Source organism: Bufo bufo, chromosome 3, assembly GCF_905171765.1.
Source record: "Bufo bufo chromosome 3, aBufBuf1.1, whole genome shotgun sequence".
NCBI classification, from domain to species: domain Eukaryota; kingdom Metazoa; phylum Chordata; class Amphibia; order Anura; family Bufonidae; genus Bufo; species Bufo bufo.
The window spans coordinates 667,926,482-667,998,570 of NC_053391.1; the positions used below are offsets into that span (position 1 = coordinate 667,926,482).

Consider the following 72,089-nt stretch of genomic DNA (forward strand, 5'->3'; position numbering starts at 1 on the left):
ACTTAAGAAATATATTTAAAGATAACATCTTGTTATTTAATTGTGACTACCCCGGAGCAAAATCTTCTCCGATGCATACTGCCAACTCTGTGTTACGTCAGTCCTTGTAATAGTAATTTTTCGATGTTTTACTCAATTTTGTTATATTGTAATTATAGTGTCTGACGAAGGCCTATGTGCCGAAAACGTTAACACACGAACTGCCACATGTTTTCCGATGTACTCAGCAATCTAATTGATGTTGACCTGCTGTGATTAGTTATTATCTAAAATTGGGGTGGGAACCCTATACACAGCGAAACCCGTACAGAGTGCGACAAAGCTTTGAAAACCACTATTTTGCCTTTCGGCCTGGCTGACAACATCATTTATTTGACCTTTATTCTGATCTGTCAGAAGGAAGGAAAAATGAGACGCACAACGGATCCTGTCTATGTAACAGCTGTAAGGCCTGTATGGTCCCATCAGATTTGGCTTATGATTTGGTAGTCAAAAGCAGGAGTGAGTACAACACACAGAAGACATGCAAATATTCCATACACGTGTCATCTCTGTTTTGGATCCACTCCTGTTTTTTTTGGTTTTAGCAATACTGATTACTGACCAAATGCTGACCGAGTGAAGGCGGATGCTCCACAGACAGGATCCGTTTTTTGGTGGTTATTGTTCTGATGGATCAGAGGAAGGGCAAAATAATCAGTGACTTCAACACACACTTACTGCTGACACCATCTTTACTTTGTCGGGTGGGGGCTCTACTTGTATATGCGTTTAATAGAAGAGGTTCTGTAGAAATCTATGTGGAATCAGCTCACGAGGGTGTAAAGGGAGTGCGATTCTTCTTGGCGCTAATATCGACCTGTAAGGCTGAGTTCATACTTGAGTTATTTGGTCAGTTTTGGCCCCGTGACTGCCCAAATAAGTGAAGTGTGCAGTGATTCTAAGAGCGACGCCTGTCATCTCTATGTCATACTGACTCACAGTATTATTTCATTACCACAGCAGACTCCCTATGCGTGTTACTACAAGGCACAGTGTTCTACACCACTATAAAGGCTCTCTGCAGCCTGGAAATAGCCGTTTTTTTAACGTAATTCACCGCAAATTTATTCGGATCAAAGTGAATTTTTCCCCAAAAAATTGTCAAACCTGCGAATCAAATTTTTTAAAAATTCGCTAGTTTCTAGTCATAGCCATGGAAACGAGCAGTGTATAATGTGATGGAAAAATGAATCCAGCCAGCAAAGGAAGCAATATGGACAATCACAACCCATTAGTAAGTGCCTTGAGTTAACTTTCTCTACTAGACAAATGGCACTTGCTGAAGTGAGACGACCCCTTTAAGGTCAGGTGACTGTGAAGGTCATGTCATCGGACGTAGCACTCGCCTGGGTGAGTTTGGGGTCAATGTCTTGTTAAAAAACAAATGATGGCCCCACTAAGCGCAATGCAGACAGGATGGCATGTGGCTGCAGAGTACTGTGGTATCCATGCTGGTTATGTGTGCCTTGAATTTTGAATAAATCACCAACAGTGTTAATAGCAAAGTACCCCCCCCCCTCCCTTTCCCCACTGGTACAGTCCTGATCAAAAGTTTAAGACCACTTGAAAAATGGCAAAAAAATCTTATTTTACATTGTTGGATCTTAACAAGGTTCCAAGTAGAGCTTCAACATGCAACAAGAAGAAATGGGAGTGAGACAAAACATTTTTTGAGCATTCAATTAATTGAAAATAACAATTAAACTGAAACAGGCTGTTTTTCAGCTGATCCAGATTTTAGGACCACCTGCCTTTAAAAGGTCAAATCTGTGCAAAGATGTGGATTTATTGTCATTTTCTGTCAGGTAGTCACAAGTGATGGCAAAGGCAAAAGAAACTCTCCCTTTTTGAACATGGTCGGGTTGTTGAACTGCATAAGCAGGGTCTCTCACAGCGCGCCATCGCTGCTGAGGTGGGACGCAGTAAGACAGTCATTTGGAATTTCTTAAATGATCCTGAGGGGTATGGAACAAAAAAGTCAAGTGGAAGACCCAAAAAAATTTCATCAGCACTGAGCAGGAGGATCCAATTGGCTGTCCGTCAAGACACTGGACGATCCTCGACCCAAATTAAGGCCCTTACTGGTGCTGACTGCAGCCCCATAACCATCAGACGGCATCTGAGACTGAAGGGCTTTTAAAAACAAAAAACGTCTTCAAAGACCTCGTCCCCTTGAACGCCACAGAACTGCTCGTTTGGACTTTGCAAGAGAGCACCAAAGGTGGAAGAAAGTTTTATTCTCTGATGGTCCTGATGGTTTCCAACATTACTGGCATGACAAGCAGATCCCACCTGAGATGTTTTCTACGTGCCACAGTGGAGGGGGCGCCATAATGGTCTGGGGTGCTTTTTCCTTCAGTGGAACAATGGAGCTTTAGGAAGTGCAGGGGCATCAAATGGCCGCTGGCTATGTCCAGATGTTGCAGAGAGCATTCCTCATGACTGAGGGCCCTCGTCTGTGTGGTAACGACTGGGTTTTTCAACAGGACAACGCTACAGTACACAATGCCTGCAGGACAAGGGACTTCTTCCAGGAGAATAACATCACTCTTTTGGCCCATCCTGCGTGTTCCCCTGATCTAAATCCAATTGAGAATCTTTGGGGATGGATGGTAAGGGAAGTTTACAAAAATGGACAACAGTTCCAAACAGTAGATGGCCTTCGTGCGGCCGTCTTCACCACTTGGAGAAATGTTCCCACTCACCTCATGGAAACGCTTGCATCAAGCATGCCGAAACGAATTTTTGAAGTGATAAACAATAACAGCGGAGCTACTCATTACTGAGTTCATGTTTGGAAGTTGGATTTCTGTTTTGGGGGGGTTTAGTTTTTTTTTGGAGGTGTGGTCCTAAACTTTTGATCAGCTGAAAAACAGCCTGTTTCAGTTTATTCATTGTTTTCATTAAATTGAATGCTCAAAAAATGTTTTGTCTCACTCCCATTTCTTCTTGTTGCATGTTGAAGCCCTACTTGGAACCTTGTTAAGATCCAGCCATGTTAAATATGATTTTTTGCCATTTTTCAAGTGGTCTTAAACTTTTGATCAGGACTGTACTTGAAGACTCTAATCTGAGGGGCTGTCGATTTCTGGTTTCTGAGGCCAGAAACTCTAATGAACGTATCCTCTGCAGCAGATATAAGTCTTGTTCTTTTTTTCCTGGTAAGGTCCTCATAAGAGCTAGTTTCATCCTTTCATGATTTTCATGGCTGCACTTGAGGACACCTTCAAAGTTCTGGAAATTTTCTAGATTGACTGCCCTTTGTGTACTAAAGTAATGATGGACTGTTGCTTCTCTTTACTTAGTTGAGTGGTTCTTGCCATAATGTGGATCACAACAGTAGAATACTAAAAACTGTAAGGAGCTGTGGACCAGTCCTAACTCTACACAGCACAACTGATGGTCTCAGTTCACAAATTAACTATTAACAAGTCAAAAACAGGCATGAGAAAGTTTCCAAATGTTTGGTACTACAGTATAACGTGCGAAAGATTTCAAATAGAATCCAATTAAAAAAAAGAGAGAACCTGTCACATTGTGCACACAATCCTACAGATTTGTCCTTCCTTACCTTTCCTCTGGGATGGACATGTCCTTATATATGTCAGGAGCTAACCAGCTTTTCAAGACAACATGAGTGTGTGATTATGTGTTACGAGTAGAGTTGAGCCGACGCCTGGATGTTCGACGGGTTCGGCCGAACTTCGGAATAAAGTTTGAGTTCGGGACCCGAACTTCACCCGAACTTGACCCCGAACCCCATTGAAGTCAATGGGGACCCGAACTTTGAGCACTAAAATGGCTGTAAAAATGTCATGGAAAGGGCTAGAGGGCTGCAAATGTCGTCAAAATGTGGTTAAGAGCATAGCAAGTGCTCTGCAAACAAATCTGGATAGGGAAATGACTTAAAATAACATAAAATACATAAAAATACAATAAAAATAAAAATAATAATCTTGATCTAGGAGGACCAGGTCCATATGGAGCAGTAGGTTGAGGAGGCGGTGGATGTGGAGGTGTAGGTGGAAGTGGCGGTGGAGGAGGATGTAGCCTACACTGCTTTTTGGTTTAAAAGTTATTTTTATTTTTTTAAATTAGGGTACACCCCAAAACATTGGGAAATATAACCCTCCAGTCATGCTAAACACACGTTCAGACAATACACTGGCTGCAGGGCAGACCAGCACCTCCAAGGCGTAAATGGCAAGCTCAGGCCATGTGCCCAATTTGGAGACCCAGAAGTTGCAGGGGCTGAACCCTGTCAGTTAGTTCATGTAGGCGTGTGCACACTTACTGCCCCACCATGTCGCATGTCCCCGTGATGTTCACAATCCAATTTGATATCTGCTCTATCAACCTTCGATGTTCTTTTATGCGCCTACCATGGTGATTACAGGTGGCGGGGAATCAGGGTTCCAGGCCGGAGAAGGAGCGTGAGAAAAAGAGACCAAAATTAAGGGAGATAAATTTATTTTAAAAAATTGGGATCGAGAAGAAATGTGGGAAAAGCTATTGAGGCACAAATGTGGGACAAATTACAGAAGCCCAAATGTGGGCCAAAAGAGTCAAGCGGAATTGTGGGAAAAGCTATTGAGGCCAAAAGAGTATAGCGGAAATGAGGGACAAAGTATTGAAGCTTAAAGGGGTTGTCCGAGTTATTTTTTTATTCTTTCTATGTTCCTAACTGGGCAAATGTAACATCTTTCCAATTAATTCACTTTATCTCCAGTGGCTGGTTTCTCAGATTTGACTGAGGGTCACATGACCAGCTTCTCTCCCTGCTCTGATAAAGGTCGTTTACATGCCTGTAAATGAGACCTCACTGTTATGGCCACGCCCCTCCCTTCACTGCCGTCTAGTCTCTGCTAGGATTCTTAACCCCTTCAGCTGCACAGCTCTGCAGGCAATTCTGGGCACAGGTCCTTCGCTGAAGGACTAGAGAGCAGTGCACAAGAAGGTAGGAGGAAGATCCTGTGTGTATTAGCAGTGTCATTATACAGGTGGGACATGTAGTTCTACACTTACAACATGCTGCAGAGTCTCCCAGCACTCAGGGCAGCTCTTGTATCCACTCCCTTAGCAGTGTCATTATACAGCTGGGACTTGTAGTCCTACACATACAACAAGCTGCAGAGTCTCCCAGCAGGCAGACATGTCACTCAGGGCAGCTCTTGTATTCACTCCCTTAGTAGTGCAGGGGGAGGGGCAGAGATTGTTTTTATTGCATGTAAACAAAGGGCCAGAAAAGAACCAGGAAAATGAGGAAATATATATATATATATTTTTGCATAAAACTTGCTTAGCTCAGTTATATATCAGATTTTCAGTGCTATATTATTTTTTTTCATAACTCGGACAACCCCTTTAAATGTGGTACAACTTGTTTAAGTTTAAGCATTGAATCAAAGGAGGTGGCGCGCATCAATTAAAGGAGCATTTCAGAAATTTTATTCCCTGTCACCTATGCAGAGCAGGGGTTTATTCACGTCTAAAATTGTATAATGTCAACCCAAGAATGTAACAGAAAAATTACAGAAATTAATTAACCTGTCTACTTGGTAGAGCAGGGGTCTATGACAGAAAACAATTGTTTATTGTCACCCGAAAATGTAAAATAAAAATTATTGAAATTTATTAAGCTGTCAACTAGGTAGAGGAGGGGTATATTACACTCAAAAATTGGTGAATTTGACCCTAAAATGTAACTGACAATTTTTTTTTTTTGTTAACCGGCCTACTAGGTATAGCAGTGGTACATCACACCCAAAAATTAGTGAATTTCACCATAAAATGTAACAGACACATTTTTTTATTGTTTAACCTGTCTACTAGGTATAGCAGTGGGACTTCACACCCAAAAATTGTTGAATTTCAACTGAAAATGTAACTGACAAATATATATTTTTTGTTACCGGCCTACTATGTATAGCAGTGGTACTATACACCCAAAAATTGATTAATTTCACCAGAAAATGTTAATGACAACTTTTTTTTTTTTTAACCGGCCTACTAGGTATAGCAGTGGTACTATACACCCAAAAATTTGTGAATTTCACCCGAAAATGTTAATGACAATTATTTTTTATTTTAAACGGCCTACTAGGGAAAGCAGTGGTACAATGCACCCAAAAATTGGTTAATTTCACCAGAAAATGTTAATGAAATTTTATTTTATTTTTAACAGGCATACTAGGTATAGCAGTGGTACTATACACCCCAAAATTTGTTAATTTCACAAGAAAATGTTAATGACAATTTTTTATTTGTTTTTTTTAACCGGCCTACTAGGTATAGCAGTGGTACCATACACCCAAAAAAGTAGTGAAATGATATAAAATAAAACACGTACAAAAAAAAAAAAAATGGATTTATGAGGTGGAGTTCCATATGGAGTAGGAGTTTGAGGAGGCGGTGGACGTAGCAGAGTAGGTGGAAGCGGCGGTGGAGGAGGACGAGATAGCAAACACAGGTTTTTGGTTGAAATTTAATTTTGTAAAATTAAGGTACACTCCAAAAGAGTGTGAAATATCCAAAATACAAACATGAGCAATTGCGCTGCAGTATAACAATGGCTGCTTAGTGCCGGTATACATGTCAATTCTGCACAAGGTACGGACAAGTCCTGAGGGATCCATGCCTGGTTCATTTTAATGAACGTGAGCTTGTCCCCATTGGCTGTGGACAGGCGGCTTCGCTTGTCTGTGATGACGCCCCCTGCCGTGCTAAACACACGTTCAGATAATACACTGGCTGAAGGGCAGGCCAGCACCTCCAAGGCGTAAAGGGCAAGCTCAGGCCATGTGCCCAATTTGGACACCTAGAAGTTGAAGGGGGCAGACATAAGGGCAAGCTCAGGCCATGTGCCCAATTTGGAGACCCAGAAGTTGAAGGGGGCAGACCAGTCATTCAGTACGTGTAGGCGTGTGCACACATACTGCTCCACCATGTTGGTGAAATGCTGCCTCCTGCTAAGACGTTCCATATCAGCTGGTGGTGCTGGTTGTTGTGGCGTGCTGACAAAGCTTTTCCACATTTCAGCCATGCTAACCCTGCCTTCTGAGGTGCTGGCGGTGCCCCAGCTGCGTTGGCGACCTCTTCCTCGTCCTCTGCCTTCGCCTTGTGCTTCCACTGTGCCCCCGCTGTCAGGTGGGAATGCCACCAGCAGCGCATCTACTAGCGTGCGCTTGTACTCGCGCATCTTACGATCACGCTCCAGTGACGGAATTAAGGAAGGTACGTTGTCCTTGTAACGGGGATCCAGCAGCGTGGCCACCCAGTAATCAGCACAAGTTAGAATATAGGCAACTCGGTGGTCGTTGTGGAGACACTGCAGCATGTAATCGCTCATGTGTGCCAGGCTGCCCAGAGGCAACGAAAGCTGTCCTCTGTGGGAGGTGTATCGTCTGTGTCCTCTGTATCCCCCCAGCCACGCACCAGTGATGGCCATGAGCTGGTCTGGGTGCCACCCTGCTGTGAACATGGTTGCTCCTCCTCCATCTCCTCCTCCTCATCCTTCACCACCTCATCCTCCAGAACTGTGCCCTGGCTGGACAATTGTGTACCTTGGGTTTGTGGGTGCAGGAACCCACCCTCGGAGCCACTTGGGAATGACTGGCCGGAAACCCTACAAAATGATCCCTCTTCCTCCTCCTCCTGTGCCACATCCTGTGCCACATCCTCTTCCATCATCGCCAGGAGCCAGTTTTTTCAAGGAGGCATAGAAGCGGGATAGTAACACTGAGAATGGCGTTATCGGCACTGGCCATGTTTGTGGAGTACTCGAAACAGCGCAACAAGGAACACAGGTCTCGCATGGAGGCCCAGTCATTGGTGGTGAAGTGGTGCTGTTCTGCCGAGCGACTCACCCGTGCGTGCTGCAGCTGAAACTCCACCATCGCCTGCTGCTGCTCGCACAGTCTGGCCAGCATGTGCAAGGTGGAGTTCCACCTTGTGGACACGTCGCATATGAGGCGATGAGCGGGAAGGCCGAAGTTACGCTGCAGCGCTGACAGGCGAGCAGCAGCAGGGTGAGAACGCCGAAAGCGCGCACAGACGGCCCGCATCTTATGCAGCAGCTCTGACATATCGGGGTAACTTTTAAGGAATCTCTGCACCACCAAATTCAGCACATGTGCCAGGCAAGGGACGTGCGTCAAACCGGCTAGTCCCAGAGCTGCTACGAGATTTCGCCCATTATCGCACACCACCAGGCAGGGCTTGAGGCTCACTGGCACCAACCACTCATCGGTCTGTTGTTCAAGGCCCGTCCACAGCTCCTGCGCGGTGTGGGGTTTGTCCCCCAAACAGATAAGTTTTAAAACTGCCTGCTGTCATTTACCCCTGGCTGTGCTGAAGTTGGTGGTGAAGGTGTTACGCTGACCGGATGAGGAGCTGGTAGAGGATGAGGAAGCAGAGTAGGAGGAGGAAGCAACAGGAGGCAAACTGAAGCGCCCTGCAATCCTCGGTAGTGGAAGGACATGCGCCAAACTGCTATCCGCCTCAGGCCCAGCCGCCACTGCATTTACCCAGTGTGCTGTTATGGAGATATAACGGCCCTGACTGTGCTTACTGGTCCACGTATCCGTAGTCAGGTGCACCTTGCCACAGATGGCGTTGCGCAGTGCACACCTGATTTTGTCCCCTACTTGGTTGTGAAGGGAAGGGATGGCTTGCCTTGAAAAGTAGTGGCGGCTGGGCACGACGTACTGTGGGAAAGCCACCTCCATAAGGCCTTTAAAACTATCCATCTCCACCAGACGGAATTACAGCATTTCAAAGGCCAGTAATTTAGAAATGCTGGCATTCAGTGCTAGGGATCGCGGGTGGGTAGGGGGGTACTACCTCTTCCTCTCCAGTGTTTGGTATATGGAGAGCTGAACGCTTCCGTGGGACATTGTGGAGATGCTTGGTGATCCAGGTGTTGCTGGCCGATCCTCTGTTTCCGGGGTGGCAGGTGGCACTGTCACTCCAGAGGTGGATGAAGAGGCCGCGACTGCAACAGAAGAGGAAGCAGGAGGAGACAGAACCCTTTCTTGGTTTTTGAAGTGTCTACTCCACTGCAGCTCGTGCTTTGCACTTAAATGCCTGGTCATGCAGGTTGTGCTCAGGTTGAGAACGTTTATGCCTCGCTTCAGGCTCTGATTGCACAGCGTGCAAACCACTCGTGTCTTGTCGTCAGCACATTGTCTGAAGAACTGCCATGCCAGGGAACTCCTTGGAGCTGACTTTGGTGTGCTCGGTCCCTTGCTGCGGTGGGCAGTAGGAGGCATACTGTCTAGAGGACGGCCGCTCCGCTTTTGCACCCTGCTCCCTCTTCTGCTATGCTGGTGGCTCTGTGCGACCACCGCCTCTTCCTCCGAACTACATAGGTCACTCGCATGACCTTGATTCCATGTGGGGTCGAGGACCTCATCATCCTCCACATCATCTTCCACCCAGTCTTCACCCCTGCCTTCCTTGTCGGTCTGCACACTTTCGAAAGCCCCAGCAGTTGGCACCTGTGTTTCGTCATCACCCGAGACGTGCTGCGATGGTCCTCCCATGTACTGATCTTGAAAAATAAGTGGTTGGGCATCGGTGCACTCAACCTCTTCCACTTCTGGGGCAGGGATAGGTGGATGGCCCTGGGAAACCCTGCTAAGGCTACTTTCACATCTGCGTTCAGGTGTCCGCTCGTGAGCTCCGTTTGAAGGGGCTCACGAGCGGTCCTGAACGCAGCCGTTCAGCTCTAATGCATTCTCAGTGGAGGCGGATCCACTGAGAATGCATCCGTCTGGCGGCGTTCAGCCTCCGCTCCGCTCAGCAGGCGGACACCTGAACGCTGCTTGCAGCGTTCGGGTGTCCGCCTGGCCGTGTGGAGGCGAGCGGATCCGTCCAGACTTACAATGTAAGTCAATGGGGACGGATCCGCTTGAAGATGACACCATATGGCTCAATCTTCAAGCGGATCCGTTCCCTATTGACTTTCAATGTAAAGTCTGAACGGATCCGCTCAGGCTACTTTCAGACTTAGAAATTTTTCTAAGTTATAATGCAGACGGATCCGTTCTGAACGGATGCAAACGTCTGCATTATAGGAGCGGATCCGTCTGATGAAACATCAGACGGACCCGCTCCGAACGCTAGTGTGAAAGTAGCCTAAAAGAGTCATCAAAAAGCAGAAGAGACTCCTGCATGACTTGGGGCTCAGACTGCTTGGCTGATTTGCAAGGGGGTGAGGTGAAAGACTGATGGACATCGGCTGCAGGTGCCAACTGTGGTCTTTCAGCAGGAGACTGGGTGGTAGACAATGTGAAGGAACTGGATCCACTGTCAGCAACCCATTCTACTATCGCCTGTACTTGTTCAGGCCTCACCATTTGTAGAGCAGCATTAGGCCCGACCAAATACCGCTGTAGGTTTTGTCGCCTACTCGCACCTGAGGAAGGGGTTTCGCTTGTGCGTGTAGCTGGCACAGATCGACCACGTCCTCTCCCTGCAACAGGAGCTCCACCAGCAGCACCACGACCTGGGCCATGTTCCTTATTTGACGCACTCCTCATATTTTTCTAATTTAGGATCTTGCCCTAAATGGGTGTTTAATTAATAGTAGAATAGAACGACAGTATGTAAAGGGTGTATCTCACACGGTCTGAACCAGTGTAGGCCTGAATTAAATATTTCTTTGCCCAAAATGGCTGTATTTCAAATGGCTGTATTTCAAATGCCTGATTCAAACCCCTGTATGTAGAGGGGGTATCTCACACAGTCTGAACCAGTGTAGGCCTGAAGTAAATATTTCTTTGCCCAAAATGGCTGTATTTCAAATGGCTGTGTTTGAAATGCCTGATTCAAACCCCTGTATGTAGAGGGAGCATCTCACACGGTCTGAACCAGTGTAGGCCTAAATTAAATATTTCTTTGCCCAAAATGGCTGTATTTCAAATGGCTGTATTTCAAATGCCTGATTCAAACCCCTATATGTAGAGGGTGTATCTCACACGGTCTGAACCAGTGTAGGCCTGAAGAAAATATTTCTTTGTCCAAAATGGCTGTATTTCAAATCCCTGAATCAAATCCGTGTATGTAGAGGGAGTATCTCACACAGTCAGAACCAGTGTAGGCCTGAAGTAAATATTTATTTGCCCAAAATGGCTGTATTTCAAATCCCTGAATCAAACCCTTGTATGTAGAGGGAGTATCTCACAGGGCCTGAACCAGTGTAGGCCTGAAGTAAATATTTCTTTGCCCAAAATGGCTGTATTTCAAATGGCTGTATTTCAAATGCCTGATTCAAACCCCTGTATGTAGAGGGGGTATCTCACACGGTCTGAACCAGTGTAGGCCAAAATTAAATATTTCTTTGCCCAAAATGGCTGTATTTCAAATCCCTGAATCAAACCCCTGTATGTAGAGGGAGTATCTCACAGGGCCTGAACCAGTATAGGCCTGAAATAAATATTTCTGTCACGGGGCGCCAAAGGTGCACTCTGTCTCCCATCAGCCGCAGACCTGCTGCTTAGCTTCAGGAGCGAGGATCTGTGTTTGGCCTCGTTCCCAGGGCGGCTTTGCTGGCTAGGAGGCTCCCTGCTCCTAGGTCTGCCTTGAGAGCCGAGCTGATCACTTGGTGCTCGACTTGTCTGTCTGTCGGTCATGTGACGCTGGCCACGTCACATGACCCTCAGACCCCACTATAAATACAGGCAGCCTGCTGGCCACAGGTTGCCTGTTAATTCTAGGTTCCTGGCTATTTGTTGGACTACTGAATACTCACCTGATCCTGTTCCCTGACGATCCTTTGCCTGCTCCTCCTGTACTGCGCATCCCTGTCGTCCAGTTGTTCCCTGTCATCAGGACTCATGAGGCAAGTAGGTAGGGCCAGGGGTAAGGGTGGAGCGAAGTGGTCACTATCTTTCCCCCTGTGTGTGTGTGGACGTGATCGTTACAATTTCTTTGCCCAAAATAGCTGTATTTCAAATGTCTGCATTTCAAATGCCTGATTTAGACCCCTGTATGTAGAAGGGGTATCTCACACGGTCTGAACCAGTGTAGGCCTGAAGTAAATATTTCTTTGCCCAAAATGGCTGTATTTCAAATGCCTGATTCAAACCCCTGTATGTAGAGGGGGTATCTCACGTGGTCTGAACCAGTGTAGGCCTGAAGTAAATATTTCTTTGCCTAAAATGGCTGTATTTCAAATAGCTGTATTTCAAATCCCTGAATCAAACCCCTGTATGTAGAGGGGGTATCTCAAAGGGCCTGAACCAGTGTAGGCCTAAAATTCAATATTGGTGCACCAAATGGCGGTATTTAAAATCTCTGAATCTAACCCAAATGTATTAAGGGTGTATCTCACAATGACATCTGCATCAAAGGCTGCCAACTAAATTTTTTGTGCCCAAACGAGTGTTTGTTTAACAACTGAATTTGACAGCAGTATATAAGCCTGTAATTTCACACGTGCTGATGCTGCAAGGCCTGAAAATAGTGTTTTTTGTCAAAAAAGTGTGTTTTTCAAACCCCAGAAAATGATGTGTGTATTTCTAGCTTAAATTGCACACTGACTAATTAAGATGTTGTAGATTGCCCAAAAAGAATATGAAAGCTGTATATATTAAACTTGAATTTAACACTTGCAGATCAGGAAAATATGGGCAAAATATGGGGAAAAAAGTGTGTTTTTAAAACCCCAGAAAATGATGGGTGTATAATATCAGGGCTGGGACAAGGTCCACCACCAACAGAGGCTGAGCTGCCCAAGTGGAGCGTTCCTTGTAATTTTACCCCATCCAGAACCCCATCAGACGGAAAAGAATATTATCATTATTCACTTACTTCACTTCAGGGCAGACTCTCACGCTCTATCCCTGCTGGGGCCTGGGCTGGGTCATGACACAGTGCTGTGCTGCTGCTGCCCCCGCTGCTCCTGGTCTCCAGAGGGCGCACATGTGACCTGACTGCGTACAGCGCGTCAGGTCAAAGTGCGCGCTGTACGCAGCCAGTCAGGCAAGCACTGAGCAGAGACCAGAGCAGCGGAGCGGCCGAGCCAGGAGGCGGAGCGGGGAGGGAGCACGTAAGTCATTGCCAAGTGCTCACTACTCCCTCCGTCAATCAGCTCAGCTCCTCCAGCTCTATAACTTGTTTCCTGCAGATCAGATACCATATACAAAGTGACAAGTTCCCTTTAACTCTTAATGCTTCCTGAACTAGACTGCAGTCCCTGCAGTTACCACTAGGGTGGGCTCACTACATATACAGAGATATGCTCATATTTGCTGCTCCCCCTAGTGGCAGCTACAGTAAGTCAGATTTTTACCATGCACCGCTAGCAGCAGCATAAGGGCTCATGCACACGAACGTATTTTCTTTCAGCTTCCGTTCCGTTTTTTTTGCGGACCGTATGCAGAACCATTCACTTTAATGGGGCTGTAGAAAATATAGAAGTTACTCCGTGTGCATTCAGTTTCTGTTTGTCCGCATGGCCGTTCCGCAAAAAAGTAGTGCATGTCCTATTATTTTCCGCAAATCACGGTCCGAGGCCCCATTCAAGTCAATGGGTCCGCAAAAAATACAGAACGCACACGGAACACATCCGTATGTCATCCATATTTTGCGGATCCATACTGTAGAAATGCTATGCCCAGCCCATATTGCTCATGTGTTTGGTGATTAATAAGTAACTGTTTCCGTTTCCAATCCGCAAAAAACGGATCAAATTCGGAAACCATATGGATATGTTTTGTGCAAAACCGGAACGGAAGAGGACTTAAATCAGAGAAAAAAAAACTCAGATACAGAACAACAGATCAGTGAAAAACGGACCGCAAAACAACAACGGTCGTGTGCATGAGCCCTAAGAGTGATTTATCAGTGTCTTTAGGAAGCACCTGCTACACTTTTCCTGATGTCCATACTTTGCACACCTAGTTGACAATTCTGTTTCACGCTGCACAGGAGAGACATATACACTCAATCACCTAACTGTTATCTCTCCCAACTTCCCCATACACAATCGTGCTCAGCACGTGCGTGTGTCCTGAACAGGATTGTACGGTAAGTCACAGCCAGCAGGGGCAATTAAGGAAATTGTGGAGACCGCACACCTGAGTATAATGGTGGGTGCTCGCAGAGGACTTCAGTCGCAGAGTATATAGAGATAATCCACGGCACACCAATGTCTTTTGTTTTGCAAATTTATTATTGGTACAAAAAAGTATTCACAGATTTTGTCAATATATGACTGGTCGCGCCATCATAATGATATCAGCATAAATCACATATCTTTGTAGGCCATAATGTGTCCCAACGTTTCGGTCCTGTCAAAGACCTTTCTCAAGGGATCTGTAAAGGAGTATAAATGTAACGTTTTTATTGGCGTCTAGATGTGCCGACCATAGCATACTGTTGACATATAGTAAGGGAGGAAACAAATAAGAGAATAGGAGGAATTGTACACATACATATATGAGTGTGTATGTGCGTTTCTGCACACACACACACATACATGCACGCACACATACATATGCATACATACAGGTCTCAGATTATGACATTGGTAAAAAAGAGAGTAAAGGGTAGGTAAAGTAAGAGGGATACAGGACAGGTAAGGCAAATGCTGTCTTTGTTAAAGGAGAACCTAGTGATCAGGACTGGGCTGTAGCATGAACTATTACTGATTGATGGGGCATAAAGCTGAATCAAGGATCTGGGTAATGAATAAGTTAGATTGATGTGGTAAGTATCACAAGAATTGTCTGTGCATGAATAGAGCAGCGAATCAAATCTAAGTACCTAGTGCATAAATGGCATGGATATGTAGCATAGATATATGGCATATAGACTCACCATGGCCGGGTAGCAAATGGCTTGATGCAGGCGCTGTGTGTCTCTGCGTCTGTTTGGATTTTATGCTAGAGGACCGGAAGTCATGCGGGCGCTGTGGTCTGTGACCGGGTTCAGTTGGTCACATGATCGCTGGTGACGTCATGTGAGCCGCGTGACCACGGGCCGCAGTATGCGCATGCGCACTAGGTGCTGGGGCAGAGAAATGAAAGATAGCTTTATTCTAGGGATGTGTAACCTGTTGTGCCTAGGAAAAAGGAAATAATAGGCTGGGGATCGCTCTGCTGGTAGATTAGAAGGAAGAAGAGGAGTTGTAGAGAAAGATATTGAGAATATTATAAAATAAAAAGTATATACAGTTCTTTGCTAGAGCTATGATTGAAATGAATGGGGAAGGTTTTCTCTGGTGAAAAGGGGTCACATACATATATAGATGAAATCATTTAAAGTATTTTAAAGTATAATTAAGTAATTGCTTCAGTTCTCGTCGTGCTAAAATATGAGAAATAAAGCAAAAAACCACACAATAGACAATAAAAAACAAAAGACAAAAGGAGAACGAATCACATTATATAGTTCTAGGTTCCATAGATAAGTATCTAAGCATATACGTATCTATATGTACTATAATCTTATACTATATTGTACTATACTATAATCTATGATGAGAGAGAGGGGGGAGGGGGGACGGAAAGGGAGAAAAAGGGGGAGGGGGGGAGGGGAAGAGGGGGAAGGGTGGAAGGAAAGTACGGGGGAGGGGAAGGGACGGAAAGGTTTTTTTCTCACCAACTTGTATATTGACTATGAGTATATCCGACTAGGGAGCCTGAAATAAAGGAGAAGTATATGCATATTAATATCCAAGAAATAACATTATGGCTCCATAGCAGTCCCCAATCTGAAAAATAAGAAAAATGTTTAAAGATTGAGTGTTTAAAGATCACAGTAAAAGTCACATTCCCGGTTAAGGCCTCTCGGGGATAAAGTGTCCAGTCGGTGAATCCAGAAGCTTTCTCTTTGTTTCAATGTTTTGATCCTGTTACCGCCTCTCCGTGGGGTATTAAGACAGAGAGGCTACCCTGACCAACTGATTACCAACAAACCAACAATATGCAAACAAACTACCTCACAAACTACCATTCCCTCACCACGGATACCATGCATCCTCACATACCACCCCCTTGCCCCAAAAATCCAACAAACAATCAGAAAACAATGGTCTATACTGTCACAAGCATACCCCGAGATCCCAGAGTTTCAGTCTCCCCCCATCACTTGTTACAAAAGATCACAAAACATTAGGGACCACCTCATCCGTGCAGACATTGGACCTTTAAATAAAATACCAAAACAGCGTTTTTTACAGAATCCAAAATACGGCACTTTCCCGTGCCTACACTGTGCCCAGTGCTCGAGTGTGATCAAGGGCAACTTTATTACACATCCACACACTGGCAAAAGATTTCCTATCAAAGGATACTATACCTGTGATTCCTCATTTGTCGTTTATTTAATTAAATGCCCGTGTGGACTTTGTTATGTGGGTGAAACCACGCAACAAATAAGGAATCGTATTTCTAAACATAAATCCACCATCAGGACTGAACAGTTTTTGTTACCAATCCCAGCACATTTTAAGGAGCACAACCACCAGATCTCCTCCTTACGCTATCAGGTTTTGGAACAAGTTAATACCCCACGGAGAGGCGGTAACAGGATCAAAACATTGAAACAAAGAGAAAGCTTCTGGATTCACCGACTGGACACTTTATCCCCGAGAGGCCTTAACCGGGAATGTGACTTTTACTGTGATCTTTAAACACTCAATCTTTAAACATTTTTCTTATTTTTCAGATTGGGGACTGCTATGGAGCCATAATGTTATTTCTTGGATATTAATATGCATATACTTCTCCTTTATTTCAGGCTCCCTAGTCGGATATACTCATAGTCAATATACAAGTTGGTGAGAAAAAAACCTTTCCGTCCCCCCCCCCCTCCCTTCCCCTCCCCCGTACTTTCCTTCCACCCTTCCCCCTCTTCCCCTCCCCCCCTCCCCCTTTTTCTCCCTTTCCGTCCCCCCTCCCCCCTCTCTCTCATCATAGATTATAGTATAGTACAATATAGTATAAGATTATAGTACATATAGATACGTATATGCTTAGATACTTATCTATGGAACCTAGAACTATATAATGTGATTCGTTCTCCTTTTGTCTTTTGTTTTTTATTGTCTATTGTGTGGTTTTTTGCTTTATTTCTCATATTTTAGCACGACGAGAACTGAAGCAATTACTTAATTATACTTTAAAATACTTTAAATGATTTCATCTATATATGTATGTGACCCCTTTTCACCAGAGAAAACCTTCCCCATTCATTTCAATCATAGCTCTAGCAAAGAACTGTATATACTTTTTATTTTATAATATTCTCAATATCTTTCTCTACAACTCCTCTTCTTCCTTCTAATCTACCAGCAGAGCGATCCCCAGCCAATTATTTCCTTTTTCCTAGGCACAACAGGTTACACATCCCTAGAATAAAGCTATCTTTCATTTCTCTGCCCCAGCACCTAGTGCGCATGCGCATACTGCGGCCCGTGGTCACGCGGCTCACATGACGTCACCAGCGATCATGTGACCAACTGAACCCGGTCACAGACCACAGCGCCCGCATGACTTCCGGTCCTCTAGCATAAAATCCAAACAGACGCAGAGACACACAGCGCCTGCATCAAGCCATTTGCTACCCGGCCATGGTGAGTCTATATGCCATATATCTATGCTACATATCCATGCCATTTATGCACTAGGTACTTAGATTTGATTCGCTGCTCTATTCATGCACAGACAATTCTTGTGATACTTACCACATCAATCTAACTTATTCATTACCCAGATCCTTGATTCAGCTTTATGCCCCATCAATCAGTAATAGTTCATGCTACAGCCCAGTCCTGATCACTAGGTTCTCCTTTAACAAAGACAGCATTTGCCTTACCTGTCCTGTATCCCTCTTACTTTACCTACCCTTTACTCTCTTTTTTACCAATGTCATAATCTGAGACCTGTATGTATGCATATGTATGTGTGCGTGCATGTATGTGTGTGTGTGTGCAGAAACGCACATACACACTCATATATGTATGTGTACAATTCCTCCTATTCTCTTATTTGTTTCCTCCCTTACTATATGTCAACAGTATGCTATGGTCGGCACATCTAGACGCCAATAAAAACGTTACATTTATACTCCTTTACAGATCCCTTGAGAAAGGTCTTTGACAGGACCGAAACGTTGGGACACATTATGGCCTACAAAGATATGTGATTTATGCTGATATCATTATGATGGCGCGACCAGTCATATATTGTTCCCGCAACGCACCCGCACATTTTCCTGCAACGCCCGTGTGAAAGGGGCCTAACACCCTGGACTGGGCTCTTATCCCAGACTGATTGTTCCACCTGGTGCGGCCTCCGACCTGCTGATTTACAGCGAAGAAATGGGAACTCCTGCCATATCTCTCCCCTAGCCGCCGTGAGGCCTGTCACTGCCTCACACATGCTATGGGTCAAATGCAAGTATAGTGCTCTTATATATCTGGGATGAAAATGTCTCCACCAACCAGGTTGGAAATGCCATTACCACACAGGTGGTTGTGATATCAGCCATTCCTTGCATTTAACCCCTGCTGTTCACAACTACACATAAAAACTATGTCATATAAAATAAATGTGCAGCAGAATATCTGACACCCAGTTAAACTTTGATGAAGCAAATCCACAACTCAGTATAAACAGGAAATTGCCCTTTATCAATGGGAATATTACATGAGCACATATAAACATGCATAGCTTTGGGAAATGACATTACTCCTCTGACTCGGGGCCACTGAGGCACATCGGCACATCGGGGCCACTATACTGAATTCCATGACATTCTGCTGCGATTCATCGATGCCCCATACATTTTTCACAAGATAGATTCCAAAATTAAATTGTGTCTCGTGTACAATGGCGAATGACCTCAGGGTGTTCGAAATATTATATTTTATTTTTGTATGCCAATCGTAGTGATACATTATTTCACGCTTCATATTCAGACCGTTAGGGGCTATTGTGTTGCATTGAAATATCCAATATGTCTCCCTATTAGGCCTCTTTCACACTACCGTTTTTTTTTTTTTTCGTTTACGGACCGTTTTTTGCGTTCCGTTCACGGTCCGTATACTGAACCATTCTTTGTACCATGTACTTCGTATGCATTCCGTTTCCGTATTTCCATTTTTCCGTTCCGTTGAAAGATAGAACATGTCCTATTATTGCCCGCAAATCACGTTCCGTGGCTCCATTCAAGTCAATGGGTCAGCAAAAAATGGAACACATACGGAATGTATTCCGTATGTCTTCCAGATCCGTTCCGTTTTTGCGGAACCATCTATTGAAAATGTTATGGCCAGTCCAATTTTTTTCTATGTGTATACTGTATATGCCATACGAAAAAACAGAAAGGAGAAACGGAAAGAAAACACAATGGAAACAAAAAAACGGAACAACGGATCCGTGCAAAACAGACCGCAAAACACTGAAAAAGCCAGACGGTCGTGTGCAGGAGACCTAAGGCTCCATTCACACGTCCGTAACGTGTTTTGCGGATCCACGGATCTGCAAAACACGGACATCAGCAATGTGCGTTCCGCATTTTGCGGACCGCACATCGCCGGCACTAATAGAATATGCCTATTCTTGTCCGCAAATTGCGGACAAGAATAGGACATGTTCTATTTTTTTCGGGAACGGAATTGCGGACAAGGAAGTGCGGGTCCGCAATTCCGTATCCGGGCAGCACATCGTGCAGCCCAATAGAAATTAATGTGTCAGCAATTCCGTTCCGCAAAATGCGTGTGAATGGGTCTTAATGGTGTTTTTTGGATGTGAACTGGCAGCATGTAAGGCCTCAATGCATGAACACCCACTGTGGGGCAGCTGTAGCAGATCGCGGACCTATTCACTTTAAGGGGCCCGCAATCTGGCCGTTCCGCAAAAAGATAGGACATGTTCTATCTTTTTGCGGAACGGAAGTACGTGATGAAACCCCACGGAATCACTCTGTAATATGGCCGCGGGGCGTTCGTGTGCAATAAGCCTAAGGCCTCATGCACACGGCCGTTGTTTTGGTCTGCATCCGAGCCGCAGTTTTGGCGGCTCAGATGCGGACCCATTCACTTCAATGGGGCCGCAAAAGCTACGGACAGCACTCCGTGTGCTGTCCGCATCTGTTCCTCTGTTCTGTGGACCGCAAAAAAATATAACATGTCCTATTCTTGTCCGCGCTTTGCGGACAATAATAGGCAGTTATATTAAAGGCTGTCCGTGACGTTCCGCAAATTGCGCAATTTGCGGACCGCAAAACACATAACGGTCGTGTGCATGTAGCTAAGATTGTATTACTTGCTGTTGCTTTTCTATGAGTGGAAGTGACTATTGGTTCCCCCTCCATTCCACACAGTGTTAAATCCAGAAAGGAAACTGTGTGGGGACGTTGAAGGTAAGTGAACCTCCGATTATAGTCATTTCTGTTTAAATGATTCACAAATTCCGGTATGGCAGACACATCGCCCCGCCATATAAACAGCAGGTCATCGATGTATCTGCCATAGCAGAAAAGGTTATCAGAAAACTGATTTTCATCGCCATAAAAGGCTTGATTCTCCCAATAGACCATTACCAGGTTTGCCAGCGAAGGCGAGTATTTCGCCCCCATTGATACACCTGGGACCTGCGTATAAAAGTGAACATCGAAGGAGAAGTAATTATGTTTCATCATAAAAAGCAACTGCCTGTATTATGTATTCACATTAGGCCTCATGCACACAACTGTATTTTGTTTCCGTGTCCGTTCCGTTTTTTTGCGGATAGGATGTGGACCCATTCATTTCAATGGGTCTGCAAAAAACGCGGACAGCACACCGTGTGCTGTCCGCATCAGTATGTCCGTTCCGTTGCTCCGCAAAAAAAATAGTGCATGTCCTATTTTTTTCTAGTTTGCGGACAAGGATAGGCATTATTACAATGGATCCGCAAAAAAAAAACGATTTGCGGACCGCAAAACACATACGGTCGTGTGCATGAGGCCTAAATCCGTGGTGTAATCGCTCCAAAATTCCAACTGATGCTTCAGTGCTACAAGTGCCACATCATCAGGTACTGATGTATAGAGTGATACAGTGATGAGCGGCAGGGGCAATATTCAAATTCGCGATATTTCGCGAATATTTGGGCTAATATTCGTCATATATTTGCGAATTTGAGAACTCCAGGCATTATTTTCTTGATTGCAAAAATCGGCAATCAGAAAATTCGCGATCAACACTACTCCTAGTCCTATAGGCAACTTTCCTATTGGTTGCTAGGGATTTTGGTAAGTGCCGATATTCACGATAAATTCGCTATTAGAATATTCGTGAATACGAATATATAGCACTATATTCGAAATATTTGCGAATTCTCAAAGTTCTTCGCGCTCAACACTAATGTCAACCAGCAGAATTCTCTGTTCCGTGATAAATCAGAAAAGCTGCACAGAACGTCTCTGCTATCTTGTAGAAAACCAGGTAATCCCCTCACTAATGTCTGAAGCAGGGAGTCTACCCATCCCCCCGACCTTTCACACACTGCCCCTATTCCCGAGACAATCGGTCTCCTTGGTGGGTTTTGGGCACATTTGTGTACCTTGGGCAGTGCATGAAGTACTGGTGCGTTGGGTATTCTACATTAATAAATTCTGCCTGTTTTTCAGAAATTACTCCTAGAGCTACACCTTCTGACACAAAGTGACGAACCTTCTGCGGAATTTCAGCCGTCGGGTTATAATCAATCCTTCGGTATGTGGTAGTGTCATTTAACGTTATATTGACGCTGGATTTGTAATGCTCAGAATCCATCACGACCACAGTCCCACCTTATCCGCCATTCTAATAGTGATACCGGATATTTCTTGAAGTTGTTGAAGTGCAACCCGTTCTTTGTTTTTTAATTTGGGGATAAGTGGGGGGGGGGGTTTGATCGCACCACATCCGCTCAAGCCTTCAGGTCCCGAATGACCAAATCCTGGAACTTCTCCATTGAGGCCCCTTGCACATGACCGTATGGCTTTTTCAGTATTTGGCGGTCTGCAAAAAAACGGATCCGCAAAAAATACGGAACGGACGAGGAAACAAAATACGGTCGTGTGCATGAGGCCTAATGCTGCCTTCTGTTCAGGAAAAGTAAAATGAACTAATTCATTGACAGGTACAGTAATATCACTGACAGGTATATCAATATTATCATCCGTGAAATATATGTTTTTTTACAGTATGACGAATAAATTTGTGTATACACTTGACCGTATTAAACAAGTTAAAATTAGTAGAAGGCACAAAAGGAAACCCCAAAGAAAGAACATCCACTTGATCCTCAGTTAAATTAATTTCTGATAAATTTACCGTAGCACGTCCAGACCCATAGATGTACATGATCCCGGCATATCAACATGTCGGTCAATGTTGGTTATCTCCTGCTGCGTAAATTCCTGGTTTGAGATGCGGGAGAATCTTTTATATTTTCTCCCGCCCGCGTTTTTTGGGTGGTTCACATTATTCCTCTTTTTCGATTTGTGGTTGGAGGAGCCACCCATTGCAGGTGTTTGGGTGTTGTCAGCATCAGATAAGAAGTCCTCAGAGTCCATTTCGGACGAACTGAAGTTAACCTTGCGTCCCGGAGTAGTATTTGTTTTAGTATATTTCTTTTTGTTATTTTTTTTGTTTTTCAAAATAGATCTTGGAGTTAGGGTTTTCTTCAAGCCAAACCCGAACACGGGTGGAACGCATCGGGACAGGAAGTTGCGTTCCACAGGCCGGAAGTGGGTCCAGCTGTGGAGCGCAAGCTGTAACTGAGGAACGGGCCAAGCAGACAGGATATCAGAGAGGACAGTGGAACGGGCCGAGCAGACAGGATATCAGAGAGGACAGTGGAACGGGCCAAGCAGACAGGATATGAGAGAGGACAGAGGAACGGGCCGAGCAGACAGGATATCAGAGAGGACAGTGGAACGGGCCGAGCAGACAGGATATCAGAGAGGACAGTGGAACGGGCCGAGCAGACAGGATATCAGAGAGGACAGTGGAACGGGCCGAGCAGACAGGATATCAGAGAGGACAGTGGAACGGGCCGAGATGACAGGATATCAGAGAGGACAGAGGAACGGGCCGAGCAGACAGGATATCAGAGAGGACAGTGGAACGGGCCGAGCAGACAGGATATCAGAGAGGACAGTGGAACGGGCCGAGATGACAGGATATCAGAGAGGACAGTGGAACGGGCCGAGCAGACAGGATATCAGAGAGGACAGTGGAACGGGCCGAGCAGACAGGATATCAGAGAGGACAGAGGAACGGGCCGAGCAGACAGGATATCAGAGAGGACAGAGGAACGGGCCGAGCAGACAGGATATCAGAGAGGACAGAGGAACGGGCCGAGCAGACAGGATATCAGAGAGGACAGTAAAAGAAAACATTTAACAGAGGGAGTGTCTGAAGACAGCGCCGCCCAGCGCTAGCATCACAGCTGATCGCCCGCAGTGACAGCTGATCGTCCCCGCTGCTGACACCTCATCGGCCGCTGCCGCTGACTGACCCCCGACGCCGCCACTCACCGCCACCTGTCAGGTGTGCAAGTCTGCAGTTTGAATCCTGTGCCCGGGTCTGAGAAAGGCTTGTTTCCGGGCACAGGATTACAAACCCGGACTGTCCGGGTCATTCCCGTACGGGCGGCAACCCTACTTGGAGTACTGTTCACATTGTCCCTGTGTTTCCACTCATAGACCTGATTGTTTGCATAGTCATATAAGGCTGGGTTCACACGGGCGTTGCGGGTGCGTTGCGGGTGCGTTGCGGGAACATGCACAATTTTTCCCTTGCGAGTGCAAAGCGTTTTAATGCATTTTGCACGCGCGTGAGAAAAATCGGCATGTTTGGTACCCAGACCCGAACCCGGACTGCTTCACAGAAGTTCGGGCTTGGGATCAATGTTCTGTAGATTTTATTATTTTCCCTTATAACATGGTTATAAGGAGAAATAATAGCATTCTGAATACAGAATAATTAGTAAAATAGGGATGGAGGGGTTAAAAAATAAAAAATAAATTAGCTCACCTCATCCTGTTGTTCGCGCAGCCGACATCTTCTTCTTTCTTCTTCTTTCAGGACCCCTCAATTGACCTTCTACGAAGCATTCTGTATTAAGAATGCTATTATTTTCCCTTTTAACCATGTTATAAGGGAAAATAATACAGTGAATAGACTTTCATCTTAGCAAGCATGCGTGAAAATCGCACCGCATCCGCACTTGCCTGCCAGCCTAATTCACTTCTATGGGGCCTGTGTTGCGTGAAAAACGCACAATATAGAGCAGGCTGCGATTTTCACGCAACGCACAAGTGATGCGTGAAAATCACCGCTCATGTGCACAGCCCCATAGAAATGAATGGGTCCGGATTCAGTGCGGGTGCAATGCGTTCACCTCACTCATGGCACCCGAGCGGAAATCTCGCCCGTGTGAAAGAGACCTAAGGCCCTTTCACACGGGCGTTGCGGATTGGGGCCGGATGCGTTAAGGGAAAATGGTGCGATTTTGACACTAAAACAAGTCAGTTTTCACTGCGATTGCGTTCCATGTTTGCGTTTTTTCCGCACGGGTGCAAAACATTGTAATGCGTTTTGCACGCAAGTGAGAAAAATCGGCATGTTTGGTACCCAGACCTGAACCCAGACATCTTCACAGAAGTTCGGGTTTGGGTTAGGTGTTGTTTAGATTGTATTATTTTCCCTTATAACATGGTTATAAGGGAAAATAATAGCATTCTTAATACAGAATGCATAGTACAATAGGGCTGGAGGGGTTAAAAAAAAAAGAAAAATAATATAACCTCAATCCACTTGATCGGGCAGCCCGGCTTCTCTTTTGTCTTCTTCTTTGCTGTTCACAGGAATAGGACCTTTGATGACGTCACTGCGCTCATCACGTGGTCCATCACATGATCTTTTACCATGGTAATGGATCATGTGACGGACATGTGATGAGCGCAGTGACGTCATCAAAGGTCCTTTTCACAGCAAAGAAGAAGACAGAAGAGAAGCCGGCTGCGCGATCAAGTGGATTAAGGTGAGTTATATTATTTTTAATTTTTTTTAACCCCTCCAGCCCTATTGTACTAAGCATTCTGTATTCAGAATGCTATTATTTTTCCTTACAACCATGTTATAAGGTAAAATAATAATGATGGGGTCTCCATCTCGATCGTCTCCTAGCAACTGTGCGTGAAAATCGTACCACATCCGCACTTGCTTGCGATTTTCACGCAGCCCCATTCACTTCTATGGGGCCTGCGTTGCGTGAAAAACGCGGAATATAGAACATGATGCGATTTTCACACAACGTACAAGTGATGCGTGAAAATCACCGCTCGTGTGCACAGCCCCATAGAAATGAATGGATCCGGATTCAGTGTCGGTGCAATGAGTTCACCTCACACATTGCACCCGCGTGAAAAACTCGCTCGTGTGAAAGGGGCCTAAGGGTTCTTTCACACTAACGTTTTTGTTTTCCGGTATTCAGTTCCATCACAGGAAAAAAACTGATCAGTTGTATCCTAATGCATTCTGAATGGAGAGAAATCCGTTCAGGATGCACCAGTTCAGTCCCTCTTACGTTTTTTGGCCGCAGAAAACACCGCAGCATGCTGCAGTTTTCTCTCCGGCCCAAAATCCTGAACACTTGCCGGAATTGAAATGTATTAGTGCCAGATCCAGCATTAAGTGTTCCTGCAAAACAGATCCGGTTTTCCGGTCTGCGCATGCGCAGACCTTTAAAAATGCAAATATAAATAAATACTGGATCCGTTTTTCCCGGATGACACCGGAGAGATGGATCCAGTATTTCAATGCATTTGTCAGACGGATCCATGTACGGATCCGTCTGACAAATGCCATCCGTTTGCGTCAGGATTTCCGGAATCCTCTGCCGCAAGTGTGAAAGTACTCTAAGTGTCGCTGAAATTTTAGTTTTTTGACGGATGCAACATAGTCCTCCAGCTTAGATATATTCATTTGTATTTTATTTAAAGATTCATCATAATTAGTATTTTGTGCGGCTCCGCCTTGTGTGTGTCCTCCTTTACCTGCTGAAGATTGATTGTCTCCTCAGCAATGATTGAACGCATCAGTTTGAGAGAGCAATCCGACAATGTATCAATCCATTGTTGCACAAATGTCTCTGAAAACACCGTAGTAGGAATTTTTTTGATCCTCAGTCCTTTGGGAATCATATCTTTCGACACATACTGTATGTTTGCAATGTTTTTAGATCCCACCAGAGTCTGGACTCTTAAGCAATCATTTCTCCAACCCCTTCAGGGATATTTGCAAGGTTAGCTGATCTTGGATTGTAGATTCGTCCTCAGCAAAAACCACAGCTGCTTTTTCTTGTCGCTGCAAATCATTGTTTGTCCAGATATGTATGTGCCCCTTCACAGCACTTATACCCAAATATGTGCCCCCTTCACGGTAGTGATGCCCAGATATGTGCCCCTTCACAGTAGTGATGCTTAGATATGTGCCCCCTTCACAGTAGTGATGCTTAGATATGTGCCCCCTTCACAGTAGTGATGCTTAGATATGTGCCCCCTTCAGAGTAGCTATGCCCAGATATGTGCCCCTTCACAATAGTTATGTCCAGATATGTGCTCCCTCACAGTAGTTATCCCCAGATATGTGCCCCTCACATCAGTTGTGTCCAGATATGTGCCCCCTTCACAATAGTTATGTCCAGATATGTGCCCCCTTCACAATAGTTATGTCCAGATATGTGCCCCTTCACAGTAATTATGTCCAGATATGTGCCCTTCACAGTAGTTATGTCCAGATATGTGCCCCCTCACAGTAGTTGTGTCCAGATATGTGCCCCCTCACAGTAGTTATCCCCAGATATGTGCCCCTCACATCAGTTGTGTCCAGATATGTGCCCCCTTCACAATAGTTATGTCCAGATATGTGCCCCCTTCACAATAGTTATGTCCAGATATGTTCCCCCTTCACAATAGTTATGTCCAGATATGTGCCCTTCACAGTAGTTATGCCCAGATATGTGCCTCTAACAGAAGTTATATCTAGATATGTGCCCCTTCACAATAGTTATGTCCAGATATGTGCCCCCGTCAGAGTAGTTATGCCCAAATATGTGCCCCCCTTCACAGTAGCTATGCCAGATATGTACCCCCTTCACAATAGCTATGTCCAGATATGTGCCCCTTCACAGCAGTTATGCCCAGATATGTGCCCTTTTCACAGTAGTTATGCCCAGATATGTGCCCCCTTCATAGTAGTTACTGTATGTCCAGATATGTTCACACTTCATAGTAGTTACTGTATGTCCAGATATGTCCCCCCTTCACAGTAGCAGTGTAATGTCTGAAACTACATTGTGCTGCTGCTGTGGAGCCAGGGCAATTTTTAGATTGTAAATAACACCAGTCCTCTGCAGTATCCCAGGGGGTCAGTAGCCGCTTTGGGTATGCGGGGAGTCGTAGTGCAGGGCAACCCACTAACCTGGGATTCACTGTCGTCTTCAATCTGGGTAAATACTGGAACAGGCAGTTCATAAATGTCGTGACGCCAGTGCCAATTGAACGGTGACACACCGTGTAGTGATAGGTGGAATAATAGAGTAGTCCGGATATTCATATAACAGGTCAACTTTACTGCATGGATTTGTAGTAGAATGAACAGCCAGAGAATACAGTTCCAGAGTTATTCCACACTTTACCATACAGTTAACAGTAGTGGTTCAGGCTTCTACTTACAACAAGGTTAACTTCGAGACAGGCCTTCTAGGTTCAGGGATTCCCTCTTATGCTACTTGCAGCAATACCCTCAAGGTCCGGACACCTAAATCCTGGTGATAACCCTTGAGCAAATACTTGGTAGAGGTCTTCTTCCCTCCTGATGGCAGGCTCTATCCTTTGAGTTCTTCAGGTATAACTAACCTGGAAAGCTAGGTGGGTATGACCCTCCACACCAGTAGTGCAATCTCTGCACTCTTGACTGAGCCCTGATCCTCTCAGCACTCACTCCAGAAACTTCTAACCACCTCCTAGGCTAGGCCCTAGCCTATTTATACTGAACTGGGGGCTCCCTCTGCTGGCTGGAATAATGATTGCCTGCAACAGGCCTAACTGGCTTAAAGGGAAATACACCTCGCAATCTAGCAGTGTCGGGTAACCTACCCGTATGCTGCACACCTCCAGACTTTAACGTGAGTAAGGCCTCGTACTCACACACCTTCCTGAACCAGCATAACATGGTACATAACTTAAGCATTACATTATAAATATAATAGATAATTATTTCACACAGAAAAACATAACATTAGTAACTTCATGACCAAATGACGCAAGGGAAAGGGGCGTCTTCTTACTTCTTAGACACGGCCGCCGACCTGGCACAGCGGACTTAAGGTGAACCAGGTTAGTCCATTTTTCTTTGGTTGCAGTATAATAACGGAACTACCCAGGGGTTTCCTGTGGGTGTATTACAGGCAAGGGCTCACGTGGAGGAGTCCATTCTTGCGCACAAATGTCAAGCAAGGTATTACCAGTAGCAGCTGCTCGGGAAGAGACACCACCAGCATAGTCAAAGTCTCCTAACCGGACTGGCGGACGTCCCCTGGTCATCCGGGTAGACCTTCTCAACACAGGGGTCTCCTCTTCCCTTAGCAACGAGGTAGAAGAGAGAGAAGCAACAGGAGGGTCTCCATCAGTGAGACCTTGGTCAGGAACAACAGGAACAACAGGAACAACAATATCCCTTAGAAGGGGGACTGGATCCGGGGCATCTTGAACCGGCTCTTCTGGAGGTGAAGATACATTAGGTGCCGGAGCGGGCACCAACAAGTTCAACCATGGTGTCAGAAGCCAATGCATGGGATCAGAGTCATACCTTAGATTATTGACAGCCTGCATCGGATCCTCGGGCTGTATTGATGGCTCTGACACAGGTGATTCAGATCTAGAACTCTCGGCACTGGGTTCTGGTGTCAGGCAGAGTTTTAACCGGTTTATGTGTACAATTTGGGATCCCCTGCCTTCCCGGGTGATCTCATAAGTGTGAGTCCCAACATTTGGGATTGCAGTGACAACATAGGGACTTTGCTCCCATTTACCGTCCAGTTTACTTGTACGGCGGTTATTTTTTAACCATACCACAGCCCCTATTGTCAAGGGTTCTGCATGGGCTGCTTGATCATAGTCTCTCTGCTGTCGGTCTCTAGCATAATCCATACGTTCCTGAACAATGGCTTTGGCCGTATTCAATCGCCTTTGGTGCTCAGCAACCCAGTCGGTATTAGGTAATGGGTTGATGCAATCAGGTACGTGTATGTCCAAGGAGTGATCAGCAGGCAATGTCCCTTGGCGCCCAAACATCAAATAAAAAGGGGTATACCCAGTGGAACAATGGATGGTATGATTGTACGTGAACATGAGCTGTGGCAACAGACTAGGCCAATCTCCTCTGGTTTCAGGAGGTACGGCCCTCAGCATCTCTATCAAGGTCTGATTCATTTTTTCACACAATCCATTACCTTGAGGATGGTAGGCCGTTGTCCGGATCTTCTTACAGTTGTGTAAGCGGCACAGTTCATGGAACAGATGGGACTCAAAAGCAGGTCCTTGATCGGTGAGGATCTTTTCTGGACATCCGTAGGGCAGGAGGAAGTGTTTCCAGAACAGTTCGGCTGTAGTCTTGGCTGTCTGGTCTCTCACAGGCACCGCTACAACAAACTTAGTGAAATGGTCAATAATAGTCATGGTATAAGCATACCCTGAGCGACTAGGCTCCAGCTTCACATGGTCGATGGCGACAAGTTCAAGAGGACGGGTACTTACAATGGGTCTCAGTGGTGCCCTCTGATCATGGTGCTCACTTCGTTTAAAGGCACAGGCTACACACTCCCGACACCACCTCTCAATGTCTTCTCTTATGCCCACCCAATAAAACCGCTGGCGGATATTAGCCTCAGTCTTTTGGACCCCAAAGTGACCGGATTGATTGTGGTACATCTCCAACACCATACCTGCATCTCGTCGGGGTATGAGAATCTGGTGCACTCTTTCGTTGGACACTGGGTCTAGGCTTCTCCGTAGCAATAGGCCCTTTTGTATGAAGAGCTGATGGCGCTGTCTCCACAGTTTGAGGAGTTCGGGATCTGCACTCTTACGCCGAATCCTCTCAGGGGCTCTGCCACTAGTAATGAAGTCCAACAACTCACCCAGCACTCTACTTTAAGACTGTAGTTTCACCCACCTTTCTTCTTTAGGCTCAGGCCTACTGGAGGGTGAAGGAACTGCAGCTCTGTCATTGGTAGCTCGAGCCTGATCCTGTTGAGCAAATTTGTTATAGAAAGCCGGCATTTCTACATCTTCCCAAGCATCTCGCCCATCATCAGGAGCTGTCTCTGTGGGAAGCCTGGATAAAGCATCAGCATTGTCATTAGTACGTCCAGCACGGTATTTTACAGAGAAATCATAGTTGGCAAGGCGAGAGGCCCATCTCTGCTCCAAGGCCCCCAATTTAGCTGTATTTAGATGCGCTAGAGGGTTATTGTCAGTGAATGCAATGAACGGGGTGGCGGCTAGATAATCTTTGAATTTCTCCGTCACTGCCCACACTAATGCCAGGAACTCTAGTTTGAAGGAACTATAATTCTGGTCATTTTTCTCAGCCCCTTTCAGGGAGCGGCTTGCATAAGCTATCACCCTTTCTTTTCCCTCTTGGATCTGGGCTAACACAGCTCCCAGGCCTCGCTTGCTAGCATCGGTATACAGATGGAAGGGCTTGCTGTAGTCTGGATAACCTAACACAGGAGGCTCGGTCAGTTTCTTTTTTAACAATTGGAATGCTATCTCTCTTTCCTCATTCCACTCAATGGGCACAGGAGTTCTAGGACTTTTCTTGGGTTGCCCCCTCAGGAGTTCCTGGATAGGATCAGCTTTTTGAGCAAAATGGGGGATAAAACGTCTATAGTAGCCTGCAAAACCAAGGAAACCCCTCACTTCCTTGACGGTAGTAGGAACCGGCCAATTACGGACAGCCGCTAACTTATCAGGGTCAGGTTGCGCGCCCTCTCCACTTACCACATGCCCCAGGTATTTTACTGCAGGTTTGAGCAAGTGACACTTGGATGGCTTTACCTTCAAGCCATATTTGATAAGGATTTCAAATACTGCTGCTAAATGTTTCAGATGGTCTTCATATGTTTTTGAGTACACAATGACGTCATCTAGATACAGCAGCACTGTTTCGAAGTTTTTGTGACCCAAACACCGCTCCATTAGTCTCTGGAAAGTTCCTGGGGCATTACATATCCCGAACGGCATACAATTGAATTCGAACAGGCCCATGGGAGTAGTGAAAGCAGTCTTTTCCCTATCTGCAGGAGCCATGGGTACTTGCCAGTAGCCACTGGTCAAGTCCAAGGTGGAGAAATAGGCAGAGGAGCCCAGAGCAGTTAGTGACTCCTCAATGCGGGGCAGTGGGTATGCATCTTTGTGGGTTATTTGATTAATTTTCCTATAATCCACACAGAAACGGATACCACCGTCCTTCTTCTTTACAAGGACCAGGGGTGCCGCCCACGGGCTACGGCTGTCCCGGATTACATTAGAGTCTTTTATCTCTTGGATCATTTCCTTTACAGTCTGATATGAAGTAGGCGGTAAAGGTCTGTATCTCTCCTTGATAGGAGGATGAGAGACAGTAGGTATGGTGTGTTGTATGGCACTCACCTCTCCATAATCAGTGGCATGCTTACTGAAGGCCTGGTGGTGCTCCTTGACAAGCTGAAGAATCCCTTCTTGTTGATGTTGGGGGGGTAGTCTCGTCCCCTACATGGAGCTCTTCCCACCAGGGCACTTGTGGCTGGGTCACTGGCGAACGTCCGCTGACTGCAGCTGACAGCTTTTCTGTCACTGGAAGACGAATGATGTCTTGGAAGGACACCTGGGACAGCTGAGCAACAGGGTAATGCTTAGTAAGCGCAACAGGATGATCACTCAGGTTAATCAGACGGACAGGTACTTTACCTTGGGAGACGTTCACCAGGCACTTGGCAGCTCTCACATAAGGGTAGTTCTCCATCTGGATTGGTTCCACCAGGGCTGGTTAATCTCGGCCTTGGACTCCCAGGACAGCACAACACCATAAGAGAGTTTGAGAATTATGAGGCAAAGTCACAGGCTTAATATCACGAATCTTGGCAGTACAAATTTCTCCTTTCCCATTAGCAAACCTCTGCTGGGCACTTAACACAGTAGTAGTCTTCTGAATCACCCTCTTGGTTGCAGAGGAAGCAGTGGGCAAAGTCTGGTGTAATACGGCCAGTATTTCCGAATAACAGTTTTTGAAGACATTGGTGCCTAGAATGACAGGGTGTCCTCCTCTGTCGCCGGCCTGTACTACTATCACCCCCTGTTGCGGTAAGGTTACTTCTCCCACCTGCAGGGTGGGTTCCCAGTATCCATGAATCTTTACTGGTTTGCCATTGCTGGCGATAATCTCCACCCAGGATTCAGGCGGCTGGGTTAATTGGTCGGTGTCCCAGAATCTTTCAAAGGCGGGCAGCTGAATAGTAGTGACCTGAGACCCAGTATCTAATAGGGCTTCAAAGGGGACCCCATTGATCTCTATATTGATTTTAGGATGGGATCCTACATACCGGGGCATCCAATTTGGATCCTTTGGACCTATTGTTCTACCTCCCGAGGGGTGGTCCTCAGCCTCGAGGGTAGCCCGTTTAACTGCCAGCAAGTGGATTCTGTGTGTCCCACCTTTTTACAGTATTTACACACGGGCCGCTTGCGATCTCTATTACGCCTCCCAGGATCCCTGGGGTGAGTCTCTTGGTATGGAGGTGGGAACGGCCTAGGAGGTGACAAGAACTCTTCCTCTGACATTATGGGTTTTTCCCATTCCTCTATTTTTCTGCACACTCTCTCTAGACTTTTAGTGAGGTGATTTACTTGCTCTGTCAGCATGGCGATAGTATCGGTAGCTGAAGCTTGAACAGCTTGACCGGCCTCAGCTTGGTTAGTGATAAGCGGTTTTGGCCTGCAGGCTGATGACTCAGGTGGGGTGCTCAACTCCGTAGATACTGCTGACCCCAGAATTTTTATTGCCAGTTCTTTAAAGTCCAGAAAGGTACTGTTAGGGTGCTGGGCGGACAGCATCTTTAATTGGGTCCTTATTTGCTCACTAGACACCCCGGTGATAAATTGTTCCCTCAGGGTCTGGTCCTGGTTATCAGCCTCCTTGGGATCTATCTGGATTACAGCCCCTAAAGCCTCCTGAAGTGATAGGGCATAGTCACGGAGGGACTCACCGGACTTCTGTTTCTTGCCAAAGAAGTGCATCTTTATCTCTGAGGCAGTCCTTGTTTCAAAAGTGGCCCTGAGGCGGGTGAATATCTGCTCTAGAGTACTCCGCTCAGCAGCAGGCCAGGATAATACCTCTCTGCGGGCAGCTCCCTCCAGTTGTGCTAGCAGGATTTCCATTTGCTGGTCGGCATTTATGGGGTACAGTTTGAATAATGCCAGCAACTTTTCTTTAAAGTCTCTTAGGGTATGGGTCTCTCCTTTATAGCGGGGAAACCATGGGGCCCCAAAATAGTAAGGCATGGTAAAAGGCATCATGCTGGGGGCTATAGGATGATTAGGAGCCGCAAGCTCTCCCGGGGCCGGCTGCTCGGGCACTCCCGGTTCCGACATGTTAGCTTATTACGATGTGGCCGCTGGCGACTAAAGGGGCCGGAACAATCCCCTTCCCTCCGGTTACAAGTCCTTACCGGTATCGCCGGGCTAGCGCAGGCCAAATCTCGAGAGACTCTGGACGTCCTGAGTACGCGGTGACGTGGAACAAGCAGGGCCGCGGCGGTGCGATGATGAAGAGGGGCGGGATTCTCTGTGTCTTTGAAGGGATCCGCCCACGAAGGTCCTCAGCAGCGCGGGAAACTTTACTCCAGGCGGCCAGGGTTGTTGACAAGTGAATAAATTGTAATCCACAGCCACGATTTTCTTTTCCTGGGGGTAGAGCAACACAGCACAGCGCCTCCGATTCCTCCCAGGCACAATTGTAATCCACCGACTTGAAAATAAAGGGTATAGTCCTTGCAATACGGTGGTGGAATAGTTAAAGCACACAGTTCACACTTCTCTGCACTCCAGAAGCATGCGGATCCTGTTCGTGATGCCAAAAAGAGCGATGCAGTATCCCAGGGGGTCAGTAGAGCAGCTTTAGGTAAGCGGAGAGTCGTAGTGCAGGGCAACCCACTAACCTGGGATTCACTGTCGTCTTCAATCCGGGTCAATACTGGAACAGGCAGTTAATAAATGTCGTGACGCTAGTGCCAATTGAACGGTGACACCCCGTGTAGTGATAGGTTGAATAATAGAGTAGTCCGGATATTCATATAACAGGTCAACTTTTACTGCATGGATTTGTAGTAGGATGAACAGCCAGAGAATACAGTTCCAGAGTTATTCCACACTTTACCATACAGTTAACAGTAGTGGTTCAGGCTTCTACTTACAACAAGGTTAACTTCGAGACAGGCCTTCTAGGTTCAGGGATTCCCTCTTATGCTACTTGCAGCAATACCCTCAAGGTCCAGACACCTAAATCCTGGTGATAACCCTTGAGCAAATACTTGGTAGAGGTCTTCTTCCCTCCTGATGGCAGGCTCTATCTTTTGAGTTCTTCAGGTATAACTAACCTGGAAAGCTGGGTGGGTATGACCCTCCACACCAGTAGTGCAATCTCTGCACTCTTGACTGAGCCCTGATCCTCTCAGCACTCACTCCAGAAACTTCTAACCAACTCCTAGGCTAGGCCCTAGCCTATTTATACTGAACTGGGGGCTCCCTCTGCTGGCTGGAATAATGATTGCCTGCAACAGGCCTAACTGGCTTAAAGGGAAATACACCTCGCAATCTAGCAGTGTCGGGTAACCTACCCGTATGCTGCACCTCTCCCTCTAGTCCCATGTAAATAACCTCTCTTCCTTACAGTCTTCTATAACATACAGTCCTAAGTAAATAACTTAAATCTCCTCCTTCAGCCCCTCCAACACATAGTCCAATGTAAATAACATCACACCTTACCCTCCAGTCCTCTATAATATCTAGTCCCATGTAAATAATACCATTCATCTCCCCCCAATCTTCTACAACATACAGTCCCATGTAAATAACACCCCTCTCCTCCCTTCTAACATACAGTCCCAGTTAAATAACATTTTTCCCTCCCAGTAAGGACGGAGGAGGTATAACAGGGGAGAACCACATCTCCCAGCATTTCTCTGGCTCTCACATTCATTCCATGGCTTCACAGGTCTCCACTGCTGAGCGCTGCATTTTTCTGCACTGGTCACATGATGTTGATCTCCTCACAGGTTCTACCACCACTTCCAGTGTTGAAAAGATCACATGACTATGATGTCATCGCAGGTCCTTCAGCTATGGAGTATATGCAGAATGGGCAGCAGATTTACAGTAAGCTCAAATCAGGCCCGCCCCCCCTCCACCCCAAGGTCACTTGGTTACCCGGTTACCCTGGCAGAGTAAGGGAGAGAAAAAAATTATAAAAAAAACCCACCTCAGCTGGCACTGGGAAGGGCCCCCCTCCCTCTCTGGGCCCCTGTGCAGCTGAACCAGCTACACAGGCGATATGTCTGCCTCTGACTGCCAGACTGATCTACACCAAGATAAAAAGGATCATGGGTGTCCGCAGGGAGGGGCAAGGGGGGGCAAGTGCAGCACTGGTGGATCCAGGGGGGGGTAACGGGGCAATTGCCCCCCCCCCCCCAAACTGCTCAGAAGTGGGGGGGCGGCGTCGGGGCACAGGGAGATGAACGCTTCCATTGTGGAAGCATTCAACTCCACAGTCATCTGTATCGCCATCCTCAGGACAGAGATACAGATGACTGTGCTGAGGCAGGGGAGGGAGAGGCGTTCCCCTTTCCCTTCCTCTGATAGGCTGCAGGCACTAAGCCGATGACGTCATCGCGCCGCCTGAGTCCTACAGCGCGGGACACAGGCCAGAAGAGGCCTGCATCGCATCGCTGCCAAGGAGGTAAGTATAAGTGTTTCTTTTTTTTTTGTACAATACTGGTGGCTACTGGCACATAATGGGGGTCTCTGGCTACTGGCACATAATGGGGGTCTCTGGCTACTGGCACATAATGGGGTTCTGGCTACTGGCACATAATGGGGGTCTCTGGCTACTGGCACATAATGGGGGGTCTCTGGCTACTGGCACATAATGGGGGGTCTCTGGCTACTGGCACATAATGGGGCTCTCTGGCTACTGGCACATAATGGGGGGTCTCTGGCTACTGGCACATAATGGGGGTCTCTTGCTACTGGCACATAATGGGGGTCTCTGGCTACTGGCACATAATGGGGGTCTCTGGCTACTGGCAAATAATGGGGGTCTCTGGCTACTGGCACATAATGGGGGTCTCTGGCTACTGGCACATAATGGGGGTCTCTGGCTACTGGCAAATAATGGGGGTCTCTGGCTACTGGCACATAATGGGGGTCTCTGGCTACTGGCACATAATGGGGGTCTCTGGCTACTGGCACATAATGGGGGAGCTGTCATTACTGGCACATAATGGGGGGCTGTCATTACTGGCACATAATGGGGGGCTGTCATTCCTGGCACATGATGGGGCGCTGTTATTACTGGCACATTATTGGGGGCACTATAGGGGCATCTACTGAGTTCACAAAGAAGGGGTGTTTTATATGGGGGGCTCTGTATAGTAGAATTTTATACTGGGACACATTATGGTGGGTACTATGAGGAAGGGGGAGAGGAGTACTATGGGGTCATCTACGGGGGGGCACTAAGAAGGGGTATTTTATACTTGCAAATTATGGGGGACACTGAGGGCATCTATTGGGGCATTTTATACTGGTACATTATGGGGGCAGTAGGAGGAAGGGGGGAGAGGAGCACTATGGAGGCATTTACTGGGGGCACTATATAGAGGTATTTTATACTGGCACTTTATGGGGGCACTATGGGGACATTAGCTCAACTGGGGGCATTACAAGTTTTTTTTTTTCTGCACTGTCACATAATAAGGAGAATTATTTCTACTGGGGGGCATTATGGTGGGCTTTATTACTCCCCCATGGTATGACCCCCTAGTAGCAGCACCAGCCTCTCTCTGCTCTGCTATCCCTCTGCTATCCCTCTGCCCCTTCTCCAAATCCTTATTATGAAATCATTAGGATAAAACACAACATCAGCTCCGCCGAGCCCCCGGCCAAGTGTTGAAGTGGTGTCCGAGTGTAATGACCGACGTCACGCACAGGGAGGAAAACAGGGAAAGCCTTGCCCAAGGGAGAGGGAAAGGTGGTGACCCCTAACTCACCTTGCGGCTGGCACCTGACTGCCCTGACGTCCCTAGACGGGTTCCTCACCCGTGCGGTGATCACGTGCCTAAACCCTGGCTTAACCTAATATGAGCCCTGGATAGTGAACAGGCCGGTGGGATCGCTAGTCCACACCACTATCACTAAGAGGGAAACACCAGGGAGAGGACAGACAAAACATACAAACACATACACCCAGGTGGGCGACCACAATAAACCAAAAAGGTCCAACAGGGATCTGGAGGGTAGCGTACTGGACCAACTACCAGCGAACGCAGCAACACAGCTCCAGAAGGTCAGAATAGATGTCCAGGCAGGAAGCTCTATCTCTGGCTACCAGAGAAGTGTGAGAGAGAAATATAAGGAGGTCTGGGAGTGCTGGACAAGGAACAGCTGAGGAGAAGGAGCTACGGATCCCTGAGTGAGCCAAAAGGGTTTGCTAAGCAAACCCAGAAAGCTACCATAAGGAAAACAGCCCTATCTTAAATAGAGCGTGCAGCCAACCGCTGCGACTTCCTGACCCCGGGTATAACGGAGTCAGGCGTGGTCCTCGACACCCTCGTGACAGTACCCCCCTCTCTACGAGGGGCCTCCGGACACTCAGGACCAGGTCTCTCAGGATGAGAGGCATGAAAAACCCGAACTAACCTGTCGGTGTTTACCTCAGACGCAGGAACCCACATTCTTTCCTTGGGACCGTAACCTCTCCAATGCACCAGATATTGAAGAGAGCGGCGGACCCGACGAGAATTAACAATTTTGGATATCTGAAATTCTAGGTTACCATCCACGACAACAGGAGGGGGTGGCAGCGGTGATGGTTCTAGAGGTGGAACATATTTTTTGAGTAACGACTTATGAAAAACATTATGAATTTTAAAAGTCTGAGGTAACTCCAGGCGAAAAGCCACGGGGTTGATGATGGCTACAATTTTGTAAGGGCCAATAAACCTAGGACCCAGTTTCCAAGAGGGAACCTTCAATTTAATATTCCTAGTAGACAACCACACATAGTCATTCACTCCTAGGTCCGGACCTGGCGACCGTCTCTTATCAGCCATGCATTTGTATATACCTCCCATATTTTTCAAGTTAGCTTGCACCTTCTGCCATACCGATGAAAGAGATGACGAAAACCGTTCCTCTTCGGGAACCCCAGAAGACCCCCCCTCTTTGAAAGTACAGAATTGGGGATGAAAACCATATGCACCAAGAAATGGTGACTTGCCAGTGGATTCCTGACGACGATTATTTATGGCAAACTAAGCTAACGGTAAATATGATGACCACAACTCTTGGTTTTCAGACACAAAACATCTTAGATATGTCTCAAGGTTTTGGTTGGTACACTCAGTCTGTCCATTCGACTGAGGATGGAAAGCAGAGGAAAAGGACAAGTGTACCCCCAAACGGGAACAAAAAGCTTTCCAAAATTTAGAAATAAACTGGGTACCCCGATCCGAAACAACATCGGAGGGGACCCCGTGAAGCTTCACGATTTCACTGACGTATACCTGAGCAAGAGTCTTAGCATTAGGTAGTGCGGGTAACGCAATGAAGTGTACCATTTTGCTAAACCTGTCCACTACTACCAAAATAACTGTTTTACCCGCAGACAAAGGTAAGTCAGTGATAAAATCCATTGACAGATGTGTCCACGGTCTATTGGGAATGACGAGTGGTAATAGAGACCCTGCAGGACGTGTATGTGAAACTTTTGCGCGCGCACAGGTAGAACAAGAAGACACAAAATCCAATACATCCTGACGCAACCTTGGCCACCAAAAACGACGAGACAATAGTTCCAAGGTTGCTTTACTACCCGGGTGCCCAGCAAGTGCCGAATTATGATGTTCCTTTAATAATTCGAAACGTAAGTTCAACGGTACAAACAATTTCTCTGAGGGGCAAGAGACCGGGGCGTCCCCCTGGGCCTCTAACACCTTCCCCTCCAAAACAGAGTGTACCGCAGAAACAACCACTCCTCTTTGAAGAATGGGTACCGGATCACTCACATTACCACTCCAGGGAAACAACGAGATAGTGCATCAGCCTTGGTGTTCTTTGCCCCAGGACGATAGGTAATCACAAAGTTAAACCTGGTAAAAAATAGCGACCACCTAGCCTGTCTAGGGGTGAGACGCTTAGCTGATTCGAGGTACAGAAGATTTTTGTGGTCCGTAATAACAGTGACGGGGTGGACTGCCCCCTCTAAGAAATGACGCCACTCCTCAAACGCAAGTTTAATAGCTAATAGTTCCCTATTGCCAATATCGTAGTTCTTTTCTGCTGCAGATAGTTTTTTAGAAAAGAAAGCACAAGGACGCCATTTGCCAGGAGACGGACCCTGAGACAGCACCGCCCCCACTCCCACCTCTGACGCATCGACTTCAACAATAAAAGGCTGAGAGACATCAGGTTGGACCAGTACAGGTGCTGAGGTAAACCTCTCTTTTAGAGAGGAAAAAGCAACTTTAGCGGCGTCAGACCATTTAGAAAAATCAGTCCCCTTCCTAGTCATGTTAGTAAGCGGTTTTACAATAAGTGAATAATTTTTAATGAATTTCCTATAGAAATTCGCGAAGCCCAAGAACTGTTGTAGTGCTTTGAGGTTCTCAGGAAGATCCCAATCTAAAATTGCATGGACCTTCCTAGGATCCATACGGAAACCTGACGCAGATAAAAAATAACCCAGGAATTGTATCTCCTGAACGGCGAAGACACATTTTTCAATTTTAGCATATAATTCATTCGTCCGTAGGACCTGCAGTACTTGTCTGACATGCACCTCATGTGTTTTCAGATCAGACGAATAAATTAAAATATCATCTAGGTATATTACCACAAACCTGCCGATTAGATGACTAAAAATGTCATTAACGAAATGTTGAAAGACGGCAGGAGCATTGGTCAGACCGAAAGGCATAACTAGATTTTCATAATGCCCCTCAGGGGTGTTAAACGCTGTCTTCCACTCATCCCCCTCCTTAATACGAATCAGATTGTAGGCCCCCCTAAGATCAAGTTTGGAGAACCACCTAGCACCCGCAATCTGATTAAACAGGTCAGGAATGAGAGGAAGAGGGTATGGGTCTCGGATGGTTATCTGATTTAATTCGCGAAAATCTAAGCAAGGACGCAGGCCCCCATCTTTCTTTTTAACGAAGAAAAACCCTGCAGCCACGGGTGAAGAAGAGGGTCTGATGTGTCCCTTAGCCAAGCTCTCGGAGATATAATCTTTCATGGCTTGTCTCTCTGGACCCGAAAGATTATATAACCTGGTCTTGGGTAATTTTGCGCCGGGAATAAGGTTAACCGGGCAATCATAAGGACGATGAGGTGGTAACTTCTGACAACCCTTTTCAGAAAAAACATCCTCAAAGTCCGAAATAAATGTAGGTAGGGTAGTTATGGAGGCGACTAAGCAATTGCTATTTAAGCAATTTTCTCTGCACTGCTCACTCCACTCCAATATCTCCCTGGCCTGCCAATCCACCACTGGATTGTGCGCTACCAACCAGGGAAGACCCAGCACTACCGGAGTGGGAAGCCCCTCCAGAACATAACCTGAAAGCATCTCGTTATGGTGGTCCCCTACCCGAAGGTGTAAATTATGAACAATGTGCGTGAGGTTTCTCTGAGACAGGGGAGCAGAATCAATAGCGAATATGGGAATGGGTCTTTGTAAAGTACAGAGAGACAAACCCAAAGTGCGGGCAAAATGGGCATCTATCAAATTTACCCCTGCTCCACTGTCTAGAAAGAAAGAAATAGTCTCCGTCTTATCACCAAAAATAATAACCGCTGGCAACACAAATTGCGATGTACGTATGGAGGAAACGTATACCCCCCGGCTGACATCCTCCACACAGCCTGTGGTTAGTAGTTTTTCCGACGGTCTTTTGTTTCTGAGGAAAGAAGGACAGACATTAATGAAATGACCCCTCTCCCCACAAAAAAAAACAAACCCCACGCCTACGGCGAGCCTCAGGAGGACGGACCTGACGAGTAGTTCCTCCTAGCTGCATAGGCTCGTCTAAGTCCGTACAGACTAACTGCTGCTTGGGAGGGGTTACCAATTGCTCCGGTTTTTTCAACCTGACCCTAAGGCGTCTATCTATTCGGATAGAAAGGGACATAACCGCATCAAGGGAAAAGGGGGTCTCATATAATGCAAGCGCATCCTTAACCCTTTCGGATAACCCAGAGCAGAACTGACTCCTGAGAGCCGGGTCGTTCCATTGGGTATCCGTAGCCCACCTACGGAATTCAGAGCAATACTCCTCTACCGGCCGCTCTCCTTGTAAGAGTCTCCGTAATCTTGATTCAGCCAGGGCGACTCGGTCAGGGTCATCATATATGAGACCCAAGGCCCCGAAAAACTCATCCACTGACCGAAGAGCCTGGGAATCAGTAGGTAAAGAGAACGCCCAGGACTGCGGATCCCCCTGCAGCAGGGAAATAACAACCCCCACCCGCTGATCTTCATTACCAGAGGAGTAAGGGCGCAGTTTAAAATATAACTTACAGGCCTCACGGAATGTCAAAAACTTGTCCCTTCCCCCAGAAAATCTGTCAGGGATAGGGACCTTGGGTTCCGCAACAACCTGGTTACCAGTAGCAACCGCTGGGCTTGCAGTCAGTTGTAATTGCTGCTGTTGCTGGAGGACCGACGCCTTCAATCCTACCACCTCCAAAGACAGGCCATGAAATTGTTTGGACAGAGCAGCAATTTGATCCATACTGGATTCTAAGTAGGTAAAACATTTTTTTTTTTTTTTTTTTACCTACACAAAATAATGGCCAGAGATAATGTAAAGACCGAAGTCACGCACAGGGAGGAAAACAGGGAAAGCCCTGCCCAAGGGAGAGGGAAAGGTGGTGACCCCTAACTCACCTTGCGGCTGGCACCTGACGGCCCTGACGTCCCTAGACGGGTTCCTCACCCGTGCGGCGATCACGTGCCTAAACCCTGGCTTTCCCTAATATGAGCCCTGGATAGTGAACAGGCCGGTGGGATCGCTAGTCCACACCACTATCACTAAGAGGGAAACACCAGGGAGAGGACAGACAAAACATACAAACACATACACCCAGGTGGGCGACCACAATAAACCAAAAAGGTCCAACAGGGATCTGGAGGGTAGCGTACTGGACCAACTACCAGCGAACGCAGCAACACAGCTCCAGAAGGTCAGAATAGATGTCCAGGCAGGAAGCTCTATCTCTGGCAACCAGAGAAGTGTGAGAGAGAAATATAAGGAGGTCTGGGAGTGCTGGACAAGGAACAGCTGAGGAGAAGGAGCTACAGATCCCTGAGTGAGCCAAAAGGGTTTGCTAAGCAAACCCAGAAAGCTACCATAAGGAAAACAGCCCTATCTTAAATAGAGCGTGCAGCCAACCGATGCGACTTCCTGACCCCGGGTATAACGGAGTCAGGCGTGGTCCTCGACACCCTCGTGACACCGAGATCCCCAAGGGGCAAGCCAAGTAATTGTACGTTTTCATGTGAAATACAGTATGTTTGTTATACACATATAGCCTACACTGTGCCACACAATATACAGTATACCGCTACACTGTGTAGTCTGTTCTATAAGCACCATTGTTTTGTGGCAGCGGACAGAAAATAATCTGGAAGTGCCCCTCCCGAGACCAGGCTCTGGATCCGCCACTGCACAGCTCATGCGTTATTATACTTTGTGATAATGAATATGCCCCTCCCTTTCATTACATTCTCAGAAACAAGCAGAGAATGGATGTCAATAAAATTATGCCCCCCCCCCGGAAAAATTTCTGCGGACGCCCATGAAAAGGATCGAACCTGACCCTTCTCTCTCCCGATAGCTGCCATTCAGTAGTTCCCGCATACAGATTGTATGGTTAGCTGGTATGCATCTGAGACCGGATTCACATCACCGTTTCATTTATCATTCTTCTGAATGGAAAAAAAAAGGATCCTGTATTTAAAGCATCCGTTATGCTCAACTATGAACATTTTGCATCCATTTTAGCCATATCTGTCTGATATCCGTTTTTTTAGATGGAAAAGAAAATCCTAAACAAATTTTTTTTTTTCCGTCTAAAAAAAATGGATTTCAGAGAGAAATGGCTAAAACAGATGCAAAATGTGCATAGCTGAGCATAACGGATGCTTAAGGATGCATTTACACGACCGTATGAATGGTTCCGCATCCATTCCACTATTTTGGTGCAGTCTCATTCATGTCAATAGGGCCGCAAAAGATGTGGATAGCACACCGCGTGCTGTCTACATCCGTAGTTCCGTTCCGTGGCCCCTCAAAAATAAATAGCGTGTCCTATTCTTGTCTGCAATCGCAAATAAGGATAGGCATTTCTATATAGTACCGGCTATGTGAGGTCTGCAAAACGCAGAACGCACACTGCTGGTTTCCGTGTTTTGCGGACCGCAAAACACTTATGGTCGTGTGAATGTAGCCTAAAATACAGGATCCGGAAAACGAAACGGTGATGTGTGTATGGCCAGCTAATGAACGTTTTGTGCTTCTGAAAGGACACGTATGGAAATATTACAAGATAAAGAAGAAACTTCAATCCAAGTTAAAGAGTTTTTCAAGGATCTTGATATTGATGCATAACTCCCAACTTTCTGGGTGTCAAAGAGGGAAACTTATGGTTCATTGTGTGAAAGATTCATTTTTCCTTCATATCTATACACTTCATTATAAAAGGAAATCTGCAGCACTCCTGTGATGATTCAATGTGCAAAAACTTTTAGTAAAAACTTTTAATAAAAAGTTTTTGCACATTGAATTGTTACAGGAGTGCTGCAGATTTCCCTTTATATTGTTTTGGATACCTGATGGGGTTCAGGAACGCGGGCACCCATATTGTCTTGAATTTTTTTTGAACTGCTGCCTTTCTTCTATTTCTTTACACTTCAATAGTTTTCTTTTACACAATGGTGCAAAAATTATTATCAGAAAATTGACATTTCAAAAATCCAAATTGCATCAAATAATGAAATAATATACAAGGCGGGCTCTAACATACCGAGAGGAACCAGACAAACACTTTCTGGATCAATGTTGTAAATGTAATAATGCAAATCTATACTTCAGATCAAAAAGAGGACATTTAAGGAGCAAAGAGGGACGTGGATCAACAGTAGGGGCTGTCACTCCAAAAGAGTCTGTTGATGGCCTATCCTTAGGATAGATCATCAATATCAGATCAGCCGAAGACTGACTACTGGCACCCCCACTGATCGACTGTTGTGTAGTAGCTCAGCAGGTTACTGCAGCGCTGCGTGCAGTCAGGTGAACAGGAGCAGCACTACAGTAACAAACTCAATACAATACACAGTGGGTCGAGCCGTGTAGGCCTCTCACTTACTTCCAGCACCGGAGCTACTACAGAACAGCTGATGGGCAGGGGGTGCCAGGAGTTGGAATCCCCTCCAATTTGATATTGATAACCTATCCTGAGGAAAGGCCGTCAATAGAAAAATCCTGGAGGGTGTTTGTTGACTTCTGCCAAAACATGTCGGCTCCCGGAGAACATATTATCCACGATTAGAAGTCTGACTAAATCTCCAGTTCATCAAGACGAAGAAATGGAAAGATTTGTAAAACCGATAATAGGAAGAATTAGGGCAGGTAGGTTGTGTAAATTATAAGAGATTAAGATCGAGTTTACTCCCTGCAGGGAGTTTAACGCAACGTGTAATGAGGAATTAGGTTAATTAACAGGCAGAACAAAAGATTTTCCATTATGAGCCAAGAGAGAAACATCAACTTTCTTCAAATACTTGTAAAAACAGATAGAAAGATAAAAGTTATGAAAATGGACATTTATGATTTTTAAAGTTTTACTTCCTAACCTGTTAAAGGGGTTGTCTCATCTGAGACAATGGGGGCGTATAACTAGGATATACCCCCATTGTCTCAAAGGTGTGGGTCAAACTGATGGGACCCGCACCTATATCGAGAACGGAGCGGGCAAAGTGGTGGCTGGAGGACACCAGTCCAGCCACCACCAAGCGCTCTTTCAATCCGGCCACCACTCCCATTCACTTCTATGGGCCCGATGGAAATAGCGGAAATTAATGGAGGGCGGCTGCGTATGAACAGTGCACCCTCCACCATTTTTGGGGCTCCGTTTAGGAGATAGGTGCAGGTCCCAGCTGTGTTTTACAATCCAGAGAGTACTGTTTTAAATCTCCGAGTGAAAGCACCTGAGTAAGCCAAAATCTTTTACAGGCCATCTCCAGGTAGTTCACGTGTTGGTATGGGGGAGTAGGGGGTTTGAATGATCTCATAGTAAAACTTGTATTTTACAGTAGAGATAGCTTATTTCTGAATCTGAGTATCTAAGCGTACAGTACATAAGACATTAGGCCCAAATCTGTTAGTGGTGACCATCCTGCATTATTTTCAAAGTAAAGTGTCATTAGCAGTGTCTTTAGTGTTTGTGTAGAAAGGGAATGGACTTTTATCTGCGCTTCTCTGTCTTTAATTTCCAGAAAACAGACTTTCAAAATGTTCCATACTTTGTATGACTGTGTACGGAAGGGTTCCAGATGAAAGACCCAGGGACAGGCCTCCCAGAGCCAGAATGTGGGTAGTAGCAGCACTAGCTATCCTGCCAGATGTAGTAGTAGTAGTAGTAATAGTAGTAGGCCACAGTTCTCCCTGGCTTCGAAAAGGCGCAACATTATCATTTGAGGAGAAAGAGGATGAGATTGTGGATTAGATGGCTCACTCCTCCTTCCAGGATGACGTAGAGGGGATTTCTGAGTCTGACATCGTGCCATGGAGCCAGGACTCACAGGGTTCCTCCTACTCTTCCTTGCAGCCCAAGAAAAGCCTTTCAGTGCCGTCCTCTTTTTCCTAAGAAGAGGCTACAAATCCCCCAAATTGTTAGTGACTTGTGTGAGAACAGTCAATGTTTGGTCTGCACTGGAGAGGAGGTTCAGGGGGAGGCGGGGGACCCCATGCATAACTGTGTTGATGGCGGTTGTAGCGGCACTTGTAGGCACGATTGGGGCAGTGGTAACAATGGTGGCACTCTGGGCAAACACAAAGCCTGAAGTTGGGAAGGGGACCAAGGAGCCCACCATGAGATATTGCAGTCTGACAAAAGTGGTGAGGAGAGTGACAACTGTGATGATGATTGTGTGTTGGACAGGACCTGGGAGCCAGATTGGGGTGCTGAGGAGGAGGTACGATCAGAGGAGGAGAGCGGTGGCAGCAGCAACAGCAATAAAGAGCAGAGGCGACATACGGCCAGAACCTCCCAAAGCACTCAATTTCTCAAGGATTATACCACAGCACTCAATATTTTTCTTATTCACACGGAAATTTCATTGCTGTATTTTAAGTACATGAAAGCATTCTAATGTTTGCCAGTAATGATCATATAGATTGAACACTTCGGTCTGGATAGACCTTCCACAGCTACAGTATATGAGCCTCAGAAGAGACAGGTGCATATTGCAGCCTGGGCTTCTGCACCAGGCACTTATCCGCAACCCAGGTTCAGGGCCTACGTATTCTCTGGCCAGTCTCTGGCGCATACCCTGTTCCCTGACCCCATGGACTTCTGAGCAAGCAGACTATGGGTGGGCATTCTGATACCATTTTTGGACCCCAAAAAGCCACAGTTTTTTTTCTCCCATAACACCGTGTGTGTTTGGAATATGAAAAAGGAGAGCACATGTGCCGATGCGGGGTGTTTTTAAACACGCCGTATGTTAACACCGTCAAACATGCGTTTACCATAGCTTTGTATGTCAGTGTCACTTAGATGTCATTTACTTTTGCTGTCATTGCTTTCAAGAGCTTAGGCGGGGGGGGGGGGGGAGAAAAAATTCTGAGTCCTAGGAGACTAAAGGGTGTTATTGTCACGAGGGTGTTATGACCTATCGCTGACCCTGTTGTGCCTGGAGTCAGAAGGACGCAGCGGGTGGCTTCAAGAGATCGCACCATGACCTAGTGGTGGGAATGGATTCCGGTCCAGGTTTTCCTGCTTAGGTTTGCGATCCTTTTTGTCCCATTTAGGAATCTGCAGCTTTTCCTTTCAGCTGTTCTCTGTCTGCCACTCCCAGCTACTATATGTTCTCCCTTTCTGCTTCCCTTGTTGCCAGATATAGAACTTCCTTTCAGATCTTCTATTCTGACCTCTGGTGGAGTTGGAGGTGGAGCTATTGGATCTCCGGTTCACTCCTGTTGTCTCCTTTTTGTTGTCTCACTTTGGATATTGTTTGTGTTGTTTGTCCTTTCCCTGTTGTTACCCTAGGTGTCAGTGGTGAGGACTAGTGCTCCCACCACCCTATTCCCTACCTAGGGCTTATTTCAGGGTAAGCCAGGGACGAAACACGTGATCGGCGTACGGGTTAGCAGCCTGTCTAGGGACGTCAGTGCAGCCAGGTGCCAGTGCTAGGTGAGCTAGGGGTCACCACTCCTCCCTCTCCCTAGTGTCAGGGTACTCTCCTTCCCTCCCCTCTGCGCCGCACGTCTGTTACCTGCCATATCAGACGTGATAGTGCTTTGGGTCTGAACCAAACTTTTTTTTTTTTTATTGCAAACTGAACCAAACCGAACTAAAAAAGTTTTCTCATCTCTAATGTCAATGCCAATTCGGAGGACTTAGAGTGGTATTTGGACAAAAATTCCAGAACAAAAACAAGTTCTAGTCATTAATTTACTGAGAACTTGTTGCCATAATCTCTATAAAGATTAGCAAGGGGAACATTTGTATGGCTATTGAGGGAGAGGGAAGGGAATTCAAGAAATTTTTGGAAAATGGTCACAACTTAGTTCATCATCCTTTAGCCAATTTGTCAAACTCAGGTAAACAGATACTGGGCTATATGCCAATTTTAAGCACTATGAAGTAACTTTTGACCCCTTCTGTAGAGGCCAAAGACATGATTATCCCCGTGAGTATTTTTTTGTTTCTTCATACAATGTAAATTGATTTGGAAATAAGCCAGAGGAGAGAGAACGATCCGGCTATCCGCATGCATCTTCAGAGGACTTTAATCTACCTGGTCTACTGTGAATAACAATGACTGCTGTCATGTCAGTCATAAGCTCGGTATTTAATTTCTTCTGCTGGTATCATGTCAACTGAATGTCAATTGTGCTGTAGCGACACATTCATATTCATGAGGCGGAAACAACTCAGAGTCAGTATTTCCAGCAAACCCTGAGTCCTAAGTGATCAGCCAAGTCCAGCCATTGACATTTTGTGATTATGTATCCATTGGATTGTCTCGTGAGACCATATTGGCCCTTACGGTTGTTCAAACTGGCAATAGATGTTCAAAGACATTGCACGGGCGAAGGACAAGTGATCTTTCTGTGAAGGTTCCTTCAAATAAGCATTTTTCGTGGATGAAAGATTTAGTTTTTTCGAAGGAAAAATCATTTATCTAATGATCTGGAAGAAATTTCAAAATTGGCCAACTGCTTTGTGGGCAAATATGGTTTCTCATTAGTTAGCTAAATGATCATCAGCTACAAAGTTCCATGTAGTCAATTAGGTCCATTTAGAATAACAAAGGAGGCCTAGAGGAACCTCCACTCAGTGAAGACAAAGATATTGTCCAAATATTATTTTATTAGTCCAATACATGACACGTTTTGAGGAAAGTCCCTTCTTCAGGTACAATTGGAATATTTAGTCGAACCTGGAATCTAACTGTGTTCAGAGCAAGGCAAAAACTTCTTGCCAGTCCCACCATGTTAGAGGAAAAATACATTCTGAACTTCAAATCTGGCCATCAGAATAAATCCTATGATCAATGTCGCTTCTCTAGAAATCCATTAACTATAACTTATCATACTGTTCCTTAAAGGACCTTCTCTCAGCACGACCCACCCTATTAAATGAGGCAGACTGCCTACTAGGGTTGAAAGAAAAAAAACAGTTTTGTGATACTCTGTCTATCCTTTATGAGTCCTTTGTGTGTGGCCACCCAGTAATTGTGATATGGATTGCAGCCTGTCAAGGGTTTAGCTATGTACTGTAGCAATACTGTATTAACCCCTTAAGGATCGAGCTCATTTTCACCTTAAGGACCAGGCCATTTTTTGCAAATCTGACCATTGTCACTTTATGTGTGAATAACTTTAAAACGCTTTTACTTATCCAGGCCATTCTGAGATTGTTTTTTCGTCACATATTGTACTTCCTGACACTGGTAAAATCCGGTACAAAAAAAAATAAAAAATTTATAAAAAAAATACCAAATTTACTAAAAAAAATTAAAAAATGTGCAAATTTCCAAGTTTCAATATCTCAACTTTTATAATACATAGTAATACCTCCAAAAATAGTTATTAATTTACATTCCCCATATGTCTACTTCATGTTTGGTTCATTTTGGGAATGCCATTTTATTGGGGACATTACAAGGCTTAGAAGTTTAGAGGCTTACATAATAGAAACCATTTTAGAAACTACACCCCTCAAGGTATTCAAAACTGAATTTACAAACTTTGTTAACCCTTTAGGCGTTCCACAAGGGTTATTGGCAAATGGAGATGAAATTTCAGAATTAAAATTTTTTGCCAAATTTTCCATTTTAATCCATTTTTTATAAGTAACAAAGCAAGGGGTTAACAGTAGAGTTGAGCGAAGACCTGGATGTTCGGGTTCGAGAAGTTCGGCCGAACTTCCCGGAAATGTTCGGGTTCGGGATCCGAACTCGACCCGAACTTCACCCTGAACCCGAAACCCATTGAAGTCAATGGGGACCCGAACTTTTCGGCACTAAAAAGGCTGTAAAATAGCCCAGGAAAGGGCTAGAGTGCTGCAAAAGGCAGCAAAATGTAGGTAAATCCCCTGCAAACAAATGTGGATAGGGAAATGAATTAAAATAAAAATAAATTTAAATTAACCAATATCAATTGGAGAGAGGTCTCATGGCAGAGAATCAGGCTTCATGTCATAGCAGAGAATCAGGCTTCACGTCACCCAACACTGGAACAGGCCATTGTCAGATATTTAGGCGCCGGCACCCAGACAGAGGAGAGATGTCCCATAGCAGAGAATCAGGCTTCATGTCATAGCAGAGAATCATGCTTCATGTCACCCAACACTGGAACAGGCCACTGTCAGATATTTTTAGGCCCCGGCACCCAGACAGAGGAGAGAGGTCCCATAGCAGAGATTCAGGCTTCATGTCATAGCAGAGAATCAGGCTTCATGTCACCCAACACTGGAACAGGCCACTGTCAGATATTTTTAGGCCCCGGCACCCAGACAGAGGAGAGGTTCATTCAACTTTCGGTTGCCCCGCAATATAATGGTAAAATGAAAATAAAAAAAGGATTGAATGAGGAAGTGCCCTGGAGTACAATAATATATGGTTAAGGGGAGGTAGTTATAAATGTCTAATCTGCACAAGGGATGGACAGGTCCTGTGGGATCCATGCCTGGTTCATTTTTATGAACGTCAGCTTGTCCACATTGGCTGTAGACAGGCGGCTGCGTTTGTCTGTAATGACGCCCCCTGCCGTGCTGAATACACGTTCAGACAAAACGCTGGCCGCCGGGCAGGCCAGCACCTCCAAGGCATAAAAGGCTAGCTCTGGCCACGTGGACAATTTGGAGACCCAGAAGTTGAATGGGGCCGAACCATCAGTCAGTACGTGGAGGGGTGTGCACACGTACTGTTCCACCATGTTAGTGAAATGTTGCCTCCTGCTAACACGTTCCGTATCAGGTGGTGGTGCAGTTAGCTGTGGCGTGGTGACAAAACTTTTCCACATCTCTGCCATGCTAACCCTGCCCTCAGAGGAGCTGGCCGTGACACAGCTGCGTTGGCGACCTCTTGCTTCTCCTCTGCCTTCGCCTTGGGCTTCCACTGGTTCCCCTGTGACATTTGGGAATGCTCTCAGTAGCGCGTCTACCAACGTGCGCTTGTACTCGCGCATCTTCCTATCACGCTCCAGTGCAGGAAGTAAGGTGGGCACATTGTCTTTGTACCGGGGATCCAGCATGGTGGCAACCCAGTAGTCTGCACACGTTAAAATGTGGGCAACTCTGCTGTCGTTGCACAGGCACTGCAGCATGTAGTCGTTAATGTGTGCCAGGCTGCCCAGAGGTAAGGACAAGCTGTCCTCTGTGGGAGGCGTATCATCATCGTCCTGCGTTTCCCCCCAGCCACGCACCAGTGATGGGCCCGAGCTGCGTTGGGTGCCACCCCACTGTGAACATGCTTCATCCTCATCCTCCTCCACCTCATCCTCGTCTTCCTCGTCCTCCAGTAGTGGGCCCTGTCTGGCCACATTTGTACCTGGCCTCTGCTGTTGCAAAAAAACTCCCTCTGAGTCACTTCTGGAGACTGGCCTGAAAGTGCTAAAAATGACCCCTCTTCCTCCTCCTCCTCCTCCTGGGCCACCTCCTCTTCCATCATCGCCCTAAGTGTTTTCTCAAGGAGACATAGAAGTGGTATTGTAACGCTGATAACGGCGTCATCGCCACTGGCCATGTTGGTGGAGTACTCGAAACAACGCAACAGGGCACACAGGTCTTGCATGGAGGCCCAGTCATTGGTGGTGAAGTGGTGCTGTTCCGCAGTGCGACTGACCCGTGCGTGCTGCAGCTGAAACTCCACTATCGCCTGCTGCTGCTCGCACAGTCTGTCCAGCATGTGCAAGGTGGAGTTCCACCTGGTGGGCACGTCGCATATGAGGCGGTGAGCGGGAAGGCCGAAGTTACGCTGTAGCGCAGACAGGCGAGCAGCGGCAGGATGTGAACGCCGGAAGCGCGCACAGGCCCGCACTTTATGCAGCAGCTCTGACATGTCGGGGTAGTTGTGAATGAACTTCTGCACCACCAAATTCAGCACATGCGCCAGGCAAGGGATGTGCGTCAAACTGGCTAGTCCCAGAGCTGCAACGAGATTTCGCCCATTATCGCACACCACCAGGCCGGGCTTGAGGCTCACCGGCAGCAAACACTCGTCGGTCTGTTGTTCTATACCCCGCCACAACTCCTGTGCGGTGTGGGGCCTGTCCCCCAAACATATGAGTTTCAGAATTGCCTGCTGACGTTTACCCCGGGCTGTGCTGAAGTTGGTGGTGAAGGTGTGTGGCTGACTGGATGAGCAGGTGGAAGAAAAGGAGGAGGAAGCCGAGTAGGAGGAGGAGGCAACAGGAGGCAAAGAATGTTGCCCTGCGATCCTTGGCGGCGGAAGGACGTGCGCCAAACAGCTCTTCGCCTGGGGCCCAGCCGCCACTACATTTACCCAGTGTGCAGTTAGGGAGATATAGCGTCCCTGGCCGTGCTTATTGGTCCACGTATCTGTGGTTAGGTGGACCTTGCCACAGAAGGCGTTGCGCAGTGCACACTTGATTTTATTGGATACTTGGTTGTGCAGGGAAGGCACGGCTCTCTTGGAGAAGTAGTGGCGGCTGGGAACAACATACTGTGGGACAGCAAGCGACATGAGCTGTTTGAAGCTGTCTGTGTCCACCAGCCTGAATGACAGCATTTCATAGGCCAGTAATTTAGAAATGCTTGCATTCAGGGCCAGGGATCGAGGGTGGCTAGGTGGGAATTTACGCTTTCTCTCAAATGTTTGTGAGATGGAGAGCTGAACGCTGCCGTGTGACATGGTTGAGATGCTTGGTGACGGAGGTGGTGGTGTTGGTGGTACATCCTCTGTTTGCTGGGCGGCAGGTGCCAACGTTCCTCCAGAGGCGGAGGAAGAGGCCGAGGCGGCAGAAGCAGAAGAGGTAGCAGGGGGAGCCTGAGTGACTTCCTTGTTTTTAAGGTGTTTACTCCACTGCAGTTCATGCTTTGCATGCAGGTACCTGGTCATGCAGGTTGTGCTAAGGTTCAGAACGTTAATGCCTCGCTTCAGGCCCTGATGGCACAGCGTGCAAACCACTCGGGTCTTGTCGTCAGCACATTGTTTGAAGAACTGCCACGCCAAGGAACTCCTTGAAGCTGCCTTTGGGGTGCTCGGTCCCAGATGGCGGTGGCCAGTAGCAGACGGACTCTCTTGGCGGCGGGTGTTCTGCTTTTGCCCACTGCTCCCTCTTTTGCTACGCTGTTGGCTCGGTCTCACCACTGCCTCTTCCTCCGAATTCTGAAAGTCAGTGGCTCGACCTTCATTCCATGTGGGGTCTAGGACTTCATCGTCCCCTGCATCGTCTTCCACCCAGTCTTCCTCCCTGACCTCCTGTTCAGTCTGCACACTGCATAAAGACGCAGCAGTTGGCACCTGTGTTTCGTCATCATCAGAGACGTGCTGAGGTGGTATTCCCATGTCCTCATCATCAGGAAACATGAGTGGTTGTGCGTCAGTGCATTCTATGTCTTCCACCGCTGGGGAAGGGCTAGGTGGATGCCCTTGGGAAACCCTGCCAGCAGAGTCTTCAAACAGCATAAGAGACTGCTGCATAACTTGAGGCTCAGACAGTTTCCCTGATATGCATGGGGGTGATGTGACAGACTGATGGGCTTGTTTTTCATGAGCCATCTGTGCGCTTTCTGCAAAAGACTGGGTGGGAGATAATGTGAACGTGCTGGATCCACTGTCGGCCACCCAATTGACTAATGCCTGTACCTGCTCAGGCCTGACCATCCTTAGAACGGCATTGGGCCCCACCAAATATCGCTGTAAATTCTGGTGGCTACTGGGACCTGAGGTAGTTGGTTCACTAGGACGTGTGGCTGTGGCAGAACGGCCACGTCCTCTCCCAACACCAGAGGGTCCACTAACACCACCACGACCATGTCTGCGTCCGCGTCCCTTACTAGATGTTTTCCTCATTGTTACCGTTCACCACAATAAGAAAAATATTATTTGGCCCAATGTATTGAATTCAAATTCAGGTCTTTTTTTACAGGCACCTAACACTATCTGGCTATCTATTTAGGTACCGTATTACACTAATACAGGCACAGCAGTAACGACAGATTTAGCTGAATATAAATTGTAGGCCTAGTATTTAGGCCCTGGATGACAGATATCCTTTTTACGGACAGAATTAGACTTGGAAATGCACGGTAGCGTGTGAAGTTATTGAGGATGACCCTATCAGCACCTTCAATCTAATATACCCTTTTATGGATAGATTTAAACTTGGCCTGATACAGCAGAAAACAATTATTTAGGGAATTGCTAAGTTGGGAATTTTATTCAACCCAGAACAAAATCTGTGGTTCGGCAGACGGCAGACAGTATTACAATTGGCTAGCCACAGCTGAAACACCAGATTTAGGGTACTGCTATTTTGGCAATTGTATTTTACCCCTCAATAAAATATCAAGCACAGCCAAGCCCCTGATGTAGGATATATAGCGAAAAAAAACACACACTATTGATGGTTAAAAATGGACTTGGCGGTAGCTTGTGCTGGCGCACCACAAGACACAAAATGGCCGCCGATCACCCCAGAAAAAAGTGACTGAAAAACGCTCTGGGCAGCCTTAAAACAGTGAGCAATTGAATAGCAGAGGTTGTATGATACACAGCTGTATATCGATCACTTCAGTAAATAAATCACTGCCTAATCTCGCCCTAACAGCAGCAGCTGCATCCTATCCCTACACTGATCAAAGCAGAGTGACGTGCGGCACTACGTATCTCCAGCTTAAATAGAGGCTGGGTCACATGCTGCACTGGCCAATCACAGCCATGCCAATAGTAGGCATGGCTGTGATGGCCTCTTGGGGAAAGTAGTATGACTCTTGTTGATTGGCTGCTTTGCAGCCTTTCAAAATGCGCCAAGAAAGCACCGAACCATCCCGAGTTAACAGCCAAAAAAAACTCAATATTTATTGCCCTGATTCTGTAGTTTATACAAACACCACATATGTGGTCATAAACTAGTGTACGGGCACATGGCAGGGCGCAGAAGGAAAGGAACACCATATGGTTTCTCGAAGGCAGATTTTGCTAGACTGGTTTATTTACACCATGTCCCATTTGAAGCCCCCCTGATGCACCCCTAGAGTAGAAACTCCAGAAAAGTGACCCCATTTTGGAAACTACACCCCTCAAGGTATTCACAACTTATTTTAGAAACTTTGTTAACCCTTTAGGTGTTCCACAAGAGTTTTTGGCAAATAGAGATGAAATTTCAGAATTTCAATTTTTGGGCAAATTTTCCATGTTAATCCATTTTTTCCAGTAACAAAGCAAGGGTTAACAGCCAAATAAAAATCAATATTTATTGCCCTGATTCTGTAGTTTATAGAAACACCCCATATGTGGTTGAAAAACTACTGTACGGGCACATGGCAGGGCGCAGAAGGAAAGGAACACCATATGGTTTCTGGAAGGCAGATTTTGCTGGACTGGTTTATTTACACCATGTCCCATTTATTTACACCATGTCCCCCTGATGCACCCCTAGAGTAGAAACTCCAAAAAAGTGACCCCATTTTGGAAACTACGGGATAAGGTGGCAGTTTTGTTGTGACTATTTTTAGAGTACATATGATTTTTAGTTGCTCTATATTACATTTTTGTGAGGCAAGGTTACAAAAAATTGTAATTCAGAAAATTCATCTCCATTTGCCAATAACTCTTGAGGAACACCTAAAGGGTTAACAAAGTTTCTAAAATCAGTTTTGAATACCTTTAGGGGTGTAGTTTCTTAGATGGGGTCACTTTTATGGAGTTTCTACTCTAGGGGTGCATCAGGGGGGCTTCAAATGGGATATGGTGTCAAAAAACCAGTAGAGCAAAATCTGCCTTCCAAAAACTATATGGCGCTCCTTTCCTTCTGCGCCCTGCCGTTTGACCATACAGCATTTGACGACCACATATGGGGTGTTTCTGTAAACTACAAAAATAGGGCAATAAATATAGAGTTTTGTTTGACTGTTAACCCTTGCTTTGTTAACGGAAAAAATGGATCAAAATGGAAATTTGGCACCCTTTTTTATTTTATTTTTTGGACTGTGTTCATTTGAGGGGTTAGGTCATGTGTAATTTTTATAGAGCAGATTCTTACGGACGCGGAAATACCTAATGTGTCTACTTTTTTACATTTATTTAGGTTTTACACTATAATATCCTTTTTTAAAAAAAAAAAAAAAAACATTTTAGTATCTCCATAGTCTGAGAGTCAGTTTTAGTGTCTCCAAAGTCTGAGAGCCATAGTTTTAATTTTTATTTTTCTGGGCGATAGTCTGTGGCCAAATAGAATTAAAATTGGGGAAGGGGATTATAAATTTTGTACTCCATGGAAGTGTGGTACTCCCTGAAGCAACCGTCAATGCAGAGGCCTGGATGATCAGGGCATGTGTCACACTGAGTGGTGGTGTACTTCCGTATCCCCCTCCTCTGACACACTCTGCACTTTTTTTGGGACCGTCTCTTCTTTCCAGTATGGGGGACCACACCTGGAAAGTGTTGGCCAGCGACGATCCGGGCGCCTCCAGTTCCCGAGGTACTCCAGCCTGCTCTTTCCCGGTCAGAAAAGATCAGGGCCTTGAGGACTGCCTCATAGAGCCGCAGGAATTTCTCTGTGTTGCCAGCGCTCCGGGACAGCACAAAAAAGTTGTACAAGGCAACCTGTACCAAGTACACCGCAACTTTTTTGTACCATGCCCGGGTTTTGCACATGGTGTTATATGACTTGAGGACTTGATCAGAGAGATCAACTCCACCCGTATACCGATTGTAGTCGATGATACAATCGGGCTTGAGGACCGTTGCCGCGGTACCTCGCACAGGGACAGGGGTGATGCCGTTACTGTGAATTGTGGACAGTACAAGGACATCCCTCTTGTCCTTATATCTGACCAGCAACAGGTTTCCACTGGTAAGGGCACAGGTGTCACCCCTGGGGATAGGTACCTGGAGGGGGTGGGTAGGGAGGCCGCTTTGATTTTTCCGCACGGTCCCACAAGCGGACGTGGATCTGGCGGCGAGGGACTGGAACAAGGGGATATTAGTATAAAAGTTATCCACGTACAGGTGGTAACCCTTATCTAGAAGTGGGTGTATAAGGTTCCACACAAGTTTCCCGCTAACACCCAGAGTGGGGGGACATTCTGGGGGTTCAATACGGGAATCTTGCCCCTCGTACACACAAAACTTGTAAGTGTACCCTGAGGTACTCTCACAAAGTTTGTACAGCTTCACGCCATACCTCGCCCGCTTAGAGGGAAAATACTGGCGGAAAATGAGTCTCCCCTTGAAACCAATGAGAGACTCATCAACAGCGACCTCCCTTCCAGGTACATAGGCATCCAAAAATTTGCCCCTGAAGTGATCGATGACCGGTCTGATTTTGTACAGGCGGTCATAGGCAGGATCACCTCGGAGGGGACATGCTGCATTATCTGCATAATGCAGGCATTTCCGGGTGGCCTCAAACCGGGTACGTGTCATGGCCATACAGTAGAGTGGGGTCTGGTAGAGGACGTCCCCACTCCAGTACTGCCTGACACTGTTTTTTTTGACTAGGCCCATGTGCAGCACGAGGCCCCAAAAGGTCCTCATCTCGGCTGCACTGCTCTGGGGTACACCAGACAAGTTCACCGGTAGGGGGCTCAGGGGGATCCGGTGGTCTGTAAAACTAGTACGAGCCCCAGGGCTGCTCATACTAGTGTGGGCCACAGGGTCCCTGGCATGGGGGTCCCCTGGCTCCGCTGCCTTGGGGGCTTATCATCACTAGATGATGAAAAGGACAAGGATGACAAGAGGAAAGTGGGGTCATCCTCGTCCTCACTGGGGCTCTCGGAGTCGGAGACAAGCAGGGCGTATGCCTCCTCGGCCGAGAACATCCGGCGGGCCATAGGGGAGTGTGTTTGCATGTGTGTTAAACTTTATTTAGTGTGCGTGTTTGTGGGGGGGGGGGGACGGGTGTTCACATTCACTTATACCCTACCCTAACCCACCCTAAACCTAACAGAAAAATAAAAATTTAATTAAAGCCCCCCCCAAAAAAAACCAAAAAAAAACCACAATTCAAACTCGCTGATCAGCGGTGGGGTGGGCGATGAGCTAACAGTGGCCGGACGCTAAGAGTGCCGGCCACAGTTAGCGCATGCAAAAAAAAAAAGGCGCTTGCGCCCCAAAAATGTGTGTGTGTGTGGGGCAGGGGGGCCAGCTGCAGCATCCCTATGGGGGTCTAGGGTCGCACAGCTAAGTGCGCTGTGGACCCCAGACACCAGATCAGGGTGAAGCCCAAAAAAACCCACTTTTTTCCCCCCCTAAAACTTTCCCTCAGTCTCCCTGCCTAATCTAACATTTCCCTAAACCTGTCCCTGCAAACTTTTTAGTGCCAGATGGGGTGGGGGTGCTAGGGGTGCTGGGCTCAGAGGTGGATGGAAGCTCCTCTTTCCTGGCCCCACGGAAGCAGTGTGGAGGAGTAGAGCAGAGCTGGGGGAAGTTAACCCCCGCCCGTCCAGCCAATAGGATGCGATCCTGAGAGGTGATGTCATCGCCACCTCTCAGGATCTAAGGGTGGTGATTGGTGGTGTATTATCACACCACCGATCATCATCCTATTCCGGGATATCGGGTCACCGGCGACCCGAATGACCCGGAAATGAAGCAAACCGCAGGTCTAAATTGACCTGCGGTTTTCTGCGATCGCCAATACGGGGGGGGTCAAAGGACCCCCCTCGGCATTGTCACAGAGTGCCTGCTGCGGTGATCGGAAATAGACAGGGCATACCTGTACGCCCTTTGTCCTTAAGGACTCGGACATCAGGGCGTACCTGTACGCCCTGTGTCCGTAAGAGGTTAAAGTGGCTGTGCCACCATAAAATGTTATCTTAATATAATTCACCATGAAAAACAAGTTATATTTGTGATTTACTTAATGTTACCAAAATGCTCCAGTTGTTAGATATTCTCTTTGCTGCATTATAATGGTGCCCCCTGGTGTTTAATCTGTATACTAACCTGCACATCCACCCACTGAGTTGGTTGCACATGCTCAGTTACATCCTTCAACTGCCGCCAGCACTAAGCGTAATAGTTATAGCTGCAGCAGACAGGGCATGCCCCCTCAGCTGTGATAGAGAGAGAGCTGCAGCAAAAATGACCCCCCCCCCCCCCTGAGCTGTGATATAGGAAGATAGCTGCAGCAGAAATGACAAACTGCCTGAGCTGTGATATAGGGAGAGGCCTGAAGCAGAAAGGACACACTCCCTGAGCTGTGGTAGGATAAAATCTGCAGTAGAAAATGGACATGCCCTATGAGCTGCAGCAAAAACCCACCCCAAGAGCTGTGATATAGGAAGAGAGCTGCAGCTGTGATATAGGGAGAGAGCTGCAGCAGAAAGGGCACACCCACTGAGTTGTAATATAGCAGAAGGGGCACCCCCCCTGATCTTTACAGCTCTGGAACAAGTTTATGAAACTGTCCTGTTCTTTTGCATAGTTGCCCACAGTTGCCCCTAATTTTCAGAGACAGTCCCGACAAATCCAAGCTGCCCTCGGCTGAAAATGGGCAAGCCGCGATCATAGGTGGACAGTCTTGGGAAGAGGGGGGCTTGAGGCATTCCTCGGGGGTGGGGCTTGCATGCCCTGAATTTACCAACTGCATTGTTGGTAAGTATGCTTTTGTTTCCCATCAAAACCAGTCACATCACAGCTTTCATGTCATAGTCTGGTCTTGAAAAATGAATGCTGCATTGTGATTGGTTGCTATTGGTGAAGGACAGTTTTTTTTATTCATTTCTTAACCGCCTCCGGACCGCCTAATGCAGGATTGCGGTCCGGAGGCGGCAGCCCTGCGCTCAGCGATGCATATACGCGTCATCTCGCGTGAGCCGAGATTTCCTGTGAACGCGCGCACACAGGCGCGCGCGTTCACAGGATCGGAAGGTAAGAGAGTGGATCTCCAGCCTGCCAGCGGCGATCGTTCGCTGGCAGGCTGGAGTTGCGATTTTTTTAACCCCTAACAGGTATATTAGACGCTGTTTTGATAACAGCTTCTAATATACCTGCTACCTGGTCCTCTGGTGGTCCCTTTTGCTTGGATCAACCACCAGACACAGGTAGATCAGTAAAGTAGCACCAAACACCACTACACTACACTACACCCCCCCTGTCACTTATTAACCCCTTATGAACCACTGATCACCCCTGATCACCCCATATAGACTCCCTGATCACCCCCCTGTCATTGATCACCCCCCTGTCATTGATCACCCCCCTGTAAGGCTGCATTCAGACGTCCGTATGATTTTTACGGATCCACGGATACATGGATCGGATCCGCAAAACACATACGGACGTCTGAATGGAGCCTTATAGGGGGGTGATCAATGACAGGGGGGTGATCACCTCATATACACTCCCTGATCACCCCCTGTCATTGATCACCCCCCTGTAAGGCTCCATTCAGACGTCCGTATGATTTTTACGGATCCACGGATACATGGATCGGATCCGCAAAACACATACGGACGTCTGAATGGAGCCTTACAGGGGGGTGATCAATGACAGGGGGGTGATCACCTCATATACACTCCCTGATCACCCCCTGTCATTGATCACCCCCCTGTCATTGATCACCCCCCTGTAAGGCTTCATTCAGACGTCCGTATGATTTTTACGGATCCACGGATACATGGATCGGATCCGCAAAACACATACGGACGTCTGAATGGAGCCTTATAGGGGGGTGATCAATGACAGGGGGGTGATCACCTCATATACACTCCCTGATCACCCCCTGTCATTGATCACCCCCCTGTAAGGCTCCATTCAGACGTCCGTATGATTTTTACGGATCCACGGATACATGGATCGGATCCGCAAAACACATACGGACGTCTGAATGGAGCCTTACAGGGGGGTGATCAATGACAGGGGGGTGATCACCTCATATACACCCCCTGTCATTGATCACCCCCTGTCATTGATCACCCCCCTGTCACTGATCACCCCCCTGTAAGGCTCCATTCAGACGTCCGTATGATTTTTATGGATCCACGGATACATGGATCGGATCCGCAAAACACATACGGACGTCTGAATGGAGCCTTACAGGGGGGTGATCACTGATAGGGGGGTGCTCACCTCATATACACTCCCTGATCACCCCCTGTCATTGATCACCCCCCTGTCATTAATCACCCCCCTGTAAGGCTCCATTCAGACGTCCGTATGATTTTTACGGATCCACGGATACATGGATCGTATCCGCAAAACACATACGGACGTCTAAATGGAGCCTTACAGGGGGGTGATCAATGACAGAGGGGTGATCACCTCATATACACTCCCTGATCACCCCCTGTCATTGATCACCCCCCTGTCATTGATCACCCCCCTGTAAGGCTCCATTCAGACGTCCGTATAATTTTTACGGATCCACGGATACAAGGATCGGATCCGCAAAACACATACGGACGTCTGAATGGAGCCTTACAGAGGGGTGATCAATGACAGGGGGGCTATCACCCAATATAGACTCCCTGATCACCCCCCTGTCATTGATCACCCCCCTGTAAGGCTCCATTCAGATGTCCGTATGTGTTTTGCGGATCCAATCCATGTATCCGTGGATCCGTAAAAATCATACGGACGTCTGAATGGAGCCTTACATGGGGGTGATCAATGACAGGCGGGTGATCAATGACAGGGGGGTGATCAGGGAGTCTATATGGGGGATCACCCCCCTGTAAGGCTCCATTCAGACATTTTTTTGGCCCAAGTTAGCGGAAATTGTAATTTTTTTATTTTTTTTCTTACAAAGTCTCATATTCCACTAACTTGTGTCAAAAAATAAAATCTCACATGAACTCACCATACCCCTCACGGAATCCAAATGCGTAATTTTTTTTAGACATTTATATTCCAGACTTCTTCTCACGCTTTAGGGCCCCTAAAATGCCAGGGCAGTATAAATACCCCACATGTGACCCCATTTCCGAAAGAAGACACCCCAAGGTATTCCGTGAGGGGCATATTGAGTCCATGAAAGATTGAAATTTTTGTCCCAAGTTAGCGGAAAGGGAGACTTTGTGAGAAAATACAAAAAAAAATCAATTTCCGCTAACTTGTGCCAAAAAAAAAAAATTCTATGAACTCGCCATGCCCCTCATTGAATACCTTGGGGTGTCTTCTTTCCAAAATGGGGTCACATGTGGGGTTTTTATACTGCCCTGGCATTTTAGGGGCCCGAAAGCGTGAGAAGAAGTCTGGGATCATAATGTCGAAAAATGCCCTCCTAAAAGGAATTTGGGCCGCTTTGCGCACCTAGGCTGCAAAAAAGTGTCACACATCTGGTATCGCCGTACTCAGGAGAAGTTGGGGAATGTGTTTTGGGGTGTCATTTTACATATACCCATGCTGGGTGAGATAAATATCTTGGTCAAATGCCAACTTTGTATAAAAAAATGGGAAAAGTTGTCTTTTGCCAAGATATTTCTCTCACCCAGCATGGGTATATGTAAAATGACACCCCAAAACACATTCCCCAACTTCTCCTGAGTACGGCGATACCAGATGTGTGACACTTTTTTGCAGCCTAGGTGGGCAAAGGGGCACACATTCCAAAGAGCACCTTTCGGATTTCACAGGTCATTTTTTACACATTTTGATTTCAAACTACTTACCACACATTGGGGCCCCTAGAATGCCAGGGCAGTATAACTACCCCACAAGTGACCCCATTTTGGAAAGAAGACACCCCAAGGTATTCCGTGAGGGGCATGGCGAGTTCCTAGAATTTTTATTTTTTGTCACAAGTTAGCGGAAAATGATGATTTTTTTTTTGATTTTTTTTTCTTACAAAGTCTCATATTCCACTAACTTGTGACAAAAAATAAAAAATTCTAGGAACTCGCCATGCCCCTCACAGAATACCTTGAGGTGTCTTCTTTCCAAAATGGGGTCACTTGTGGGGTAGTTATACTGCCCTGGCAATTTAGGGGCCCTAATGTGTGCAAAGTAGTTTGAAATCAAAATCTGTAAAAAATGGCCGGTGAAATCCTAAAGGTGCTCTTTGGAATGTGGGCCCCTTTGCCCACCTAGGCTGCAAAAAAGTGTCACACATCTGGTATTGCCGTACTCAGGAGAAGTTGGGGAATGTGTTTTGGGGTGTCATTTTACATATACCGATGCTGGGTGAGATAAATATCTTGGTCAAATGCCAACTTTGTATAACAAAATGGGAAAAGTTGTCTTTTGCCAAGATATTTCTCTCACCCAGCATGGGTATATGTAAAATGACACCCCAAAACACATTCCCCAACATCTCCTGAGTACGGCGATACCAGATGTGTGACACTTTTTTGCAGCCAAGGTGGGAAAAGGGGCACACATTCCAAAGAGCACCTTTCGGATTTCACCGGTCATTTTTTACAGATTTTGATTTCAAACTACTTTGCACGCATCTGGGCCCTTAAAATGCCAGGGCAGTATAACTACCCAACAGGTGACCCCATTTTGGAAAGAAGACACCCCAAGGTATTTCGTGATGGGCATAGTGAGTTCATGGAAGTTTTTATTTTTTGTCACAAGTTAGTGGAATATGAGACTTTGTAAGAAAAAAAATCAAAAAAAAAATCATCATTTTCCACTAACTTGTGACAAAAAATAAAAAGTTCTATGAACTCACTATGCCCATCAGCAAATACCTTAGGGTGTCTACTTTCCAAAATGGGGTCATTTGTGAGGTGTTTGTACTGTCTGGGCATTGTAGAACCTCAGGAAACATGACAGGTGCTCAGAAAGTCAGTGCTGCTTCAAAAAGCGGAAATTCACATTTTTGTACCATAGTTTGTAAACGCTATAACTTTTACCCGAACCATTTTTTTTTTACCCAAACATTTTTTTTATCAAAGACATGTAGAACAATAAATTTAGCGAAAAATTTATATATGGATGTCGTTTTTTTTGCAAAATTTTACAACTGAAAGTGAAAAATGTCATTTTTTTGCAATAAAATCGTTAAATTTCGATTAATAACAAAAAAAGTTAAAATGTCAGCAGCAATGAAATACCACCAAATGAAAGCTCTATTAGTGAGAAGAAAAGGAGGTAAAATTAATTTGGGTGGTAAGTTGCATGACCGAGCAATAAACGGTGAAAGTAGTGTAGGTCAGAAGTGTAAAAAGTGGTCTGGTCATTAAGGGTGTTTCAGCTAGGGGGGTTGAAGTGGTTAAATAGGCTGCATCATTGTCTGCCCCAATTCTGTCTGTCCATCTGTCTGACGACCAAAACATTTTACATCTAGAAATTTGTTTAAAAAGGCCTTCAATGAATAATTGAAGCTGTCCCCAGTCGTCTGCTTCTCCTCGTCTTGGCCTGTGTTCACCATAAGGAGCCTGGAGAACGTCAGAAGATGATCATTTCCATCACAGTTCAGTGGAGAGCGGGGGAGCAGAGAGCGTCCCTGATTTATTCTAATATAATTGGATTAATAACCCTCCCGGCGAGGATGTCAGAACAGCAGTGCTAGACCAACATGCCACCGAGGTGTTATCTTTTTACCTAAGACTGTTCTTTCTGGCTTAGTTTCAGTGTCGTAATTACTACGGGACCATTTAATATTTATGTCCCGGCTGAAATCTTTCTGCTCACTTTCCGTTTTTAGTATCTTTACTATCCAGATTGACAGAATTTCTTGGCTCCTAGGAGAGAAGTCTATGAGACTACCACTTAAAGGGTCAAGTCAAGATTTTAACACAAGATAAGGAATAAGGGATTGATCAGTGGAAATCTGACTTCTGGGACCTCCACCGACCACGAGAACTGTGCACCTTGCATGAATGAAGCATACTTACCAATAATGCATGTAAGCCAGGCCCCGGGAATGCTCCCAAGCCCGCAGGGATGGCCCACTTATGGATGGGGCTTACATATAAAGTACCCCAGACCTGCTCCTGTTGGAGAGTCTTCATAGAGAACAATAAAATTCATGCTTAAGCAAATCCTTGAGAAGCCAGGCAGCAGAGTGAACAGCGGCTTCAAATGCACGGCTGAGTGATGAGGGACGACAGGTCAGTTGTATTGAAAATTCTGATGCCTGTCCCATTGTCTTTGGCAGGAGTTTCAGGCACTTCTTCCACCTTACCTGTGGGACCTAGTGGAGATCAGCTGATGGCCCAGCAACGGTTGTCTGGATTGGGTTTAATTTTTCAACTTTTGGGCTGGGCTAATGTCACTAGGTGTTCTATGATTAGTCCCACCGCTGGGACGAGCACCTATATCGAGAACAGAGCCCCGCAAGTGAAGGAGGGCACACTGCGCATGCGCAGTGTCACGGCGGACAGGATATAAGATACATAAATCACAAAACAAGTTTTCTAGGCGAGAAGCTGGGGATAAGGTCACCTCCTAGCTAATCCCTAACTGCTCTCCCTATTCTGCTTTGCCCACATTCAGACCTTGAAGGTAGGAATAATGTGTCCTCGTGCCTGGGCTGAGAATACCCTAGAATCCCTGAGATGGGGAAAGGGGAAAAAGGGACAGCCTGCTCCCTCAGAACCAGGAGGGGACAGACGACACACAAAAGCCAAGACAGCAAACCAAAGAAATAAGAAACCAACTTATCTTATCTGAGCCTGAAAAGCCAATCCTTCACTCCTTACTTCCACAGACTGACTGAGCTATAACCCGCACGGCCCCCTGGGAGTGAAAGTAATTTAAGCCAATGACCCCACCCAGAGCACCTGAAGGGAGGCGGATCTAGCACGACTCCAAAACAAAACAAATGATTAGACACGTGTTGCTAATCTGACAGACCTCCGCACATCGTCTGAGCAGGGCATGACACGCAGCCGCCCTACATTCATTTTCTATGGGGCCGGCCAAACTCGGCTATTTCTGTCGGCTCTATAGAAACTAATGGGAGCGGGGGCCGCGCATGCGCGGTACGCTCCCATTCATAAGAATGAAGAGATGAATCCAGCATCGAAGTTGAAAATAATGTGGGTTCCTTTATTCAATATAGTACAGATCCATACAGTGACAGCATCACCTCTGTGTTCCAAGTCATGACTCAAGTCAAATGATTAAGACATGATTAAGAACACGTTTGTTCAAAACGCGTAGACAATCACTTGGAACACAGAGGTGATGCTGTCACTGTATGGATCTGTACTATATTGAATAAAGGAACCCACATTTTTTTCAACTTCGATGCTGGATTCATCTCTTCATTCTTACAAGTTTACGGTCTTACCAAGGTATTCCGTGCATCCGGGAAGTCGATTCAAGGGATAGAGGCAGCAGGTGAGCTGGATATTTTCCACAATTTGAATTTTTACGCTCCCATTCACTTCTATGGGGAGCCGGCTTGGTGGTGGCCGGACCGCAGTCCTCCAGCCACCACCTTGCGGGGCTCCATTCTCGATATAGGTGTGGGTCCTAGCTGTGGGACCCGCACCTATAAGACAATGGGGGCATATCCTAGCGATATGCCCCCATTGTCCATGAAGAGACAACCCCTTTAAAGGGCTGAAAGAAGAAACATATGCAACGAGAATGCCAATTACCCATATCGTACCAGCTGCTTTGTCAGTTGGTGGCATCGTGTGGCCAAGAGTGTGATTCACCTTTGAATCCCTACTAGTGATGAGCGGCAGGGGCAATATTCGAATTCGTGATATTTCGCGAATATTTTTGTAGAATATTCGTTATATATTCGAGAATTCGCTATTTTCTTCTTGATTGCGAAAATCGGCAATGTAATATTCGCGTAAAGAGCGCGCAATACAGGCGTGGGTCACTTTTGCTGCTTTTTCCAAGCTGCTAGAAGTTTCCTGAGACTGGAGAGAATGGTTGGTACGGCAGAACATTAAAAATGGCTTTATATGCAGATAGAGTGCTCCAATATATTTGCAATTGCACTAATCGGCACTAATGATGCAAATATTTTGGCGCAATACGTGAAACTTTACATTTTAGCAGGTCTAAATACATATTACTGATTGGTGCACTATGTATTGTTGTGACATCACAGCACTTTGTATGTATGTATGTATGGACAGCAGAACCTATCAGCTACACTATATCAGGATATAACCTACACTGACTATCTACCACTGACTATCTGTATTAGGCCTCATGCACACGACCGTTGTGTGCATCCGTGGCCGTTGTTCCGTTTTCCGTTTTTTTTCGCGGACCCATTGACTTTCAATGGGTCCGTGGAAAAATCTGAAAATGCACCGTTTGGCTTCCGCGTCCGTGATCCGTTTTTCCAGTCCGTGAAAAAAATATGACCTGTCCTATTTTTTTCACGGACAACGGTTCACGGACCCATTCAAGTCAATGGGTCCGTGAAAAATCACGGATGCACACAAGATAGTCATCTGCGTCCGTGATCCGTGTCCGTGATCCGTATCCGTTTTTCCTATCATTTTCAATGCAAACTTGACTTAGTTTTTTTTTTCACTTTTCATGTCCGTGGATCCTCCAAAAATCAAGGAAGACCCACGGAAGAAAAAACGGTCACGGATCACGGAACAACGGAAATCCGTTTTGCGGACCGCAAAAAAAAACGGTTGTGTGCATGAGGCCTTATATATATATATAAGCTAACTAACTATCTACTGTAGTGTGGAAAGCACAGAGCACAGCAATAACACTGCTCTCTTTCTCAGAACTTTAAAAAAACGTAAAAAATGGCTGTTGGGGAGGTTCTTATATAGTAAGGGGTAGGCAACTTTCCTATTGGTTGCTAGGGATGTTGCTAAGCTCAGACTAAGACATTGCAGCCTTCTCATTGGCCCACAAGCAAGAAGGAAGGTTACTGATGAAAAAATTATCTAGAATATTAGAAATTACGAATATATATCACTATATTCTAAATATTTGCGAACTCTCGAAGTGCTAATATTCGCGATTAATATTCGCTATTCGAATATTCGCGCCCAACACTAATCCCTACTGTCTGCCACTGGTTTTAGTTTAGCCTTTTTCGGGGCAGGTTGGTGAATTGACCTCTCCTTCTAGGTTTAGACCTGGTGGGCAGGGGTTTGAGGATATGTTGCTGGACAATAATGTGGTTCATCTCAGGATTTGCTGTTCTTAGACAGACACCTTTGGTTGTCAGTTAAGTTTGTGTGGCCATCTGGTCCTCAATTTTTACTTCATGCGGATGGTCTCCCCTTAACTCGACATCGGTTTTGAGTGTTTTTTCATCGCTGCTTGTTAACCATGGGCCTTAGGCTTTCGGATTTTGGAATCCATTCATTCTCCATAGCAGCGGCTATAGAGGCCTCTAGAGCTGGCTCTTTTGAGGCTGAGGTTTTGCAAATTGGTTGCTGGTGTTCATCCTGTTTTGCTGGTTATATCCACCCTAATTTGTTATCTTAAAGGTTGTATTTTTTATTGTTGTTTCTTTTGCTTTTAGATGCTGCTAACGATGGTGTGAACGATTGGGCATTCATATATTTTCTGCAAGCCTGGCAGTCAGTCTTTGGGCCTTTGGAATGTGGAGGTGTTTTGGTGAGTGATTCGCGGCTTCAGTGGTTGTTCTGTATGTTCTCCCAAAAGTTGTTGAGATCAGCAGGCGGGTCAGTTCTCCTGTCTTACTAGTGGTCCACGCAAGGGATAATGATCTATGCTTCCTGCATATGGCGGAGCTTATGACCTTCACGCATTCCAACATGGAGCGTTTTGCCTGCCTTTTCCAGGAGGTGATACTGGTGTGGTCGGAAATTGTCTGTGGGAAGGCAGAGTGATTCTGATATGGTTGAGAAGGCCAGCAGAACTGTTTTGTCTGTGCCTGTTCTGGTATTGTGATGTGACATTGCCAGTTACAAGGGGACAATAGCCAGCTTATGAGACCAGATGGAGTACAGTAAATTGATATTGGTTTAGGAATTTTTTACTTTGGGTTTCATGATAGAGCAGGCCTTATTTTTGCTGGGTGGCGGTCAGAGCCTTGTGTAGGCTAAGGGTACGACCACATGGCACAGTCATGATATTGAATGTGTTGCACAGCCATTAACAGTACAGACCTGTTGAATAGAGTTGAGCGAACACCTGGATTTTCGGGTTCGAGAAGTTCGGCCGAACTTCACGGAAATGTTCGGGTTCGGGATCCGAACCCGAACCGAACTTCGTCCCGAACCCCATTGAAGTCAATGGGGACCCGAACTTTTGGGCACTAAAAAGGCTGTAAAACAGCCCAGGAAAGAGCTAGAGGGCTGCAAAAGGCAGCAACATGTAGGTAAATCCCATGCAAACAAATGTGGATAGGGAAATGAATTAAAATAAAAAAAATAAAAATAAAAAATGACCCAATATCAATTGGACAGAGGTCCCATAGCAGAGAATCTGGCTTCATGTCAGCAGAGAATCAGTCTCTTCATGCCATAGCAAAGAATCTGGCTTCATGTCAGCACAGAATCAGTCTCTTCATGCCATAGCAGAGAATCTGGCTTCATGTCAGCAGAGAATCAGTCTTCATGTCATAGCAGAGAATCAGGCTTCACGTCACCCACCACTGGAACAGGCCACTGTCACACATTTAGGCCCAGGCACCCAGGCAGAGGAGAGAGGTCCCGTAACAGAGAATCTGGCCTGATGTCAGCGCAGAATCAGTCTTCATGTCATAGCAGAGAATCAGGCTTCACGTCACCCACCACTGGAACAGGCCACTGTCACACATTTAGGCCCAGGCACCCAGACAGAGGAGAGAGGTCCCGTAACAGAGAATCTGGCCTTATGTCAGCGCAGAATCAGTCTTCATGTCATAGCAGAGAATCAGGCTTCACGTCACCCACCACTGGAACAGGCCACTGTCACACATTTAGGCCCAGGCACCCAGGCAGAGGAGAGAGGTCCCGTAACAGAGAATCTGGCCTTATGTCAGCACAGAATCTGTCTTCATGTCATAGCAGAGAATCAGGCATCACGTCACCCACCACTGGAACAGGCCACTGTCACACATTTAGGCCCAGGCACCCAGGCAGAGGAGAGAGGTCCCGTAACAGAGAATCTGGCCTTATGTCAGCGCAGAATCAGTCTTCATGTCATAGCAGAGAATCAGGCTTCACGTCACCCACCACTGGAACAGGCCACTGTCACACATTTAGGCCCCGGCACCCAGACAGAGGAGAGAGGTCCTGTAACAGAGAATCTGGCCTTATGTCAGCACAGAATCTGTCTTCATGTCATAGCAGAGAATCAGGCATCACGTCACCCACCACTGGAACAGGCCACTGTCACACATTTAGGCCCCGGCACCCAGGCAGAGGAGAGAGGTCCCGTAACAGAGAATCTGGCCTTATGTCAGCGCAGAATCAGTCTTCAAGTCATAGCAGAGAATCAGGCTTCACGTCACCCACCACTGGAACAGGCCACTGTCACACATTTAGGCCCCGGCACCCAGACAGAGGAGAGTGGTCCCGTAACAGAGAATCTGGCCTTATGTCAGCGCAGAATCTGTCTTCATGTCATAGCAGAGAATCAGGCTTCATGTCACCCACCACTGGAACAGGCCACTGTCACACATTTAGGCCCCGGCACCCAGACAGAGGAGAGCGGTCCCGTAACAGAGAATCTGGCCTTATGTCAGCGCAGAATCTGTCTTCATGTCATAGCAGAGAATCAGGCTTCACATCACCCACCACTGGAACAGGCCACTGTCACACATTTAGGCCCCGGCACCCAGACAGAGGAGAGAGGTCCCGTAACAGAGAATCTGGCCTTATGTCAGCGCAGAATCAGTCTTCATGTCATAGCAGAGAATCAGGCTTCACGTCACCCACCACTGGAACAGGCCACTGTCACATATTTAGGCCCAGGCACCCAGGCAGAGGAGAGAGGTCGCGTAACAGAGAATCTGGCTTCATGTCAGCACAGAATAAGTCTTCATGTCATAGCAGAGAATCAGGCTTCACGTCACCCACCACTGGAACAGGCCACTGTCACATATTTAGGCCCAGGCACCCAGGCAGAGGAGAGAGGTCGCGTAACAGAGAATCTGGCTTCATGTCAGCACAGAATGTCTTCATGTCATAGCAGAGAATCAGGCTTCACGTCACCCACCACTGGAACAGGCCACTGTCACACATTTAGGCCCCGGCACCCAGACAGAGGAGAGGTTCATTCAACTTTGGGTTGCCCCGCAATATAATGGTAAAATGAAATTAAAAATAGTATTGAATGTGGAAGTGCCCTGGAGTAGAATAATATATTGTTAAGGGGAGGTAGTTAATATCTAATCTGCACAAGGGATGGACAGGTCGTGTGGGATCCATGCCTGGTTCATTTTTATTAACGTCAGCTTGTCCACATTGGCTGTAGACAGGCGGCTGCGTTTGTCTGTAATGACGCCCCCTGCCGTGCTGAATACACGTTCAGACAAAACGCTGGCCGCCGGGCAGGCCAGCACCTCCAAGGCATAAAAGGCTAGCTCTGGCCACGTGGACAATTTGGAGACCCAGAAGTTAAATGGGGCCGAACCATCAGTCAGTACGTGGAGGGGTGTGCACAGGTACTGTTCCACCATGTTAGTGAAATGTTGCCTCCTGCTAACACGTTCCGTATCAGGTGGTGGTGCACTTAGCTGTGGCGTGTTGACAAAACTTTTCCACATCTCTGCCATGCTAACCCTGCCCTCAGAGGAACTGGGCGTGACACAGCTGCGTTGGCGACCTCTTGCTCCTCCTCTGCCTTCGCCTTGGGCTTCCACTGGTTCCCCTGTGACATTTGGGAATGCTCTCAGTAGCGCGTCTACCAACGTGCGCTTGTACTCGCGCATCTTCCTATCACGCTCCAGTGTAGGAAGTAAGGTGGGCACATT

The 72,089-nt window shown here is 46.5% G+C and overlaps 1 long non-coding RNA gene across 1 annotated transcript; it reads left to right on the forward strand.

The window, feature by feature from the left end:
* The first annotated feature begins 19,835 nt into the window (after positions 1-19,835).
* On the forward strand, positions 19,836-43,693 carry LOC120994192. Its single transcript, XR_005777354.1, has 3 exons — positions 19,836-19,978; positions 35,785-35,790; positions 43,682-43,693. It is a non-coding gene; the product is annotated as an uncharacterized LOC120994192 (long non-coding RNA).
* Positions 43,694-72,089: the final 28,396 nt, after the last annotated feature.